Genomic DNA, 65,714 nt, shown 5'->3' with positions numbered 1-65,714 from the left:
TTTCTTAGATGGATATTTTATATTTGTAATTATTACTTTTAAAGATAAATTAATACCTGTGATGATAGAAAGAAGTAAATGAGGATAACAGAGATTAAGTATATTTGTACAATTGGATAGTAAAACAAAAATGAGGAAAAATATGGCAGGGTTTCAGGACTTATTTCTGAGTTCTAAACTATGATATAGACAATGGGTAAAAAAAAAAAGCAACATTGGAAAGTTCTTTTTAGATCTGCAATAAAGTTATCCTTCATAGATGGATATAATTGCATAAATAGAACTGTTATATTGTGAGGAATGATGGTAAACTCATCAGTTCATTCAAGAGTATGAAGTGATGATTCAACTTTCCACATTGTCAGAGAAATTAACCCTAACAAAATTATTATATAATTAGAGTTTTAACAGACTAATAGAAGAGATAATATAAAAATTATATTGAACACATGTTTTTGTAAAAAATAATCACTTTTAATGTAAAAAAGTCGTGACTATATAAGTATATATGTAAGTAGTAATAAACATCAATTTTATTTGATTTTAACATTAGAGTTTATTTGTGATGTACAATCAATGGATCAAACTAAAATCAAGTCAACAGAAATTGCTTTGTTATAAGAGGGCTCCAACAAAGAAACTTTCTCTCATTCCTCATTTTGAATAACGTAGTCCATCTCTAATATATCATTGTATCTTCCCCAGTGAAACTACTTTGAGGATGGCCCTGCGGATTTGCTGGGTCTTGATGCTATAGATAACAGGGTTCATCAGGGGTGGGAAGAGCACAGAGACAGTGCCCATGAGGATGTGCACCAGGGGGGAGGTGTGGTGCCCAAATCTGTGTACAATAGACAGGCCTAGCACAGGCACATAGAAGCAGAGCACAGCCAGGATGTGGGAGACACAAGTGTTGAGAGCCTTGAGCCTCTCTCCAGCAGAGGCAATGGCCAGCACAGTGCGGAAGATGATAGTGTAGGAGAGCAAGATGAAGAGGACATCAGAGCCCATTGCTAGCATGATGATGCACAGTCCATAGAGTCTGTTGAAGTGTGTGTCAGAGCAGGCCAAGCGGATCATGTCCTGGTGAAGGCAGTAAGCATGGGACAGTGCCCCAGGGCGGCAGTAGTCAAATTTCAGTAGGTGCAATGAGGGTGCAGCAGTGATGGCGGCACTCCGCATGCCCAACAGAACCCCAGTCAATGCCACACGAGGTCCTGTGAGAATAGATGCATAGCGCAGTGGGAATCGAATGGCCACCAAGCGGTCCAGAGCCATGGCAAAGAGCACAGCTGACTCCATGAAGGAGAAGGAGTGTAGGAAGTGCTGCTGCAGAACACAGGGTACCAGGCTCACCTTCCGGGCATCAAACCACAACACACCCAACACTGAAGGCAGTGTGGACATACAGAGGCCCAAGTCTGTCACAGCCAGGATAGCTAGGAAGTAGTACATAGGTTGGTGGAGAGAAGGGTCAGTTCGTACCAGATGCAAGATGGTAGTGTTACCCAACAGAGCCACAAGGTATCCTATAAAAATGGGCAGTGAGATCCAGTGGTGAGCCCATTCCAGGCCTGGGAAACCTGTTAGCAGGAATGTAGAGAAGCTCAAGTTGGCACTTGGTAGGGTGGACATCCTCATTTGCAAGAGGTGTATTCACTCTAAGAAAAGTAGCAATATGATTGAAGGTTACTAGGCTAGTAAGCAGGAGCCATCTTGCTGTCATTGGGTACCAAACCTCTGCTGGCTGGTCTGGCCTCTCTGCTCACTCTGGAACTCAGTGACCTCTCATTGAATCACTGCCCTCGCAGCTTGTTTTTTCCCTGCTTCTGCCCTACCCCCTTCTCTCATTTCCATCTAATCCTTTACTTATTTCAATGACATTAAGCATCAACAAAAGTTTTCTCTACTTTTGTTCTTGACCAGCTAGTGAATGATAGTTCTTTTTCTTCTCTTAGAAAATTTTATATAGCTCGACTTGAACTGAATGTGCAGATTCTCAAAAATTGTGTTGCTCCAAAGTTGTCTGCTTTATATGACCTCTTCAAGCATTTCCTATAGGAGAAATTATCTCTACTTTTTCTAAGCAAATTGAAGATGTTTGTAGAGAGTCGTCTCATCCAATCTGTTTTATCTCCTTATTGTCATTTCTCTCTGCACGTCCATGTGATCAGGATAAGAGGTATCTTGATTCTTTCCTAACTCAGCCTCTCTCTAGGAACCTTTGACTCACTGTCCAGTATCTCATGCCTCAGGCATCTTCTTAGGTCCCCTGGGAATCTCATTCATCTTCTCACAAAGTCACACTAATTTATTCTATGTAGCCTATATAATTGAAGCTGCTACCTACATTCTAATTCTTGAGATTTTTTTTTTCATCTTTAACTTCAAGGTGTACTGACATGCCTATTCCTTTGTTTCTGTTCTTTTTCTTCCGTTTTTGTTGTCTCTGTATTTTCAAAGATATCTCTCCCAAGAAATCAATTTGGAGGACTCATACAACTTACACAACTTTGATAAATCAGGTAAACTTATTAGAGAAATGTTTTCTAAACAGTTATCGTAAAAAACACATATAGATAAGTGTCCCTTGGAACAGAAGCAACAATGACAAAGCCCATTCTTTGCTTAAATTCATTTATTAAATATGAAAGCAGGGGTACCTGGAGAGATGCTCACAAGATACTCTGCTCTCCTGGATCTCAGCATCCGAAATAATATTTTCTTTTGTATCTTCATCAGTAAAATAATGATAATGATATTTTCTAATTTAAAAATGAGTGTGTTTTAATGGCCACATCATGTGTACAAAACTCAGCACAAAATTTGGGTATAATAAACAATAAATATATGCTATTGCTCTTGAATCAAAACTGATTTGCTTGTAATTTTCCCTTTTGCTCTTACCCTTTACCCTCTCCTGTAATTCAGAAATAAACTCCATTTCCACTTTAATATGATAGTGCTTTAGATCTTAGTATAAAGTGCCATGTGCCTTGTAAAGATTAAAGATCTACTGAGAGACTAAAGGACTGAGGAAGTAGTTGAGAGACAGAAAGCAAGGATGAGGGATGGACTGAGAAATGAGTCTGAGAAGTGGAAGAAGTTATTATTGGGTCAGGTAGGAGAAGGGTGAGAGACTGTGAAATGGTGGCTTAATAAGAATATGCTGAGGGGCAAATTTGGGGAGAATAATAGTTCAAGAAGTATGAGAGGCTAAAAGACCACAAGAAGATGGAAGAAAAATGGGGATGTGTTAAAAGTTTGTGATAAAGATGTCGAAGGACAGAATAAGGCAAGCTGAGTGTCAGAGAAAAAGAGGGGTGTGAAACTTAGAGGGAGGAACTCAGGAGCAGAAGATGCGGAAGATGCAAGGCAGAGGGAAGGATTAAGGGCCTGGAAAAAGGGGAAGATAAGGTCAGAGAGAGGGTTGCTAAAAGACTGAGAGGAGGGATAGGGATGGCCGAAACACATAAAGAGAGAACTGGGGAGAGGATAGACACTGAGGAATAGTGTCTATCTAAGGGAAATCCATTGAATAAACTGATGGGGAGTTTAGGGACTGAGGGAGGATGGGGAAGGATAGAGAGAGAAACAGAAGGAGGGGCAGAGTGGGAAGCCAAATGAAAGAAAAAAGGAGTATGTGGAGAAGAGAGAGTCTCTTGTGACACTATAAGAGAGGGAGGGATGGGGAGCAGAGAGGATAGAGAATGGGAGATGTTGACAGAGGAACTGATATGGAGAAGCATGAGGAACTGAAGGAGGGTAAGGTACCAAGGAGCCTCAAGTTGGTGTCTAGAAAAAGTGACCAGGAAAACTCCCATGGCCCTTTATTTAGTCTTCTCATCTCAAGGCCACTGAACAGCGAATAATCTATCTAGTCCTGTGGAGCCTCTAGACAAAAACTCATTAGGCAGTATCATGTGGTTGTTAAGGAAGTAGCTTTGGAATCAGATCTGCATTCAAATCATAGCTCCAATATTTTGTGAATTCTCTGATTGTGAAAATTTTTTTCTTGATCTCAGTTTCCTCACTTGAAATACAGAGACAATTGTTATATCTACATTGTAGGTTAGAGAGTTATTTATATGCAAATCTACATGTAGTGCAGTTAGAACCATACACTCAATAGATGTAGATTATTATTATTTGCAGTTTCCAACATTACCTTCTTATTGAAAGTTCTTTATAACAGTTATCTACCATAAGATAGCTACAGACCTTTCCTTCTTGTCTGTGGTGGGCTCTAAGAGAAAGCTAATGAGTGATCCAACAACAGTGAAGAGTAAGGAACTCAGTCTTGGGAGCTCTGAGCTCTTAAGAGGTTTTTGGACAAGCCACCCACAAGACTTTGATGATGTGACCAAACTCCTCTGCTCTGCACCTTAGCTTTGTTCTGTGATAGAAGATTTTATATGCACCTTGTTTTTTTTTTCCAGGGAAACTAGGAGTTAATGGGACTGTGGAAAGAAGTACTGTGAAGTGTTAGAAGCTTCATCAATCAGGAAGGAGTTGTTGAGATTATGACTCCTTGCCTTCCACATCATGTACCGTTCCACTTCAAAGCTCAGCCCACTAACGAATTCTGGTCTCCCCTTCTAAGCAAAATGATCACAGTGAGATATAATAAAACAGCTATTCTAACCACAGACCAGCCATTGTCTTGGAAGCTGGCCTGCCTCGTAACCTTACTTAGAGACCTGCTAGGTAAGAAGTATCATAGAGCTCATTGGAATTGCTGCCTCTACCCACAAACCAAAGAACTTTCAATAACTTACTGATCCCTTGCTGTCAGTAGCTTCTTTCCCGAACCCTGTAGTGCTTCTCACTCCTCTCCCAGCCTCTTCTTTGACTCAGGATCTGCTGCATTGGCAATTATAAAGCTATTTGTCCTTCTCCCTTGGGTCTTAGGCTTTCAGAGAAAACTCCTTAGATAAATGCAGATCTGACAAACACCAAAGAAGAATCAATATCCTTCCAGAGCTTAGTTTTTGGGAGCCCCAGTTATTGTCCATGAAAACCTAGGGTTCCATCAGTACCACCTTGAGCAATTTCAGCAAATCAGATGATCCTTCATTTTCTTCTCCCACTAGCTGCTATCATTATAAGAAAATGTATTGTTTGACCCTGAATCCTTTCTATGATCCTCCCTTTACCCCAGTTAAGCCTTCCTTTGAAACCCTTCTTCCTACCAGATAGTTATAGATATTCATTTATTCAGCAAATATGTAGAGACTACAAGTTTTGTACCATATACTTGGGTGTAAAGGTTAATACGATATAATATCTGCCTTTTAGAAAATAATTGTCTTTTCAGGGCCCAGGAAACTCTAAACTCCTAAGTCTATGGTAAGAAATAGAAAATTTTATTGATTAAACAGACCCAGCAAATTTTCTGTTGGGCCTTGGATCAGGCAGAAGGAGTGGTGGTTTATATACAAGGTTTCCCATAACCAAGAGTTGTGAAAAGCAGCTCTCAGGAAGTACTTCCTCCTGGTCATGGTAATTTTAACCTGTGGCAAAGAGGGTGGGAAGGCCCAGAGTACCTGAGCAAAGCAGAACTAGGAAACTGATGGGAACATTCCTTTGATGAATAACATCAGAAAGGAGTCCTCTCTGGCTTCCTGGATATAAAGAGGAAGGCTTCTCTAGAAAAAAAAAAATTCTCTTTCTCAGCTTTGGATCCCACTTTATGTAGTTATGTACTCAGGAATTCATTTAGTATTTATTTATTGGGTATCTGCTATCTGCCAGGGATTGTATTTATAGAGATTTACTGGTAAACCCAACATGCATACTTCCTCCAAGGAGCTTAATTTAGTAACCTATTTTGGAGGGTTAAAAGATACCTAAACTAAAACATAAAACAATATACTGATATGTATGATTATATCACATATTGGTATGTATATGACAAATGTTACAATGAGAAATGCAGAGTGTCTGCTCTGGAGAGGGAGACTGTCAGTGACAATGTCCTTGAACAACCAACCTCAACACTGAGACTCCAACATAAATTTCATTTAATCAATGGTAGGAATAATCTGCTGATTTTACAACCTTCTCAGCAATGAGATTATGGCTTAGACATGTGGTAGTTTCCTTCATTGAAGTTTTGTTGCATTGCATGTCATCGAGCAAGATTCTTCCAATGTGACTTGAGAGTCCAAAGGATACTGGCCAGGTAGAGATGAGGTAAGAAATCACGTGAAGGCATGGGAAGAAGTGGATTAGAATTGGTGTTTATCTCTTTCCTGCCAAATTCTGCTCTCGGTGCTTTTTAAAGGTATTGTTTCTTTTTAGTTTTTGTTTGGTTTCATTTTAGTTTTATTTTCTGCACATTGATGATGACCCTCAATGGAGTTTTTCTCTGGGCAGCTTTTGATGTTACTCAAAATGCTAGATCTCATATATAGGAGGGGACATTATCATTTAAGCAAGAGATGGTCAGCATCTTTAACCCGTAACTCAAGAAAGAATCTTTCTCATATTTTATTTAGGGCGATGGAAAAAAATCTTGGAAAACATGGGGTGTAATAATAAGTACTCAATGCTTGGCCTTATTGGGGACCCTCTTCTGGGCAGCCAGAGGAATTTTAGCCCTAGGACTCAGCACTGGCCTTTCTAAGACCTAGGAGCTTGCTGATAGCAAGGCGGATTTCCTTTGTCTTAATACTGTATATGATCGGGTTAAGCATGGGAGGCACAAAAAGGTAGATGTTTGCCATGAGAAGGTGAACAGCAGGTGGGGCATGCTTCCCAAAGCGGTGCACTAGGGACAGCCCCACCATAGGCACGAAGAACACCAGCACAGCACAGAGGTGCGAGGTACATGTTTGGAAGGCTCGATGCTGCTCCTCTTGGGAGGCCAGTCTTGCCACTGTGTGTAGAATGACTCCATAAGACAGAGCAATGAGCACAAGGTCCAGCATCACAGTGAATACCACCACAGTAAGCCCATAGAGGTTGTTGAAGGTAGTGTCTGTGCAGGCCAAGTGTATAACCTCCTGGTGGAGACAGAAAGAATGAGAGAGGACTCGAGGCCCACAATAGGGAAAAGCCTTCAGGAGGAGGACAATAGGAACAAGGGCCACAGGTCCCCGGAAGATGACAATCAGGCCTGCCCTGACCACTCGCTGGTCATTGATAATGACCAAATACCTCAGGGGGTGACAGATGGCCACAAATCGGTCAAAAGACATGACAAGGAGTACTGAGGACTCCATGAAGGAAAACGAGTGAATGCAGAACATCTGAATTTGACAGGCTTCAAAATAGATACCATGAGAATTCAACCAAAAGACTCCCATTGTAGTGGGCAAAGTAGATACTGACAGTCCCAGGTCTGTGAGGGCTAGAAAGGATAGTAGATAGTACATGGGTGTGTGCAAATTAGGGTTGGTCTTAATAATTATCAGAATGAAACAATTGCCTGAGATGGCCACCAGGTACATAAAAAAAAAGGGATGAAAATCCAGTGTTTGATGGCTTCCAATCCAGGAAAGCTGGTGAGGTAGAATAGGGGGCTAAACTGAGTGCTGTTGGACAAGAGCGTGAATTGAGGACTGAGGTGATATTGGGCTGGCATTCCTCAAGTGCTGAGCTGGAAAAAAATGGATATTTATGGTTATTAATTCCTTAGTTTCATTCACATTCACACCATTATAAACAAAATTGTCATCATCATCATCTTTGGTATCATCTGCTTCACTGTTGTTAATTCCACTGCCCTCCTTATCTGATTGAAACTTTTGTTGGTAGCACAACCCTCACAAGGTTTTTCTTTATATTTGTATTATTTCGATTCCTTTTCAGACTCCTTTCCTGGGTTGTCTTCGTTGCTCATCTCTTAATTAGAGTCATTTCTATCTCCTGACAATTTTCTGACCATATCCTTTGCTCTTCCTCAGGGAATATTATGACCTTATTTACCATCCATATGTTAACTAGTATCAAATATATCTCTATAACTTTTCTTTTTTTGATTTCTAAGCTCATATATCTCACAGGATGCTGAGCATCTGCAGTTAGATGTTTCACAGTTATCTCAAAAGTATACCAAAAAATTTAACTTAGAATCACTTCCCTCAATGGGGTTTTCATTTATTTGTCTTTATTAACTTAGTAGTATAAATGTAGACTTCAGAAGTAAGTTGAAGAAGAGAGAGACATTTGAGAGCTATTAGCACACAGGCTGGATGAAGAAATTTAAGAAGCGAGTGTAGAAAGAAGTTTCTGGCATTGAGCTCTAGGCAAATTTAAAATGTATAGGCTAAGAAGAGAAGGCTGCACTAAAATAGATTGAGGAAAAAAATGTTGTTAGGAATAAAATGATAAGTGTGGTCTTGTATGAGTTTCAAGAAGAATGAATCAATTACATGTAATGTTGCTACGAGGTCAAAAGAATAAGGACTGAGAAGTGACCAAAGGGTTTAGCAATGTGGAAGTCATGGCTGATCTTGAGGAGAGCTGTTTCAGTGGAATAATTGGAAAGAAAATCTAATTCTAGTGTGTTTGTGAGAGAAAGAGGAAGAGGGAGAGAATAGATGTACTAGGGCTATGTAATAAGATTCCAGGCAGTGATGAAGGCCCATTTGATGTTTATTAATTCAAAGTGGGAGCAGTCATTGTCATAACTATGTATAGTGCCAGATGGGCACTAGACTTATCAGCGGGATTACTTTATAATTTATATAAACGTATAACGACTATGCTGACATCTGAAACTAACATAAAATAATACTAAATGTCAGTGATAATTGAATAAAATATATAATGGAAGGAGATTTAACTTTGGATGGTGAATATACAATGCAATATACAGATGATATACTGTAGAATTATAAACTTGAAACCCATATAATTTCATATATATATAATTTAATAAAAAAATAAAAAGAAACTTAAGATCCATTAAATATTAAAAAGCAAAAACAAACAAACAAAAAAGCCCACAGCAGAACCAATCAGCATTTGGGTATGCTTTCAATCACTACATTCATCTGCTCCAATGTAGGAGAGAGCTATGCAGAGTTTTGACTTTAACTCGGGTAGGTTAGCATGACTGAAGTTAAGGATAAATGCAAAGGAGTGATTATGAAGCTGTGCTGTGGACACTAATCTGAATAAAAGAAGTGTTAACGTGAGAGAGTAAGAAACGGCGAGAAGGCACCAGGGCCTTAGTATATGGGATGGAATAGAGTTGCTGATTTAAGGTAAAGAATGCAATCCTTGATGAGAGTATGTCAAGGAGCTGAGAGTGAGGCATCTGATTGGATCAAAAAAAGGGTATTGAAAATCTGAGAATTATGTATGGGTCAGTAATGGAAAGAGAAAACTGAGTCAGTACTAAAATCTCTAGTAAATAAACCGATGTGTCAAGAAAGATTGGAGGATGTAACAAGGAGGGATAGTGATGATTTAATTATATCTGATTTCTTTGCAATAGTTGTATCTTATGGCAATGCCTCCTTTTTTTAAAGCTCTCTCTTGGAATTCTTGATGCCAGAATCTGCTGATTTTCTTCTAATTTTTATGATAGCTCTTATTTGGTCCTTTCCATTCACTGCTAAAATATTTATATTGCTCAGTTGGAATCCTGGATTCCAAGACTTCATTTTGAAAATAAAATTAAAAATACTAAGTAAGGCCCAATGTGGGGAATACACTTTCCTAAGTTCATTCAAGCATTTAAAGGAGGAGTCAGAAATAGAACTCAGACCCTTTCTTCCAGGATTGCTGCTTTCCTATCACTCATACATTTCTCTCTCCCTGATTTTTCTCTTTCTTCTCATGTGATCCTCTAACACCCACCCCTACAGCCCTGGCAGAGGATAGCAGTGGAGACTCACCAGTAATGGCTAATTTTCAAAAAGTGAACCACAGGTAATTTATACTGGAAAAAGAAGAAGGTAGACAGAATGGCACCGGTGTCAGTAAAAGGCATCAGGCTATGGCTGTCACGGAAGGATTTATCCTCCTTCTTCCCAGGTGCATGTGAAATACCAGCTGTGAGAAGCTGAGGACAAACAAAGAGTCCCCAGGGCTGGGATCCCAGTGGGTAGGAGCCTTCATTACTTTTCTCTCCATTACTTTGGCCTCCATTCCTCTTTCCTTCCGTGGGCCCATCTGAGACTAAAAATAACATAACTTTATAGGGTTCAGTCTCCAGGCTTTGGCTGCTGACAGATATTTGCTGCAGGAAAAGTGGTATTGCCTCACTCATTTTTTCTGCTTTACCAAAAAACCAATCCCAGGCACCTGCTACATCCCCGCCTTTTTCTCATTAGAACAAACCTATAGTTTGCTAGACAGGCTGGATGTCGTATGTGAAGAAGATTATCCATGCAACTTTCACACTGGCTCTAAACTGCTCATCTTCCTTAAAATAATCATACTAAGCGAAATAAGCCAGACAGAAAAAGTTGAAAATCACATGATATCACTTATATGTGGGATATAAACCTAAAAGCAACAAAGGAACAAGACAAACAAACAGAGACTCATGGGCATGGACTATAGACTAGTGGTTACCAGAGAGTAGGGGGTGGGAGAGGAGAGGAGTAGATAGAGTAAAGGGTGTCAAAGGTAGGGGGGTAGGAGAAGTGTGAAGTGGGTAAAAGGAATTAAATATATGGTAGCTGAAGGAAATTGGATTTTGGGTGGTAAACACACAGTAGAATATACAGATGTCAAATTATAATGTACACCTGAAAATTATATAATTGTATTAACCGATGTTACTCTAATACACTTAATAGAAAATAAATAAAATAAAATAAAATAAATAAAATAAAATAAATTGCTCATCTTTCTGTAAGCACCACAGCTCCCACTGTCCCAAGGTCCTCATTTTCACACTTATTTCTGTATTCCATCTTATAACATCATCCATTTGCCCTTCGCCTCTGCCAGTTATAGCCCCTTTAAGCCTTAAGATCAGTTAGACGAAAAGCTTCTGTATACATTCCCACCTCAAATCCTTGTCCAAGCCAAGGTCTTGGCTTTTCCGAAGCTCTTCATTTAACTTTAAATGTGCAGGACACTCTTTCAACAAGCCCTTCAATGAGTAGTCCTTCCCCAACATTTCCTCTCTTCTTGCTTCCTTTGCTCTTCAGGTAACACATACCATCATCTTTTAGGAAAATTCATTTGTATTTTTTCTTCAGTCTATGTTATAGAACCTCGGTTGATGTGGTTAGGTCGTATGCACACATACACATGTGCACACACATGAGACTGGCACAAATAAGGTATTGTATTATTATATCCTTCAAACAGGGAATTGTTGATTAGAATAGTGTAAGGGTGTATCCCTCCCCCACCAAATAGGGCATACAGATCCAATGTAAGGACAGAGGCCCACGATGCTTATAACGTGCCAGCATTATCACAACACACCTAGATAGGAGGTGGCACCACCTTAAACCACCTACCTAACTAATGGTTGTGGCCAGCGTGTAGGCAGGTTGAGTCAGAGTGACAGGACAGGATGTGGAGAGTAGGGCATTTTGCCATATTGTAGTTCATGAAGAGGGTCTGGCTTGGGTACAAAAGGAGGGAGCTGAACATTTTTATTTAGGCTTCTAGGAGAGGAAACCTCTACCAGAAAAATTTGAGAACATTCTTCCTTTATTAAGAACATAATTTTTGCCATGTCCTAGAGTTAAACCTATTTAGGGATAGTATGAGGATAGAATAACAGCAACAATGCTGCTATTATTATGTTTAACAACTATTGCTATTACTTGGGAGTATCTCTCATATGAGATGATACAGTTAGTATCATAAGTGCTACAAAAGAGATGGACATGAGATGGGTGGATGGTAACCAGCCCATCTGAGAGGGCCAGGGAAGGTACTCATAACTGAGTTATGAAGACTAACTAAGAATTAACAATAAGATGGGATTTTATAGAAAGGAGTTCCAGGAAGAAAGAATATAATAAGCTGGGACATTGAGGTGAGGGAAATTTTATGTGTTCTGAAAACTACAAAATTTCCAATACTCAAATATAAAATTCAAGCAAGGTAATACCTTGAGAGGAGGCAGTAGAGGTAGGTAGGGACAAGACTCTGTAAGGGTTCATATGACATATCAAAGACTGTATACATATTGATGATTGAGCTTAAGAAGGCAGGGAATGACCTTATTTTTTTTTTTTTTTTACCGAGTACATTGCTAGTGATATGTAGGAAGGATTTAATGTCTTCAATAGAGACAGATGTTATTTGGTATATGCAGAATCATGAAGATATTTAACTGACAGCTTTTCATAGTGTTAAACAATACTATGTAATGGATAACCTGCTACTTACATAGAGACATGTAATATTTGCCTTATATTTTTACTAGCATACACAAAACAGCTGTCTACTCTGCTTTTCTGAATTATATAATCATTGAAGGACCTGGGACCAAGAAATAGTCATTTATAAACAATACAAACACTTAGCTCTTTTTACTGTCTTATTCCTCAATTATCTTTAAATTATTTTATAACACCACAAAATAGTCTTCTTTGAAAGAAGACTGAAATTACGTTAACATCTTCATCAATTTACATTCACTGTGCATCTTTAAGTGCTTATTTTGAAAATCCCTGAGCACAGCCTTGAAGATACATAGGTAACCATGGCATAGTATTACTTTCGCGAAGCTCACTTTTAGCAAAAAATACACACACACACACACACACACACACACACACACACAGTTAAACAGAGTTCACCAAACAGTGCGACTAGCCTAGGCTAGGAGAGCAGAATTGGTTTCTGAAGGCTGTTGACAGGGAACAGTAAATGAACAGTCCTTGACTCCATCTCTGTCCCCTTGAATAATGTTGAAATCTTGTTGATATGAACTGAAGTGAACATGGATATGTAATGGTTAGGGAGGTGGTTTTTCAGTATGTTGGTGTGAGTCATTCAGGCCTTAACTTTGAATGTATTAGAATACATTACTAAATATCTAAATTCATTACTAAAAGTATCAATGCAAGAGTATGCCTATTTGTATATGTTATTGGTTTTTGGTGCATGTAACATTATTTGAACATATGCCTCTGTGTGTGTGTGTGTGTGTGTGTGTGTGTGTGTGTGTGAGAGAGAGAGAGAGAGAGAGAGAGAGAGAGAGAGAGAGAGAGAGAGATTTTGTCTCTGTCTCTGTGTATATGTAAGAACATGACTGTCTTAGTTCATCTTCTGTCCATAAAGAACACAAATGAGCCTACTCTGTATCAGAGACAGAGAAAACCTGTGGGAGAGGGATGGGGCAGGGATATATCTGAGCCTAGCATGTTTTTCAGGGTCCCAGTATAAGTTATATTTAAGGGGCCTTCCTCCCAGAATTGATACCTACGTAGCCCAATATCCAGATCAATATACGAACTGTAGTTTTCCAGTGACACCACCAGGGGAAGACTTCAGCCTAAAAGTGGGCTTAAATTCAAACCCTCACTCATTCCCAACACTTTAAGGAAGTAGATCATTTCTTCCAGCATCATCTTCCCATGTCTTCAATATCTGCCACACAGTTATAAGTCTGCAAACTCTTAGCATGTTCATTCCTCTTCTGAAGAAGATCCTCTCTCTGCTCATGCATACACACAACAGACATACCCATATGCACACAAACCCACATAAAACTCTGAAAATGAGGACTAAGATATAAACAAAAAAATGTGATGTGGATTTCATAGTCATGTTCTAGTGCCCCTCTATGTGGTAGAATGGTGAGGAATAGGTCCAGAACAAGGTTCTTATTTTAGTATCCACATGGTGGTCCACAGCTAGGGCCAGCAGAAGGAAGGATCAGTCACTATTATGATGACTCAGACTATGTGCCCTCTGGAAAAGGCAGTCCGTTTGATAACCTCTTTCTGAAATATGGTCATATGGCTCTTTTCCCTCTCTGGCAAAGCTTTTTCTACTTCTGCCTCTTTCGCACCACACTTCAACTCCTCTGAGAGTCCTCATTTGTCACACCAGCTTATGGAAGTCTTTTTCTGTTATTCTCTATTGCATCAAGCTTTTTGTTTCTTTTAAAGCAGTTCTATATGGCTGTAATTGTTTATTGTTGTATTTTTATTATTGTTTTCCTTTCTCATTAAAATATAAGTATCATGGAGGCAGAAAACACATACACCAGTATACCTTGGTACCTCGGAATTACTAAAATATAGGAGCTTTTCATTACCTTAACTAAGTAACTAACTAACTAAACATAATTGATCATTAGGTAACTAACTTAAGTAGAGTAGGTATTTTTTTTGTCTTGAATCTCAATGCTCAATGATAGAACAGTAACACATCAATAATTGTGCCCCTTTGGGAAATTAATTTAATTTTCTCTATAAATGACTCTGACCTGAAAATCTTGCCACTTTAGTTTAGCTATGAGATAAAAGTTGTAAAATGTCTGTCTCACTTTACTATAGTATTTCCAATCTGGGCCAATCAGTATATCTTCTTCACCTATTTAATGTCCCACAGCATTAATAATCCAAGCTCTGAAATTTAGGATTCACTGTAAAAGATGGAGACTATCAATGATGGGAATAATAAATAATAATTATGTTAATGATTATTGTTATAATTATTACTTTCTAACTCACTATTTGGTAGCCTCTAGCATTTGTTTGTCCTCATTTTATTTGTGTCTTTCTCCAGGAGTAGTTTTTAGGTGCTGTAGAAGCTACAAGATGGCAGGAGTGGTTTATGGAACAGCTGACTCAGCTGGGGCTCTCCAGAGGGAGCTCTGAAGAAAGAACTTGTTAATTCCATAAAAGAGGGGTTGGAGGCAGGAGACCATGGTCTCATTCATTCTCCACTTCCTTTTTCTAAGTGGAAATGCTGAGAAAATGTCTTCCCTTTTCTCTCCATTGTTGACAGTAAAACCATTGAGTTCATCACTTTTAAAAACCACTGGTTTATCTGGAATCTTAGTCTATATTCACTCTAACCCAAGAGCACAAGCCAGCACTACTCTTAATGTAGCATAATAGAAATAAGAGTGCCACACACAGCCCCTGTCACAAACCTTATTATCAAATATATATTTGAATATTTTCATATGTGTATATTAACATGTAGAAAAAATCCAGTGGGATACACACTAGTTTATTATTTCTAAGGAAGATAGAAAGGTAAGGGTAAAGGGTCTTTTTACTTTATATTTAAAATATGACATATATTTAATATTTTATGTTTATATTTTAGAAGTATTTAAACTTGATTATTGACTAGATACGTGATATTGAAAAAAATTTTCAAATTATCAGATTTTATTTTTGCCAGTAAAAATAAGACATAAAAAATCTGTTTCGGAGAGTTTTACTGCGGTATAATGAATATAATCTAATAGCGCTGTACTTGGCATGTAGTGGCTGCTAAAGTACTACTGCTAATAGATTTCTACAACTATCAATAATGATTTTAATTAATATTTGTTAGACCATCATTTTGTGCCTACCATCCCACATACATGTACATATATATCATTTTCTATCACGTTGGCCTCATGCAGTAGTAGAAAGCAAGTAGGTACTCAGATTATATTTGTGAATCAATGAATATCTAGTTTTAAAGACTCTATTTTCCCTATATGTCTAATTTTAGATCCCAGCCATATAGACATATATAGCTTGATAACTCAAGCACTCTATCATACATTCTACTTCAAAGTCACTTAATAAATGTTGCTGAATAAATGTTCAATCTCAAAGGTAGCCCTCAAAGCATCTAGTCTATATGACTGACTCACAATTTAGGCTTGTTGGAGGTATGTATCAAATTAGCGAAAGCCACCAGGAAGGGAAAAGGCTCTAAACAGAGGCTCCTAACATCCTCAGAAGAGAGCTCCTCTGAATTCTCATAAGAGTTTGTAAATTCAATGTTCTGCTCCCAAGAACACTTTGACCTACAGAAGAATGCCACCACCACCTCTGTACATTCGGTTCCTCCAGTTTCGAAGTGCAGCGCCCCAAGTCTCTCAATCTCTGGAATCTCAAAATCTTGTTTTGACAAACAGTACTAAACTCTCCATCATGTCTTGTTTTCTTACAGATTTCTTGTGGGAATAAAATGCACATCTTTCCATCAGAATACTTGTATGTTATCAAAAATTGCACTTGCGAGAAAGTTTTTACTGACTCCTCACTTTCTTTGGCAGGCCAGATCCTTCTTGCCCTGAATGTCAAAGGATCGCATTTTTCATAAAATATCTTATAATAATACCAACAATGACAATAACAACTAAGCACTCTATAGCATTTATTATGGGCCAGAAACTATTAAGTGCATTATAGATATTAATACATTTAATCATTAAAGCAATCCAATAATGCGAGCAGACCAAGACAATCAACGTGAAGGAAGAAGCATGTAATGGTGGGTTTTTAGAAAGCTAGAGAGGTCATAACTGGATGACCCATGCTGGGTCAGTTAAGTAATTGGTTAAAGATGCAACAAATCTGAGTGAGTTGGGGCTCTGCAGGCTCAAAGAGCCAAGTGAAGCTTGGGTTACTTGTGAGATGCAATTGGAAGAAGGGTACCTTTGCCTTGATAGAAGTAAAACTTTGAAGAATGTTTAACTCCTTACTAACTGCTGAGTTAAACCCTGGAAATGCTTAGTATCAGTTAAGATTTGTATGTGAGGCACTAGATCATGAATAGACACAGGCCAAATACACAAGTTAAAAATATGTTTGAATGCATATATTGAGCTAGTGTGTCTCTCTTAATGTATCAGCATACCAGAAACATTATTTTTCATTTTACCTTCAAAAACTTCTCTTAAAAATGATTTTATTACAGTCAACATTAAAATACTAAAACAGCAGTTAAGTAACTTTGCAAGGTCATATGCCTGTAAGTGGCAGAGTGATTGTCCTCTGCCCTGTTTCAAGAGGGATTTATCCTGCATCATTCATTGTAGAGGGAGGTAGCAGTATTTGTCACAAAGCTGTGCCCAAGAGATAAGACTCCAAGTCCTGGGAGGAGCTGAAATGTTGGCCTTTTTGTCTCATGGTTCAGATAGCACGTCACCTCAATCCTTCTAACCCTGCATGCACAGGAGCTCCTAGGGGTTAGTCACTGACAAAGAATTATTTACCTGAATTTAATATTTTATCCCAGAGCCTTTGGGTTCCAGGGAAACACCCTGATTTTTCTTCTTCCTTTAACACTCTACACACAAACAGACCTTCCCTTGGGCTCCTTTTCTGATCCTTACTCCTATTTCTCCTCCCTAGTTCTCCTCCTTGTCTTCTAGACTTTCTTCACATTCCCACCCCCCCACCCCCAGCCCTCTATGCCACTGGTCTTTCATTTCCCACCTGAGGCTTTTTATGTCCTCTTCACTCACTGTTTTTTATCTTGCCCACTTGGGCCTACGTATAAATCCCCTAATGTTTAGCACAAAGCTGGACAAGCAATGCATCTCCCTTAGGCACTCTTGTGTTACCGGGTGGCCACAAACATGTTGATTGCCTGGCTTCTCCATGGATGGTTGGTTGATTTTAAGTCTCCCTCTAACTAGCACCTACCAGTGCTTCAACTCTTGTGGTTCCCAGTGCTGGCAATGATGTTGAGCCTCTTTTCTCCAGCTTACGTTCATGCCTCTATGGCCACAGTCAGACCCCTCAGAGCCCCGGCGTGGCAGGCAGAGGCCTTCTAAGAATGGTCAGGGACATAAAGTTCATCCTGCCATCCAGCCAGCATAAACTGAGCATGTGTGAAGTTATAGAGAATATTGATTTCAGTGGAGGTGATATCTAGACCATAACCACTACCCTTAAAAGTTATATCTAAATTAAAAAAAAAATTGCTGTGTAATTTAACCATATTAGATTGTATTGATATAATCAGGTGTGTTTTATTGCAATGTTATCCACTAGTGCCTCAATGCACCTGACATGATGTGAGGCCAGTCGCAGTTTTACACACAGAGTCTTGTCAGGGCAAAAAGATGACATGTGTATTTCACTAATGTTTTAATGTATAACTATGCTTTATGGGAGAACTTCTTTATGATAGTAAATCCATATCCACTCCTGTACATAGAGAAGATGGATACTCACTGGCAGGTCAAAATACATTGAGTTCTTTGTTAGTCTATTTCTTTTTAAATACATCTCATCACAGTATTTTCTGCCTCATAACTCTGCTAACATATTACCAGGCTAGAAGTATCACTCTATTCTCTAATCCCATGGTTTCCAGTGGACAAACACCAATGAGACTCTCAAAACACTGCTCTCAGGACACTGAACCTGTTTCTGAGTGACCACTAGCCCCCCTCAGGTTCACTAGATACTTCCATGTACTGATGATATAATAAAGACCTTATTTTAAGGTCTGGCCAAGTTCATGGCACTAGTGGTCTAAACCTCTACAGAACTCTTCACTGGACAAAAAAAAATGTATTTTGACAGACACAATAAACCACAACTTGAATTAAAGGTTTTTACGAGCATTATTATCAACCTGCTTGATTTTTTGAGGGTCTCTTTTTTGTCTTACACTAAGTGGACTGCTGTGGGAAGGAGATGAAGAAGCAGCAGTAGCCTGAATGACTTCTTTGTAGTGTTCTGTTCTGTTTACTTTTTTGTTTTGGTACCCAGTAGCTCTTAAGAAAACATGGAGACCACGATGATTGAAAAACGTTCACTAAAAATCAACATTTCATATAACTGCCTTAAAATTAAAATTCATCAGTGGAAACAAAGGAAAGTTTAAAAAGAAGTCCTAAGAGGCTGGCTTTGGTATATCCTGAATATGCATTCAGGAAAAAGCAGGCAGACAGGTTATTCACTTAGGGGTGTCTCTCATCACAAAGGGGTGGAATGCACCAAAGACAGAGTCACATACATCTATCTATCTATCTATCTATCTATCTATCTATCTATCTATCTATCTATCATATATCTATAAGATGCAGAAATATGAGTGGAGAGACACAGAAACATCATGTACTATTAGTTTAGTATTTTATTTAATAACATTTTATTAAGCACCTACTCTACTCAAAGTACTCTGTATGTAGATGGAATACAGTGAGTTTTATAATCCAGTAGCATAGGCAGAAAGATAGACAATGAAGAGGAATTTCAAATGTAGCAAGTGATCCTAAACAGAAAGGTGTGCCAATCTCACGGGCCTGTCACACACATGGCACATAACATAGCTTGTAAATGGCACCAGAAAGCCTGACATGGTCCTATGTTTGCACATTTAGTTTGCTTCCATATTACCCCAAATCTCGTAATCCTGAGTTATTTTCCTTTGGTGATTCAGGGTAAGGGAATCTACTATTTCTGCATAGAACCCAGGGCCCTGATTTCATCTTTAGGAAAATAATTTGTGTCTAGGTGACCTGCACAAGGCTTGTTGAACCCTGGCAGTTTTACTCTTTCTTCTTCCTGTATTGAATCTATAACCACCTTACTGCCACCATGGAGAATGGGATCTTATCTGGCTCAGAGATCCTCTTCGCCTGATGATATGTGAATGATACCTATTCCTACAACCTGTCATGAAACTCTTCTCCAGCCCAGGCCTTCTTCCACCTCTAGCACAAGTGTCTATTCCTTTTACTCTTTCTCACATAGACACACATAGCTTCTCTGTTTTTACCTCCGTATATTGCATACATGAGGAATAAACTCCAAGTTCCATTTATGTCCAGTCCAATATGAATTAATTTCCTCTTCAGGCTCCGATTATACAGAATTTCTTATTAGCACCCTCTCATCAAAATTCACAGAAAATTTTTCCTCTGGGCCAGAAATTAATTTGCTTCATTTTAATTCACTTACTACATAAAAATTGAGCATTAACATTTAGATGTACAGTTGTGTTATACATACACTGTACTCAATGGTAATCATTTGGAAACTAGCTCAGAGACACTTTCTCCTTTACTGATGACAATGTTCTAGAAAAGGCAACTACTTGTACACAAGAAGAAAAACAGGTAAAAGTTAAGGTTGAAGGGATGTTAGGTCAATATGTTTTAAAAAGCTCTGAATAAAACTTGTTTAAATTTGTGGGACCATGCCACAGAACTGAGAGTCACATCAGAGCTGCTATTAGATGGAGGGGAGTATTGGAGTATACAATAAATATTAATTGAATACATGCCAACATCTTGCACTGTATTTGGTGTTTTACATGGCTTATTACAATTTATTCTCATAAAAAGAGTTTGGAAAACAACAATTGTATCTGAAAGACATTTCGTTATGACATTGTCCATTTATTTTAATGCATTTTTTAAAGAAACTTATGCCAGTTAAGTTATCATTACATTTATAATCTCTTCATCCTTTCCCAGTCAGAAGAAAGTATATGTCATGTTCTTTATGGGGGCAGGGAGAATAATTGGAGTATACTACTGCTTAGTTTTAATGCTGTAGATGACAGAGTTCATAAAAGGAGAGAAAAGGAAATAGATGTAGGTCATTGTAATGTGTACTAGGTGGGGAACATTCTTCCCAATTCAATGGATAAACATCAAATCAAATACAGTAATATAGAAGACCAAGATCCAGCTGATATGCGAGATGCAAGTATCGATAGCTTTGGACCTCTCTTCTCCAGAAGCAATTCTTATGGTAGTCTTGAGAATCAAAATATTGGAGCAAAAGATTATAAAACAGTTCATTAGGACTATAGGAAATATTGCCACAACAGAATACAGGTTACTGAAGGTAATGTCAGCACATGGCTAGTTTGATAACATCCTGATATAGGCAGAATGGGTGAGAGAGAACATGGGATCTGCAATAGGAAAACCAATAGAGAGGCAATATTGGGGCAAATGGAAATAAATCCTCTCATAAAAACTCCACTTCCAATCTTTATTACTTGAGTATTGTTAAGAATGGAAGTACATTGTAGTGGGTGGCAGATGGCAATGAACCAATCACAGGACACAGCAAACAAAATTTCAGACTCTGTGATAGGGAGACTATGGATAAAGTAGGCTTGGAGAAAGCAGGCACCATGGCTGATTGTCCTGTGATTCATCCACAGCACACACAGCACTATAGGAATTGTGGTCTGCATAGTCCTGAAGTCTGTGGTTTCCAGCATGGCTAAGAAATAGTACATGGGCTCATGGAGGTTATGGTCATCTGTGATGAGAAATATGAGAATGCCATTGCCAAGAAGTATGGGGATGTAGACTGCAAATAATGGAATGGAGATCCGGTATCGGTCTTTTACAAGCCCACAAAGCCAGTTAGCAGAAAGTGCCCGGCATGAATGTAGGGTTCCATGATGGACATTAAAGTAGGATAAAGCTTCTCTTAAGGAAATGCTGTGCATAGGTCTGTAGGTCTTCAGAAATTCTCCTAGAGTGGCTTTTGCTTTTTTACTTAGTGTATATCTTCCCTGAACTGCAGTGACACCAAAACGATAAAGCATTCATTTGTAGGAGAACCTTAGATATAGAAACAGATATAAACAACACTAAATCTGCAGTGACTAATATATGTCCCAGGCAATGTATAAGGCAAGGAAGATGCAGTAGTAAGTATGCAAGATAGAGTTGGTTTTTGTTGTTCTGGATCTTAAACCTGAAGTAGATTCAGGGAATGAAAAAGGGATAATAGCAATATTAAAAAATATAATAAAGGATTTATAAGATTTTAGGAGGGCATATAAATGACTTACTTTATTAAATCTGGCAAGATTTGGGCACGGTCAAGGAAACTCAGAGTATGTAATATCTGACAGAAGTGTGAGAATCAGGTAAAAAGGAGAAAAATTTTGTTCTGAGGGAAGAGCAGAGCAGAAATTCCTAAAGCAAGAATGGGTTTGAAGAAATAATTGATACTCAATGTATATAGAAAAATCAAGATGACAGTAACAAATAATTAGATCATGGGGGTTTTATTCATTTGTAAAATCACACAAGTTGGCTAGCATGGTAGCCCTCTTACCATAGGTAAGATGCAAAAGCTCTTAAACATCTATACTTTCTAAATGCCCCTATCAATGTTGGATAGGGCATGAAGAAGCAAGGACATGGAGAAATACCAACATATAGCCATAGAATTAAGAAGAGTATTCTAGGGTGAGTTCATAATATATATGTACAAAACCTCCAAGACCTCCAGACTTTCACTTTTAGTCAACTCCTTAGTTGAAGTTCCAGCTCTTCCAATTTTTAACCATGAAATTTTGGTCAAGTCTCTTTGACTCTAAGGCTATGAGCCTCATCTGAAAGTAAAGGAGACCAATTAACTTTATCTTGCTCTCCTCTTTTTGATGAGTGTGAGGAAAACAAGTATTAAACCTTTTTTTCAATGTTTGGTAGAATTCCTGTAAAGCCATCTGGTCCCAGACTTTTACTTTTTGGTAGGTTTTTGATAATTGTTTCAATTTTCATACTGCTGATTGGTCTATTTAGGTTTTCCAATTCTTCTTGATTCACTGTAGGGTAGGAAGGTTTTTTTTTTTTTTTTTTTTTCTAAGCACTGCTCCATTTCTTCAAGGTTATTAAATTTGGTGTTATATATATTTTAATAGTATTCTTATATGAATCTTTGTATTTCTGTAATGTCAGTCATAAATTCCCCTCTTTCATCCCTGATTTTGTTTATTTGTGACATTTCTCTTTTTTTCTTTAGTGAGTCTAGCCTGAGCTTTGTCAATTTCACAAAACTTCTCAAAGAACCAGCTCTTTGTTGCATTTCTTTTTCCTTTTTTTTCAATTTCATTTATTTCTGCTCTAATTTTGATTTTATTTTTCTTTCTGCTGACTTCAGGCTTCATTTGTTTTTCCTTCTCCAGTTATTTGAAATGAATTGTTAGGTTGTTTATTTGGGCTCGTTCTTGTTTTAGAAGATAGGCCTGTAATGATATGAACTTTCCTCTTATGACCGCTTTTGCCATGTCCCAAAAGTTTTGACATGTTTTACTATCATTATCATTCATTTCTATGCATCTCTTGATCTCCCTTTTTATTTCTTCTCTGACCCAGTTATTCTTCATAGCATGTTGTTTAATTTCCATGTATTTGTAGTTCTTCCTGGTTTCTTTTTGCAGTTGATTTCTAGTTTCAAAGCATTATGATCAGAGAATATGGTTGGTATAATTTTATTCCTCATATTTGTTGAGGCTATCTCAGTATGTGGTCAATTCATGAGAATGTTCCATGTGCACTAGAGAAAAATGTATAAGCAGCTGTTTGGGGATGGAAGGTTCTGTAAATGTCAATTATGTCAGTTGTTCTAATCATTTAAGGATGTTACTTCCTTTTTGATTTTCTTTGGATGATCTGTCCATATCTGACAGTGGGGTATTTAGGTCCCGAACTATGATAATGTTTTGGACATTTTCTCTCTTTAGTTCTATTAGTAATTGCTTTACATATTTCTGGGCTCCCTGATTGGGAACATAGATATTAATAAGTGTTATGTCTTCTTGGTGCATGATTCCCTTTATCATTATGAAGTGTCCCTCAGTATCCTTCTTTCTCCTGGAGGCACCATATTGTTGGGTTTTGTTTTTTGATCCATCCTGCAACTGTGTGCCTTTTTTTTGGTGAGTTCAGTCCATTTACATTTAGCATGATTATTGAAATATGACATCTTCTTTTAGCCATTTTATCTTTTGCTTTGTGGTAGCTCAGTGTTTCCATTGCTTCCTTGTTTCTGTTTTTTTTTTTTTTTCTTTTTGGTTGATTTGTGAGTTTTTCCTCTGGTTCTTGTTTTATGTTATATACTTCAGTTCTGAAGTATGGTTTCCATTATGTTATATACTTCAGTTCTGAAGTATGATGTGTGATTACCATTACAAATATGAAAAAGATAGTTATGTGTGTGTGTATACACACACACACACACACACACAATTATCCATTTTCTTGTGCGTGTGCCTTATTTCCTTTCCCCTTTCCCAAATTTGGATCCTCCCCTTTTCAGTCATTGTTATCTCAATTTGTTTGTATGTATGCTGAACGTTCATTATTATCTTGCTATAGCAATTCTCTTCTTATTTAAGCTAATAATGTCCTGTTTTTAGTAAGGATTGCACTCCTCTGCTTCTATTTGCCTGATAGTCACTTTACTCCTAATTATGTATTTTTTTGTTGTTATTTTGTTTTAGGTGAGCTGACCCCTTTCAGAATTTTCTGTAGTGCAGGCCTCATAGTGGAGAATTTCTTCAATTTTTGTTCATCTGAAAATGTCTTAATTTCTTCATATCTAAAGGAGAGCTTAGCTGGATACATGATTCTAGGCTGGTAGTTCCTTTCACTTAATAGTTTAAATATTTGATTCCATTCCTTTCTGCTTTGAAAGGTCTGCACTGAGAAGTCCGATGATAATCTAATGAGTTTTCCTTTATATGTTACTGTTTTCTTTTCCCTGGCTGCCCTGAGAATTCCATCTTTGTTGTTGACTTTTGATAATTTTAGTACAATGTGTCTTGGTGAAGGCCTTTTGGTTGAGATAACTGAATTTTCTGTTGACTTCTTGAATTCCAAGCTCCAGCTAATTCCTTAGATTTGGGAAATTCTCATCTATTGTTTGTCTGAAAATGCTTTCTAGTCCCTGCTCCTTTTCCTCGCCTTTGGTAATGCCCATTATTGATGTGTTTCCTCTCCCGATGGTATCAGCTAGTTCTTGTATTTCTCTTTTATTATTTTTCATTCTTCGGTTTCTCTCTTCTTCCTTGTGATTTATTTCTTGATTTCTGTTTTTGATATCACTGATACTTTCCTCCATTTAGTCAACTCTATTTCTCAAGTGTTCTGTTTCATGTTTCAACTCTTGCAGTGTGTGTGTGTTTTTTTTATATCCAGAAAATAGATTCTGTTCTTCTTGAGGGTGTTAATCTCCTTGTTTTGCTCATCTAGTTGTTTATTCAATTCTTGAAATTGTTGATATGATTCGTTTTGGAACTCAGTGAGTTTTTCCAGAAGTACTATTCTGAATTCTCTGTCATTTAAATGCATATTTCTATGTCTGTAAGCTTATTTTCTGGAGATTTTTCTCTTTCTTTCTGAGATGCCTTGTCACTTTGGTTGTTCATGGTGTTTAATAGACTATTTCTCTGCCTAGGCATTAATGGAAGTGTATTCCACTTTTTTTCCCAGAAAAAGATTTATTATATAAAGGCCTCTCTTTAGCTTGTTGCAAAAAAGGCACTTTTCTTTTGATTTCCAGTAGGTGGCATCTAAGGTTCTTGGATCCCTGCTTTATATAAAGCTTTAAAAATTCTTTGTTATTTTCTGATAGATATTTAATCACACTTGCTACCCGCAGTTTCAGTCCCTGTCAGTATTAGTAACAGTTTTGATAGCATTTGCTGATTCCCCTGGGGCTCCAGGGAGTTCTGTCTTGGAGGGTATGCCGGGAGAGGCTTTCTGGGTTGAGGGTTGGGGGCTTCAGCTTAGCTTCGGTTTTGCAATCGTGGCAGGTAAAAATCAACTGTTGTTTCTCTGCTGTCCTGCTTCTCTGTCTTCTGCCTTAATGACTGGTCCCTACAACTGGCCACCTGTGGGGAGCTCACAGCTTTCCCACGCAGAGCTGTTCAGAGAACTCTCCGCTCTTTCTCCCCTTTCCTTCTTCCTGCATGGAGCTTCGCAGCTGCAAAAAGCAGCTTCTTTATTTCTTCCAGTCCACCACCTGACACCTGGGGTTCTGACCTGTGGTAGCTCATGCAAACATCCCATGCTTAGGTGTGCTGGCATGCAGTTTGAGTGTTTTCGCTGAGTTTTAAATGTTTACTTTATTATTGTTTCAAGGGGAGAGATTTGGGGACATCTTTTACTCCACCATGTTTTCAAAGATCAACTTTATGTGACCAGCTTTGCATTTGCCTTTCTTTGACTTCCTTTTTCTTCTTTCCAAACTGCATCCCTCCAATCCCTGTCAACCTTGTATCCTTTCTTCTCTTCTTTTTTATGTCTGACCTCATGTCTGTTGTCTGAGTAGGTAATCTGTAACTAACAACACTATTTTGATACATGGTATCTAGTAGACTTGATTTAATCATCAATTTTTTTTTATAAGGCTCAATATTTTTTCAAATGCATGAAATGATCATCCAACCTACAGGCACACTAACTTCCTGAACTTATCAGTGAATACAGACTCTAAATGGCCTTTTGTCCAAAGCATCCAGCTGTGTTTTCACTTGGGTAGCACATCTGTTGGTAAAAACGGTGGCCACCTTCCCCTACCCACTCCACCCCAACTCCAGATCTGCTATCACTCCTAATCTGTGTGGGTTTTGAGATCCTCAAAATCTGTAGTGCCTATACTCAGTGTGGAAGGGAGTAAACAACGAAGGTCCCCTCTGCATTTAGTTTATAGGATTTACACAGTTATTTCTGGTTAGATATTGGGTTTACTTCTGGAAATGTGCAGCAATTTAAAGCAGAGTATCTAATATCAAAGTCCTCAAAGTCTGCCTCTGCTTTATTCTAGACGGGTCTATTTGACAAGATTTTCTTCCTGTTAGTCTGTATCCCTGGTCATTATAGTGCCTCTCCTCCTCAACCTGATTTAACTTTTGGGAAGTAAATACCTGTGGTAGAACATATAGGGGCAAAGAGAAAGATGGTTTAAACAGCTGAAGAGAGCAACAAAGGAAACAGATGATACATTCCAAAGTCCTGAATCACACCAGATAAATCTGCCTTTATTCCCATTAATCTTCTGCTTTTTACTTCCAAAATATATCTGCCTGCCAGAGAGGAGAAGGCAGATTTTAGCTTTTCCTTGTTATAAAAATTTATAGGAAGTGATTATTCAGAAGCAGTGTTTAGGGGGAGCCTTTGGGATATAATCCTATGCTCCATCATCTCTTGACTGACATACTACTGCCTTTCTCTGTAAGCTCCAAAAAACTAACTCTCTATACCCCACCTTGCCCTGCCATACCCTATCAATACTGAGCTTTCCAGGAAAAGACACACCAGAGCCACATAATGACCTGTTTGTTCATCAGTCTTGTGTTCATTGATGCCATAAATGTGACCCTGGAACCCTGAGCCTGGGCAAGTTTTTGGATCTAATACCACCCCTTCAGATCACACTCAGAAGCTAAGTCAAAGAAGATTTGTTGCAGAAGATCCTCCACAAGGCCAGTTTCTGCCTCCTCCCTCCTTCTTTGTCCCCCTAGCCTTGGAGATTTGGAACTTTAGAACAGTGGTCCCCCAAAGCCTTCATCTGTGTCCTGGTTTGGATATTACCTTTGTCACCAGGAAGGCAATTCATTTTAAACATCATATATAGATAGGAAAGAAAAGGTAGAGAAGGTGGCCTTTTTTTCTCCAGGTTTTTTTTTTTTTTTGAGAACTCCCAGGACTTTGACTCTACATTGAAGCACATGTGATTATAAACTAATCTATCAGGAAAGTTTCCCACCTACCTTCACCCTATTCTTGAGATGTTCAACTGTGGCCTTCATGATCCTTGAGCTATGCTCTGTTTCATAAGACTAATTCTTTCGAAGAGAAACTGAACTTTCTAGTCCTATATTTCTTATAAGTTCCTTCTCTGATCTCTCTATCCCATCTCTTTAATATAAGGAAGAACAGGAAGAGAAAAAAGAAACATTTGAGAGTGTCAATCAAATGTACCCATCTAAAGGGCTTTATAAAAGATTTTGTTATCCAATACCCTTTATATTAGTCTTCTACAGTAGGTTCAGGATCACCGGGCCTAGAAAGTCAAGAAATATTTCCTCTTATGAAACTTAGATCCCCTTGAATTCTTTCCCAAGACCACAAGGAAAATATAAAATATGACAAAGTTTTTCAGGATATTAGATGAGAATATGGCTTAGGATGCCCAAATATTTGAGGGAATTACAGGGAATAATGACAAAGACATAAAGAGAAGAACCAACAGACACACAAGGAAACATATGCCACTTTGAATTTCATTCAGTTTAATCAAAAATTTGTATTTTATTACCATAGGAAGTGATCTATAATATCATTATTCTCCTGTGGGACACAGTATGGAAGCTATGAAAGGAGAAATACAAATGTCACACATAATTACAGACACAAAGCCAAACTGAGTGAAAATGAATAAATAAATGAATAAACCAACAAATAATCCCTTGAACTGGTAAAAATCAATTACTAGCCTGGAAGCTGCTCTAAAGATCTGGTTTCATCTTTGTTTTTTCCATGTTTCTCCTGAAAATTCTGGTAAATTTTCAACCTTCTGTGACCAGGAGTAGATAAGAGTCAGGAACCACTTTAAATACCAGTGTGATGGAGCCCAGAGAAAGAGTCTATCTATATAAAGGAAAGTGACTAGTCACTGGATCAACCCTCGTATAATCGTACCATTTAATATTCTGTCTTCTATTCAAAAGAAATCATTTTGATTCACTTTACAACCTGTCACTTGAGTCTTGAGTACTGGCTCTTCAAATGGCCATAGGACTATTAACTTTTTCTTTCACATCTAGACTGTAAACAAAATCAACTTTGATAGATATTTGGAGCAAGGAAAGAACATTGTTTTTTTCTAGTCACGAGCCTCCATCCTCTCCCTTTCCCCTCACTTACACATATGACTAGCTCTTTCCCAACTCTGATATTTTGCTCATTTTAGGAATATCCACCCAGTCTTATCTATAACATTATTCTAAACTGGAACCATAATACCACTTTGCTATCTGAAAATACATATCTCTGTTCAGTAGTATCTGAGAATAATTCAATAAAATAATGGCTATCTGGATGAGGAATTATATCTGTTTATTATTATATAATTACTTCTCTGTTATATTATGTACATATATTTACATATATTATTAACAATAATAATCAATAAAAATATTTAATAAATATTTACCAAAAATTTAGCTGAACAGACATAGATATACTTTCTTTAGAGTTGGCATATTGAACTGAGGACAAGTAGATATCATTAAAATTTAGAGCAATTCTCTAGATAGCAACTAATTCCATATAAGTGAAAAAACTAGATTAATATCTGAGGTCAAGACTGTAATTGTTAGGTATATCAAAGCAAATACATGCAGAACATATGCTAAAATAATAAGATTTGTCTCAAACACTGGTGACCCATACCATAGATCCAAGAATAATATATCAGGTGCCATAGACTCACCAGTAAGTCGGGAAAACAGAAATTCAGATAGAAACTTGAGATATATGCTTAGTGTTGCCTGCATTATTATATAGAACTCAGCAATAAATAGGCAACATAAGATGATCTAAATAGCAGAGACGTTGACTTCCATCATCACGTCTTTCCTTAGTTGTCTCTATCAAAAAGCTGTCAGCTTGTCCAAGTTTCCTGAGTTATTACTTGAAGAGCAATGAGTCAAAGTTATGCTCTAGTTTGAGAAAGAGAGAATAAACGAATTATTCCACTCTGGATCTGCTTGGTTTTAATGCTATAGATGACAGGATTCATAAAAGGGGGGAAAAGAAAGTGTATGTAGCTCATTGTGATGTGGACCATTTGAGGAGCATGTTTACCAAATCGATGGATAAATGTCAAACCAACTACAGTGACATAGAAGACCAGGATACAGCAGATGTGGGAGACACACGTGTTGAGGGCCTTGGCCCTTTCTTCTCCAGAAGCAATGCCCATGACAGTCTTGAGAATCAAAATGTAGGAAAAAAAGATGATGAAAAAGTCCAACAAGACCATTGAAAATACAGCCACAACTGGATAGAGACGATTGAAGGTGATGTCAGCACAGGCTAACTTGATGACATCTTGGTGTAGACAGAAAGCATGAGAGAGTACATGAGACTGACAATAGGGGAACCAGTGAAGGCGAATGATTATTGGCATAATTGACAGACCAGCCCTTGTTAATACCCCTATCCCAATCTTTATCACACTGGTGTTGGTAAGAATGGAAGTGTATCTCAAGGGGTTACGGATGGCAATGAAACGGTCATAAGCCATGGCAAGCAAAACACCAGACTCCACTATAGAAAGAGTATGAATAAAGTAGGCTTGTGCGAAGCAGGCCCCATGGACAATCTCTCTGCGATTCAACCACAGGACACCCAGAACTGTAGGCATCGTAGTCAATGTCACTCCGAGGTCTGTAGTGGCCAACATAGCTAAGAAATAGTACATGGGCTCATGAAGGTTATGGTCATTCCTGATGAGAAAGACAAGGGTGCCATTACCAAGAAGTATGGAGATGTAAACTACCAATAATGGGACAGAGATCCAGTGATGTGCCTTCTCCATGCCTGGGAACCCAGTAAGCAGAAATGGGGAAGAAGTGGTGTTGAGCCACATTGCAACCTTTTCAAAGAAGAAAGTATTCCCTTTAGGTAATGCAGCAGGAGCTCTGGTTGTCCTTTGAGTGTACCACCTGTTCATACGCTGTTTAAACAGTAAAGGTGGTAATTCAGTCATTCCCTAGAGATTCCTAGGTATGAGAGAATAGAATGTATGAAGAACAACTCTATACATTATTCAGGATTGACCATAAAGAGTTAATGAACCATATACTGGGGATGCAGCAATGTATGCAGAATAGACCTGGATGATGTCCTCATAAATTTCATAAGCAAGAAAATAAAGGCAAAATAAAAGAAGAAATCATTATATCTGAATAGTTTGATAATAGTGTTGAAACTTACAGGATGTTTTTCATGGTGCTTGACTTGACTGGTGGTATTGAGAGGAGATTTAAAGGTTTCCCAGAATGTATGGAACCTAGATGACCAGTCAAAAATTGATTCTGAGAAGTGTTGGAAGAATAGGTATTAACAGCCTAGGGAAAAACAAACAAATAATAAATACATAAACAAGAAAATAAAATAGACAGTTGTTTTGTGGGAAAGACTAAGACTAATACGTCTGAAGGGGAAGTTCAGTTGATAAGTTTCTAGAGACTTTTATGAGACTATAAAAATGTTATGAGTTAATTATATGGGTTTATTTTTAACATGTAGACCTCAAAATCCATGTTGTCTAGCATCATAATACCTTAGTTATTGATGTGCTATGTCTCCAAGAATTCAAAATTTCATAACACAGATATAAAAATGAACAATAAAGGTGGATTTTATGATAAGCATTTGAGAGCATTATTTATTAACGGTATGAGATAAATTCCTGTTGGATAACCACCTACTTGGAGATACAAAGATACAAATTAATTATTTAAGTGAGTTCAAGGAAAACATTTTTTAAAAGCTATGGAATCTGCTGAGACTTAACAAAAGTGGGAAGACTCTGACATTTGAATTTTAAGGTATTAACTGGTGTAGGCAGCCAATTTCTGTGAGGAAAAAAAGCATGTACTGGCATCTCTGGCATCAGCCGGAGAAAAATGGGGCCACCTTCTATTAAGGTTGGTTTGGTATGGGCTATATATCTCATGTGCTTTGCAAAGAACATCTTGGTGTAAATTTACTGCATGACTTCCCAGACTCCTCTTTGCCTATGAATACATGTTTGTAAGATCACCAGGCTTTTACCTTTAGAAGATGTTGGTTGAAATTCTGGCTCTGCTACTTTGTGACAATAATGATATTGAGAAAGTCATTTAATCTTGGACTTTGGTTTCATTATATTTAAGTGACAGTAGTGATTTCTGTCCAGTCATGCTCTTGGCAAAGGGTATAAAAATAAACTGAAATTGCAAATGGGAAAGAGCTTTGCCAGAAATAAATTAGTCCACACTTTTGAAGATTTGTTATCGCTGAGAAGAGCTTCTTCACTCTCTACTTGGTGGGTATACGCCAGTTTTAGTCATTGATCCTGAGACATGTCAATTTTTCTTAAGAAGCCTAGGAAGAAATATAAGGTGATGGGGTTCTGAAGAGCCTAGGTTTGACTATAACTGAAAGTATTAAATAAAGTTCATCTGACCAGTGGATAAAAGATGATGTGTCTGAGAAAAAAGGGAAAGAAGAGGAGGAGAGTGGTGAATGTGGATAGGGACTTCTGAAGGTAGCTACAGATGACATTACACCTGGAGCACTGGGACTGAAATAGTTTGAGGAAAAAACAACTCTGTCCTCACAGGATGAGAAGAGAAAGAGCTGACTCCTGTTATAAGCAAAAGGCTCAGAAAACACTCAATGTATTCAGGATTAAAGAAGCAAGAGTGGGGAGGGTGGGACCACCAGACAAAGAAGATAGAGTTCAAAGGCAAATGAAAGAAACAAATAATTTTTGAGTTTCCATTTTGTGTCAAGACAGTAGGACAGTACATGTACATAATTTTTTTTTTTTGGCAGAATCCTTACAATAACCCATTCCCTCCATTCTATAAAGTCATATTGTTTACATGTCCTAGGTGACAGATGCATTAAGTGAATAAGTTTTTTTTTTTTTTTATGCACTATGGATTAGTGCATTACTCCAGAAATGAATGAAATCTTTGTAGTATTTAGGAGTACAATCAAGCTTGCTGCCACTTTTTGTTTGTTTGTTTTCCCTGAAAAACAGCATTTTTGCTTGATTAACTCAGAGCTGTTTTTGTGGACTTGAGATTATCTGTGAGTTCTGGAGGCGTTAGATCCTAGGCTTTTCCTTATCCCTATAGCCACTCATTTTCTCCCAGAGTCTCTGTCTTAGAGGGAATTAGATTTTTCATGGATCGGAAGCTAATTCTCAAAGTCTCAAACTCTGCCACATAAACCGTGGGTTCTGTGCAGACACTCCAGACATCCTGCTTAGACTTTTACCTTTCACATGCTCCGTTACCTCCCTTTGGGCAATTTCCCTTCACTTTTCCTGACATTTTCTCTTCTATTTCAAGTGTTTACTCCCTATGTCCTTGGTTTGTTTGTCTCCTAACATTTGTCCCTTATCAGTCCTTTCCACAAAGTTCAAATTTGCAATCAATTCTCTGTTTATTCTATTGAAAGGTTTCCAAAGATGGCTCCATTTCCAATACTTAATTCTTGGCACAATGCCTAACACATAATTATATTCTTTTTTAGTTAATGAATGATTACTTTGTGTACACATACAAATTGATTTTTTGACCATCTTACCGGTCTGATTATGAGCAGGTTCTCAAATTATCAAAGCACATAAATTGATTGGTATACCCTACCAAGTGATTGATTGACTCTGAATACACAGCTGTGTATCCCTGGCACCCAGAAATGCCTTGAGGGGTGTTATAAGAACTGTAGAAAGAAAAACTCTACCATAGTTTCAATTTAGCAGAGACTACCTATTACACTCTGAGTTCTTTCCAGGTGCTAAAGATATAGGACTATGTAAATTGCTGTCTGTGATCTAATGGCACACACAGCCCATGCTCAAGTCAAAAGTAATTTTGACTTGACTTATCAGTCTTAGATGACAGTCAGATGGTGACTTCTCTACAGAAAGTGTCTGAAACTCTGATGATTACAAAGCTGCCTCTTCTTATACCTTTGGAAGAGATTCTATCTTTGGCACTTATGTGGACTTCTAGGGAAAAAAGTTCAAGCAGGAAATTACAGGCTTAGAATGGGGGTCTGAGAGGTTGCAAGTTCAGACATGGAGAGAGCCAGAAGTAGAAATGCATCCCTGAGTCTACACCCATCATCTGGTTTGCTCCCATAACTCTTTTTGGCCACATGTGTTTCAGAGTCCATCCTTACTTTATACATCTGAGGAACTAATCCTTAAACCAGATTTTAAAGATGTTGGAGAGTCTTAAGGACTCATGCCTATTCTTCACATACTGTTGACAGATAATACTATCACTTTTATCTTGCTGAGAAACCAGATCTCTATTTCCTTCTCTCTCTACCCTGGTGCCTGCAGTGAGGAGCCAGAGAGAAGATTTAACAGATATCCTCACTGACCTGAATTTTGGTTTTCTCCAATTCATCAGTACCACAGTCATGAATCTGGAATCCTTAGTTTTATCAAAGATTTAGTCATGATGCCATTCCTTTCATAATCTGCACAAAATCCTGGCTGGTAGGAATATTTATTTTAGAAGCTCCTCTCCAGGGTCCAGTCTTGATTTAGGTTACCCATTGCCCCTCCCTCTCTACCCTCCTTCACTTTCTTCATGCCTCTCTCCTTCCATCTTTTGTATCCTTATTTTTACCCTAGGCTTTGGAGAGCTAAGCTTTGAATAGCGGTCCCCAAGGTCTCTGTCTGTGTCTTTTTACTTCAGCCCTGTTAGAAGAGTGATTAGTTATTTATATCTATCAGCATATGGAAGAGAACATAGACCAGTTAGAGATTTGGACTGAAACAGATTTCTTAAGGGAGCACTTTTCCTCAGCTGTGTGTGAGAACTCCCAACCACTGTCCCTATAATAAGGAATGTGTGTAAATTAGAGGAGAGCAGGGCATTGGATTTGGTGAAGCAAAATATCCCACACATCCTTTTTTCTCTAGTTTTGATGTCTGGCTGAAGCCAATGAACACTCAGAGCCCTTCCTCATGGAAGGGAGAGCTCCTTTACTGAGGCCCTAATTTCCCCTATTCCTCTCTCTACAACTCCTATCTCCATGTTCTGCATAAGAAGACAGGACAAGATGAGAGTCTCCTCCCATCTCAGTAATACATGTACCCATTTCTTTTATTTTTATTTTGCTATTTTTATTTTTTGATTGCATTTGACATTTAATATATTAGTTTCAGGTGTACAGCATAGTGGTTAGCCATTTATATGACTTATGAAGTGATCCCCTTGATTAGTCCAGGACCCCCTTAACGCTATACTTAGTTATTACAATATTACTGACTATATTTCTTATGCTGTACTTCACATCCCTGTGACTATTGTGTAATTGTTAATTTGTACTTCTTAATCCCTTTTGCCTTTTTCACTCAGCCCCATAACCACCCTCCTGCCTGGCAACAATCAGTTTGCTCATGGATGGAACTCCTTTTTAATCAAGTTAGGAGTAACATGAAGGACAGGAATTACAATGCCAGCTGTCTGCAAGCCAAGGTCTTAATCTATTTTCTCATAGGAAAATGACAATTCAGTATGCATGTGATGCAGAACATGAATGTTGAAACTTGTGACTCCGGCTCTTGCTGTGTCACTGTGGGCAAGTTATGTAACTTTATTTTTCCTTATTTCTAAAATACATGTATTAATTATTATTGCATAAAGTTGTTGAGGTTTAAATATAGAACACTTAGAACAGTATTCAACATGTAATAACCAGTCAATCAGTGTCAGCTATTACTACCTCTGCTATAATCAATCACACTTATTTTTATTATTTATATTTTGGACTATCTTTCCCCATTTAACATTGACGTATTTGAGAAATAAACATTATCTTTCCCCGGTTTTTTTTTTTTTTTTGGCACATAGATACTTAAATGATTTAATTATAAAATCAATATAATAACCTCCAGTTTCTACTACTGGAGGTAGCTGAATTTAATGATGTATCTTGATTGATGGAAAGTAATTTTCATTTTCAGATTAAAATTACTAACTCTTAAACACCATTCTACATAGCAAAAAGTTTTTTAAAAAATCTACTACTTCAGATTTTAGTCATAGACATATATATAGAAGATATACAGATAAACACACAGAGATTTCCCTTTTTGATTAGGCAAATGATGAGATTCAATTCGATTACTAAATAAATTAGATTAATTTTATTTAATTGCTTAATTATGATACAAAAGATGAAGACAGGATTGAGAAAACGAATCATAGACAAACCTGAACTGACAGTTAGAAATGGCTTTAATGAATAATTTTTTTTAGCAAAAAATTTATTAAAGTTAATTTACTTAAAGGAATATGAATGAATCATAAAGGTCTAGCTCAATGAATTCATTGCAAAATAAATTTACCATTGTGCAACAAATCGAATTTTACAAGTTAAACAAAAGTTCCTTTATTTCTCTTTCCAGTTCACCTCCTAGATTGGTTTTACCTACTTGTAACCTTTATAAAGTGGAATCACACTATTTGTGCTCTTTAGTGTCTGGCATCCATGTTCATCATTAAGTTTGTGAGAAATATCCATGTGTTTGCATGCAGCAGTAGTTTGTTCATTTTCACTTCTATATAGTATTCCATTATATGAATAGGTCCAAAATTTACTTTTCTACCCTTGATAGTAATAGTTTTTCAGCTATTGCAAATGATGCTGGTCTGATCATTCAGGTACATGTTTATTTGATTGTTTTTTTTTTCTTTTTTTTTTTGTGCACATATGTACGAATTTCTGTTGGGCCTAAACATAGGAATATAATTCCTTAGAAAAACATATGTTCTTTTACAGTAGGTATTGATAAGCATTTTCTAAAGTGATTACATAATTTTATATTTCACTAATAGTTCATGAGTCTCAATTCATTCACATCCTTAACATAACTAGGTATTTTCACTGTTTTTACAAAGTTATTCTACTAAGTGTGTAGTGGTATCTTGTAGTTTTGAATTGGATTTCCCTGATAACTAATAATGTTGCACACATTTTCAAATCCTTATTGGTTGCTTGCTTTGTTTGTGAAGAATTTGTTCCGGTCTTGTGATCATTAAAAAAGAGTAGGCTGTCTGTCATTTGTTTGTTGATTTTTAGGTGTTATTTATGAATTATTAATATGAATGTTAGGTCAGATACAGATACAACAAATAGCTTTACTGCTCTATAGCTGGCTTTTTAATTTTATTAATTTTTCATGGAAATAAATCATTTTAAATGAAAATTTACTTATGGTTCTTGTTTTTGTGAAATATTTAAGAAATCTTACATCCAAAATCAATGATTAAAATTTCCTGTTATTTATAATAGCTTTAAACTTTTTAATAACTTCACCTTAAACTGAATTTTGTCTGTGATGTAAGGTTGATATCAAGAATCATTTTTGTGTCCAGATTATTTTGTGCCTTTGATTAGTCTACATTCTTTTCTGATCCAAGAAGTACCTTGGAGATTATACCCATAATTGGATGCATCCTCTTGTGCACTTTCACATAGTTACATTATCTTCTTAGCAGAAACGGTCATGACATCACTTATAAAATAACATATTTTATTCCCTACAGTAGCTCTCTATCCAGAACACTTACATTCTTATTAAGTAAGGAAATTTATATTTTTTTAGATAGCTAAGCCACCTAATAACTATATTCCTGTCATGGATTGGGCTCTCCAGAAGTAGATGCTGAGACAGAATTTGGAGTGAAAAGTGTTTATCAGAGGTTAACACCTTTGATAACAAGAAGGAAGTAGAATTTGGCAGAGGAAGAAACCAAACTGAGATACAGGCTAACAAAGCCTCATCCAACCTAGCAGAAAGCTCTGGAGTAAATATACCTAACAATATTAACTCATTTGGAGTTGAAATGGCCAGGCTTTTAAAACTCTCCTCACTTAATCACATCTAAGAAGAAGATCATGACTTTGGGCAAAGTGGCTCTCTGCAGTTGAGAGAGATTCTATATAAGCTGAGATTTGGAGGCTGCCTGCTCACACATTTCCTTCATGGGGAATCTGTCCTGTACATCTCAACATTTTCCTTGTTGGTGTCCTATATTTATAGGACAATTTCCAAGACTTTTACACATATATCTCATTCTAATTACTGTTCCCCATGCTCACAGACCAATGGCAATTGAATATATTATCCAGATATTAATAGAATATCTCCAGGGCTACACTACCTCTCATCAACACCTCTAGTCCCATACATTTCACAGCAGCATATATTTAGAAATATTTTTTTTTTATGATTTCTATATTTAAATGAGCAAACAAAAATGACTTTATATTTTAAGGCTTAGTATTTGCTTTAACTTTTTATTTTGAAATAATTATTAATTTATAAAAAGTCACAAAAGTATTTATAGAGAGATCTTGTGGACTTTCCACTCAGTTTTTGTCAATGATAAAATCTTACATAGGTACAGTACAATATCCAAACAAGCAAATTGACATTGATACAATACACAGAGATTATTTAAATTTCTCATTTTATATGCACTTGTGTATACACATGTATAGCTTTATGCAATTTTATATCATGTGTAGATTCATGTAAATAACACCATAGCCATGATACAAAACTCATCTATCTCCACAAGTTTACTTCATTCCGCAACTTTATAAACATACCTGCTTTTCTTCCTTCCTTCTTCCTCTTATCTCTAACCTCTGGCGACTATTAATCTGTGCTCCATATCTAAAATTTAATTTCAAGAAAGTTACATACATGAAATTATTGGCTTTAAAAAATTATTTATTTAAATGAGTTTCAAGTAAACAGTACATTGGTTAGACATCTATATAGTTCATAAAACGATCCCTACACTTGCTTCCTCCCTCCCCTGACCCTCCACCTAGCCATCACATTAATGCTAACTGCATTCCCTGTGCTGTGCTTCCCATCCCTGTGACCACTATCAACTACTAACTTGTATTTCTTTAACCCTCCAAATGAGTTAATATTGTTAGGTATATTTACTCCAGAGCTTTCTGCTAGGTTGGATGGGTTTCTTTAACCCCCTCCCCTCTGTCAAATTGTCCACTACATTTGTGAGTCTGTTTTTGATTAGTTTGTTCTTTTTATTCCTTAGATTCTGCATATAAGTGAAATCATATTATATTTTTCTTTCTTTATCTGACTTATTTCACTCAGCATATTAACCTCTAGGCCCATCCATGTCATTGCAAATGGTAGAATTTCATTTATTTTTTTTATGGCTGAGTAATATTCCACTGTATATATGAACCAGAATTTCTTTATCCAATCATCTGTTGATGAGCATTTAGGTTGCTTCCATATCTTGGCTATTGTAAATTGTGGTGCCATGAATATTGGAGTACATAGATCTTTATAAATTATTGTTTTGGTGTTCCTTGGATAAATACCCAGAAGTGTAATTGCTAGATCAAAAAGTATATCCACTTTTAATTTTTTGAGAAACCTCTAGACTGTTTTCCATAGCAGCTGTACCAATTTGCAATGCCACCAACAATGTATGAGGGTTCCCTTTTCTCCGCATTCTCACCAGCATTTGTTGTTCTTTGATTTATTGATGATAGTCATTCCAACAGGTGTGAGGTGATATCTCAATGTGGTTTTAATTTGCATTTCTCTGCTGATTAGCGACATTGAGCATCTTGGCATATGTATATTAGCCATCTATATTCCCTCTTTGGAGAAGTATCTGTTTAGGTCTTCTGCCCATTTTTCAAATTGGATTGTTTGTTTTTTTGTTGTTGAGTTGTATAAGTTCTTTATATATTTTGGATATTAACTCCTTATCCAATGTATCATTAGAGACTATCTTCTCCCAAACAGTTGGTTGTCATTTTGTTTTATTGATGGTTTCCTTTGCTGTACAAAAACTTTTTAGTTTGATGTAGTCCCATTTGTTAATTTTTTCTTTTGTTTCCCTTGCCTGAGGAGATATATCTGAAAGAAATTCCTGTTAATAATATCAGAGAGATTACTGCCTATATTTTCTTCTAGAAGGTTTATGGTTTTGGGTCTTACATTTAAGAATTTAATCCATTTTGAGTCTACTCTTATATATGGTGTAAGAAGGTGATCCAGCTTCCTTCTTTTTGCATGTATCTAATTTTCCTAACACCATTTATTGAAGAGATTGTCTTTACCCCATTGTACATTCTTACCTATTTATCATATATTAAGTGAGCATATAGGCTTGGATTTATTTCCGGACTCTGTATTCCATTCTATTGATCAATGTATCTGTTTTTATGCCAGTACCATGCTATTTTGATTACTTAGCCTTGTAGTATGGTTTGATGTCAGGTAGTGTGATACCTCCAACTTCAGTCTTTGTTCTCAATATTGCTGTGGCTATTTGGGGTCTCATAAGGTTCCATATACATTTTAGGATTATTTGTTCTAGCTCTCTGAAAAATACCATTGGTATTTTGAAAAGGATTCCATCGAATCTACAGATCGCTTTGGATAGTATGGCCATTTTAGCAATGTTGATTCTTCCTGCTCATGAACATGGTATATGCTTCCATTTATTTGTATCTTCTTCTATTTCTTTTTTTCATTGACTTATAATTTTCTGAAAACAGGTCTTTTACTGTCTTGGTTCATTTGATTCCCAGGTATTTTATAGTTTTTGATGTAATTGTAAATGGGATTGTTTTCTTAATTTCTCTTTCTGAAAGTTCATCATTGATGTATAAAATCATTGTTTTTTTTTTTTAACTCAGCAGAATTCTCCTGAGAAGTATCAAATTGTATGTACCAATAGCTTGCTTCTTTTTACTGTTGAACAGTAATCCATTTTATGGATATACCATAGTTTAACTATTCACCAATTGAAGGACATTTAGGTTGTTTCTAGGTTAAGGCAATTACTAAAATGGTTGTTATGAACATTTGTGTATAGGTTTTTGTATAAACAAAGTTTTTCATCTCTCCAAGATAAATGCCCAAAAGTACAATTGCTAGGCCATAAGGTAAGCATATGCTAGTTTTATAAGAAACTGCCAATTATTTGCCATTGTGGCTGTACCACTTTGCACTCCCACCAGCACTGATGAATGGTCCAAGTCCTCTGTATTCTGTATCACTACTTTTTCATTTAAGCCACTCTGAAGTATTATATAATATCTGATTTTAATTTGCATTTTCCCAATGATAAATAATGTCAAGATCTTTAAATGTATTATATGCCATCTACGCATTCTCTTCAGTCAAATGTTTGTTCATATCTTTTGCTTATTTTCTGATTTTACTTCTTTTTAATCTTGGGGTATTGAGAGTTTTTAAAATATTATATATACAAGTCTTTGTTGATATATCATTTGTAAATATTTTCTCCCAGTCTGAGGCTCATCTTTTCATCCTCTTAACAGATCTTTTAAATTTCTTCCATGTCAAATCTCAGATCAAGGTGGCAGCAAGACCGGTTTCTTTTGAGGCTTCTCTCTTTGGCTTGTAGATGGATGTCTTCTCCTTGTGTCTTTGCATGTTTTTTCCTCTGTGCACACTGGTATCTTCTTGTGCACCCAAATTTCCTCTTCGTGTAAGAACACTAGTCATATTGAAACAAGGTCCACTCTAACAATGTCATTTTAATTTAATCATCTCATTAAAAGCCACATGTCCAAATACAATTACATTTTGAGATTACAACAGAAATCATCTGGGTCTCTTATTTGTATTAAATATTACTTTAATTATAACACAGCATGGTAACAACCAAAACATTACTTCAGGGAAAGAAAATTTGTTCTTCTGATAATATATGTTTATTTTTCCTTAAAACTGGTAACAAGTAGGAAGTTTCCTATCAGGGCTGGAAGGGAAGCCATAGATATCACCCCTGTGACAAAAGGGATGAGATGCTATAGACTGAAACATTGTGTTTCAAGTATATTCACTGATTTTCTAGAAAAAAAAATTGGGCAAGATGAACTCAATAAAAGAATAGTGAGGGCTGAAAATTGTGATTTCATGTTTGGCACTGGAGGAGACTGACTGGCTTTAACCATATTGCTTCTAGTCTACCTAACTTTACACCCTCAAACTAGTTTTGAGATAAACCAAGTAGAAAATATAATTAAAATTCAAAAGACTTAGGCCAAGATGGTAAATTTTCTCTTGAGAGTAACCAGAAAAGATCTGACCTTTAAAGTAGATGTGGAGGAAAAATGGCCTCCCAAAGATTACATCAGGGTCTCCTGGGCCCATAAAGACAAGTGCTCTAATTCTTCTCACATAAAGGTGCCACCTGAGGCTCTATTAGTTTCATACCTTATTTGGAAAAGATGATTTAAGACTTTGGGGAGATTAAATAAGTGTTCCATCTCCTTCACAGGAGGGGTTAAGATAGAGAAAGTATTTATTAACTGCCCTAATGGCTGGAAAAGCAAAAACTCTGGGGAGTTGCTTTCTTTATTAAGAACCTCATCAGCTTTGAGAATAAGTCATATGATCTGAGTCTTCAGGCAGGACCCAAGAAATCTACTTCTTATCCCTAACAACCAAGCTATGGTGCATGTGAGTATAGGGAAACATTCAGGAGACACAGAAAGAGGGCAGTAGGAGTCTCTTTTATAAGCTGCCTAGAGAGAAGACAGGAGGAAGAAGAAGGGAAGGTTCTCAATGCATGCATAGATTTCAGTCTGAAGCTGGTAATACTGGGAAGGGAATTGGGCATGAGTACCTAAGACCTTTCATGCCCAGTGGTATGAATATGGTTGACCCATCCATATGTCTCCATACTCTTTTTAAGGGATAAACACAGAGGCACATCTTGTTCTGTAAGACGTTTAAATAAGGCAGAGAGGGGTTATAACTGTAAATGGTAGAATGTTACCTGAATTTTGACATACTCAACTATGTCTTATACCTCTTGGTTCTATCCTCTACCTTCATGACGTCTTTTCTTCCCTGTGGTCTTTCCTTAGCTTTTGTCTCTTCCCTAAAGGTCTTTCTTCTTAAAAACCAAAGTGAGACTCCTTGTTGAAGACATTTGAATTTCCCACAGCATGAAGTAAAGGTAGATTTGTATTGAATTCTTGGGGCTAGAAAAGAAGGAACTGAATTTGAAGGTTATGGCAGAATGGAATTGATCCCTCCCATTTTGGGTAGCTTTTTCTGTAGTAATTTACTACTTTTGCTACATACTCTTTTACAAGAGGGCATTATTCACAAAATCACATTAAGGGTTTGAGTAAAAGGTTATTGTGGATAAGACAGAGAAGTAAGGGGAATAAAGTTGTATTTAGAGAAAGTAAGAAGAGGAGCAGTTTTGGATATTTGCATTCAGTGACTAAAGAATAAATATCAATCGTATTTTAAATAAGCACTATATTTTGGTTTATATCTCTCACTCCTGGGGACATAGTATGGAGAATTAGAAGTGATCCTGTCAATTTTCCATCCCTTATGGTAAGGCTAAAAGGACTGAATCATTACCTCAAGCCCAGATGTCTGGCATGTCATCACTGCTTAAAATTTGTAGCTAGAAATCATTTGTTCAGGTACACAATGAGAGGATGGTTTTCTTTGGGAGCATCTTAAGAGTATATATGGCAAAATAACTTCAAAAATGCATATCTGAATATTTAAAAGTCTTTAATTGGAGCAGATAAAAAAGCATCCCAATGAAACTGTTCTGGTATGCAACAAGAAAAAAATAGGGCCTACATTTGCTCCAAGTCAGCCAAATTTACTGGTGACCCTTGATTTCCTCCCAGGTAAATATATATCTCCCTCAGACTTCCTCTTTTGAGTAAATGACTTCTCTGTTATCCTATGTGTTCAAACTGGAAATCATCTCACTGTTTTTTCTTGCATGTCTGTTTTCAACATATCAGCAAGCCATGGTACTGCATCAAAAATGTATCTTTTTCTGTTTAAATTTTCTTCATTTACGCTGCTGCTCTCCTAAATCAAGTCATCATTACTCTTTGTCTGAATTGTTGAGATAGCTTTCTAACTACCTTCTTTTCTTTTATCTTGCTTGATTATCTATTCCTCACATAGAAGTCCAAATGATTATTAAAAACTGCAAATCAGGATATGCCAACCTCATCATTGCGATTTTTAAACTCTTGAATGTCTTCTCATTGCATTTTTAGTAAAAAGAAAGTTTCTAACATTATCAATAAGGTTTATGAGACCACTACCTCGATCTCTGAAATCACTTATTGTCCCTCTTCTATTTGTTCACAAAACTCCAGACATGCTAATTTTCCCCTCTCAATAGAACAATCTTCCTCTATATCTTCATATGGCCAATTCTTTCTGCTATTCAGTCCAAATGTCAATTCCTCAGAGGTGCAGTCTCAGATCATCCAAACTACTGTATTAAACTGTGTGCAATACTATCCTAGTCAATTTCCATTAAATGGTGCCATTTTATTTTAAAATCGCACTTACACTAATCTAAATTTTTCTTCTTTATTTTCTAACTTAATTTGTGGCTTATAAAATTAGGGACTTAATTTCAGTGCTTAAAATGTCATGCCTATCACATTAGATGCTGAAAAATATTGAGTAAATTAATGTATATACATGTAATTGTATATATGTATTTGTATATATTTGAACATACATATAAGTATATATACATTTATATATGTATACATATATGTATGCATACTGGATTTATATATGTATATACATTGTGTGTGTGTGTGTGTGTGTGTGTGTGTGTGTGAAGATACAATTTGCAGACTGAAGGAGAAACTCTATTATGAGCCATGTCTTTGGCTGACCTAAGCACTCACTCCAGCCCAAGGCCTATGAATATTTAACTTCTAATTATTCTGGCTATTGTAGTGAGTACCAAGTAGTTCTGTCATGTCCAGGAAGAAGCTACTAAACACTTAATGTAAACATATTTGTTTTTTCAACTTTAACCCATGGAATTGGAGGTAAAGTGTATCTTTCGTAACTTTCTTCTCTTTAGCAACAGTGGTAGTGGCACAGCTTTTCTTCTCACACTTTCCTCTAGGCTCTTGGCTCTTTTTCGAGAATCTAGAGAAATCGTGCCTATGCAGGATAGCATGAATTAGGAATCATTACTGTGAAGGCAATTACCGCTTTGGGTAGCAGATTGGATTAAGGTAAGTGTTGAGTTCTTTGGAATCCTTCAAGTATGAATCTCTTCGTGAACTCTTCATAGTTGTTGAAAATGGTTTCTGAGTCTTAATGTGCATCAGTGATTTCCTGAGGAGTTTGTTAAAATGTATATGACCATATGAAACTCCAGGAATTTGGGTAGGTTGGGGATGGTCCCTGGATTATGCAGTTAAAAAGACAAAAGATATGGGTTGTCCTGAGAATATATTTTGAGAAACAATGGCTTATATTGATATCATTATTACCTTTAACATAGAGCTACATTTCCATGGTAACAACTGAGAAAAAAGGACATTTCTTCTGGATAAATCATCATGTGGTCCAACAGCAGTTCCAGTTTCTTTCTGTTGTCTGGTTTTCCAGGCTTGGAGGCAGCTCACCACTGGGTTTCCATGCCCTTCTTTATCATCTACATCTCTGTCCTTCTTGGCAATGGCACTCTCCTTCTTCTCATTAAGGAAGACCACAATCTTCACGAGCCTGTGTACTATTTCCTGGCCATGTTGGCAGCCACAGACCTAGGGCTGACCTTGACAACAATGCTCACAGTGCTGGGAGTCCTCTGGTTGAACCGCAGGGAGATTGGAAATACAGCCTGCTTTTCTCAAGCCTATTTAATACATTCACTTTCCTTGGTAGAATCTGGTGTTTTGCTTGCGATGGCTTATGATCGTTTTATTGCCATTCACTACCCCCTTAGATACACCTCCATACTCACTAGTACTCTGGTGGTGAAAATTGGGCTAGGAGTTCTGATGAGGGGATTTGCATCTGTTGTCCCTCCGATTTTACCTCTCTATTTTTTTCCCTATTGCCATTCCCATGTCCTTTCTCATGCATTTTGTCCTGGTTTTCTATGTCACTGTGATTGAATTGTCTTTGATTCACAGTTTTGGGAAGGAGATTCCACATATTGTCCACCTCATTATGAGCTATGTCTATTTTTTGTTCCCTCCATTAATGAATCCTATAATTTATAGTGTCAAGACCAAGCAGATCCAGAGTGCCATTCTTCACCTTTTTACCACCCATAGAGTTGAACCCTGATCTCTGACCATCACAGTCCCTCACACAGAGTGTGAGAACTCTGGTTTTTGACAGTGAGCAAAGAAGTTTCATATTAACTACACTTGATGAGATCTCTTAGTAAACTAATTTTCAAAGCAGAGCTACAAATTGCCCTAAGGTATCTCTTTAAACACTTAAAATTAGGTCTTTGGCCTAATTTTGCAATTAAAAAAACCTTGTATACTAAATATGTCTATTTATTTGCCACTTAATTTTTGTGATAATAATACCTTATGTTTTCATAGGTGTGTATATAATGTAACTAACATATATTTCTTTGTGGTTAGAAAGGTAGCAGATAGAAACAGAATTATAAAAATATAAAATTATAAGTTTGTTTGGGTGAAACAGAGTCAAGTATGATTTATTTACACCTGATCCAATTTCTATCACCCATAAATTTCCCCAAAGATATCCAAACATACTATAGGGACTTATATGTTTGGTCATTAAAGCTCAGGAATTCTTCTGAAAAAAAAAAGGTGTAAATTCTTCCTCCAGTGTTGTAATTACCATGTCAACCACCTCATTGATTCTTACCTTCTCTATTAAACAGTCATCACTTTGTCTCAAAAGCTATAAGCTTATATTTATTCCCTAAGGCAATATCTACTTATAAAAAAATTGTTTGAGGTAAGAGAAACCATGAACAAATAAAATTGTCAGTACCTCCTTTCATTTTTGTCTTCATTTTTATCCTGCTATGCCAATTATTAGCAATGATGTTGGTGCCATCTCCAGAGCATCTACCAATGACTAATTAGTTTGAGTGGAAGGGATAGTTTACTCCTCCTCCTTTTGCTATAAACAAGGCATGAGGGACTGAAAAAAATAGGTTAACACATTTTTTGGAAAAACAGTTTCTTTCATACATGTGTCATGACTCAATTTTATAAAGTATGAATGTTCTCAAAGAATAAAATAACATTATTCTTATTTGATTGAAATTTTATGATGATTTAGGAAGGGACCTGTGACCTCAAGTTAAAATATCTTCAAAGAGTGGAGGCCGTGTCTTCATTACATTTCAATCAGATCAGAGAAAACACTAGGTGAGCCAGGAGATGGAACCGTATAGAAGTTGTTATTGGTGTCATTGGTGCTTTGTCACTTTATAGAACTGTATACCTACCCCTTGCTCTTGAGAGCGCTGACTGCTCATTGCTCACATTTTCTCCTTTCTTCAAGTTATTATTCTCAACCCAATTTGAATTGTATCACTAAGATCATGACCCCTGGTCACAAGGAAGCAGGCCACAGACATATACCTACTCTTTTTATTTCTGAAGTTAAACACCAGATGGGTCTTTTCTTATCTCCTTCCCCTGCCTCCCTGCTTTACCTCACTCCCCATCTACTGAGAGCATCCATTAATAAATCATATACATCTGAACCCGTGTCTCAGGCTTTGCTTATTGGGAGTCCAATATGAGCAACTTATAACTCTCATTTATTTTTTATTTTATTGAGAAATTTAATTGTGAAAAAACCACACTTATAAAAAGAGAGTAAGTATATATTTTGCTCATTTCTTGATCTCTTTATCCTCTATGACATTCAAGTAACACAACCTAAATACTAAATATTTAGTATGAGTGTGATGTTAAGTTATGTTCTTCTTTCAATTGTCTGTGAAACCAAACAAACACATGTCCCTCAGCTTCTCTTCCTCTATCCACACCTTATTTTAGTCATAATGCTATCATGAGGTAGGTATTATTATCACAAATTTATACATGGGGAATCTAAAGGTAAAAATGTAAAATATTTTATAAAGTTTACAAGCAGTATGGCTGTGAATTAAATCCGTATCTTCTAATTCTAAGGCAAGTATAATTTGCATTCCACTAACATAGTCTATCTTAGTGGACTCTATTTTATGTCCTATACTCCACCATAAACAAACACATTATTTCCTTGGGCATATGTTACCGTTATCACAAAATTTAGTTTCCTGTAGATCTCACACAGATATTCCTTTGCTAAAATGCTAGGTATTGATAATCTATTTGCAACGATGTCTCTCAGGAAAATCTACACATGCTTTGTATTTATAAGCAGGATAGACTGCAGAGTAGTCCACTGAACCAGCATGCCAACATATCTGTGAATCTCCTTTACACAGGACAATCTGATGAAGTCTGTAGTTTAGCTTATAATTGTGGGGGGAAAAAACAAAAAACAAAAAAATAACTTGCATGGAGAAGGATTTCACGATGAATAAATTCACTGGTGCTATTGAGATGAATAAATAGCATGTAGTTACAGAAAAGCTAAGGTACATAAGAATACATACTAGGAAAAAGTCTTTGCAAGAATTAACCTCTCTCTTCCAAAGAATATTATAATTATATAGTATGGGTTATAAAGATATTGAGTTTTAAGGGTTAAGTTTGCAGTCCTATGAATGAAAAAAAATAGTAGTAAAAATGATTAGAAAGAGACTGAGAAATATTAGAAACACTGAATAAACAAAGTACGATCTAATAAGTCGGCATAGTATTCTTCCAGTTACAAAATGAATTCATGCTAGGTGAGAGATAGATGCATTTCATTCAGTTGATTAACAATTGGTGAGTTCCTTATTAGGAGATCCAGATTTTTATGGAGTAAATTAAAGGTGATGTTTTTAATATTACTTATTTAGTATTATGAATATTAAATTAGACACTCAGAGTGATTAGACATGTTTAAAGGATCCAGGGGTCTCTCTATTTAATTAAAGAATGTTAATCATTTTTATTTTATAGCCTAAGTTTTCACACAATATCATTGCTATGAATGAGCTCATAGACAAAATTCAATATTATAAGAAATTTAGGAGTTTATGTCTCTATACACTAGTGCTTGTCATAAGGCTGATGGGTAGCAGTGGCAGTGAATAGTAAAGAAACACCGTAAAAATGAATAAGATAGGATGGACCCTTCTGAGGAAAAATTGAAAAATGGGGTCTGCATGGACTTGTGTGGAATGCTGAAGGCCGACAGGTAACAGAAGGGTAAATGGGGTCAACTATACAGTGTCAGAAGGAGATTTGACTTTGGGTAGTGAACACACAATGCAATATGCAGATGACATGTTGCTGAACTGTACACTTGAAGTTTATGAAATTTTTTAACCACTGTCACTCAATTAAAATAAAAATCAAACTTCATAGAAGAGATAAAACAAATTTCATAAACGTTAACCCAAGCTTACTTGACATATTGCAAAAATACCTAAGGTAAAGACTTCCACGAATCTTTAGTAAAGTTATTTAGAATGCGAGAATGCTACCTTCATCTATGTCATACATAATATAGGGCAGAAATTAGACCTAAGCTGTGTGGCTCCAGAGCCCAGATCTAGATAGAGGCAAGGAATGGCAAGTCCTGGGGTAAATATTTTAACTCAAAAAAAGTAAGATTTTTTTTTTCAAATGATGTGGCTGCCTGAATACCTTCAAAACATATGTTCTCATGAATTTAGAGCTCTGTGGCCCAAATGAAGACAGGCACTGACTGGTTGATTCTTGTCAGGAAACAAGACATCATAGGCTTTCATCATATAAGATGGTAGGTCCTTCCACATCTGAAAGGTTGTATGCTGTATGATCTTCCCTTCATAGGCAGTACATCAGAGACTGTGACAGGAATGAATAAGATTTGGGGAAACTCATGCATGGCAGAGCCATAAATGGATACTTAGGAAAAGGAAGACAGTGTTGGAGCCCTGCCTACTTCTTTCCAGAGCCCCCTAATCTGGCAGCTTTGAGTGCTGGTTGATAAGGACTATCAGGTGCTTCTTTTCTCCTTGCCTTCTGCCTCACTGGACAGTTATCTTAACCCTGGGGCATCTTGCAACATATGACTTTCCATTTGTTCTAAAGAAAGTAGTGTTGCCAGGAATGGTGTTAAACATAAGGAGTAGGAGAACCATGTCCTTATCTACCTTCTGATGAAATGGGATAACAGCTTGAATGTTATGTGAGTTAACTCAGGTGCTCACTACTTCCACCTCTTTTGGCGCTCAAAAAAGGACTTTCTTAAATCATCACCTTTAAGTTTGTATTTCATACAAAGAGTTTTCAGACACAAGTACATCCAGACTTAAGTCATTCCCAGAGACTGACTCCTATTTGTGGCTTCCCAAATCCCACTGAGTTTCAGAAAGACTTAAGAGTAGAGGAGAGTTCCAGAAGAGTTTAACAGGATCTGAAATGTCAGAAGTCAAACGTGACCCACATGTTTGAAAACCTCGTGCCCATCCTATTTTAAAGTCTCACAGTTGGGCTAGGCTCCAGGATTAATTTAGGAGACAAGGCTGAGATGAGACAATAGGGTTTCTCAGATCTATATCTCTGCCAGAATATAAATATAAATATAAATAAATCCTTTCTACCCAGCTAAAAATTATCAGAAAGACTCACGAATGTTAAGAAAACTTTCATTGATGTCCACGACTACACTTTACTATGAGATACTTGAAGTGAAAGATTTTTTATTTGATGTGAATTGTTCTGGAGGCAAGAACTATAACTGCTGGGTAAGAATGAGACAGATTAAAAGCTTACTGTTGGAATTGATTACAGTTGCATTCATCTGTGATAAGATATTACTTCAAGAATGTAACGTTGAATACTGAAATAAGTGATCTCATTTGAAAACTAGGAAAGGTGAATGTTAGGAAATGATTAAGCTCCATCTAAGTTTAGTGAGTTTAGTTGCTGCAGGATTCAGGAATGACAAAATCAAATGTATTTTTGATGATATACCTTCCTTTGAAGAGAGGATAAAAGAGAACAAAGCTCGTTTGACAGCGTGGCTTCCATCTGCTAGATGAAACTACAATTCTGTTTTCTGTCTGCAGTGAAAATATAGGGTTATAGAACACAGCTCTTGGGGGCCACCTCTTTCCCCAAGAGAAGCCAGGAAAATATATCCAGAAGCCTAATTATCTGTAGCCCGAGTGACCCTCGGGAACCATTTCTCTATACAGATAACTTCACCAATTAATACCTTTATCAGTCTTCAGAGATAACATTGGCATCAGGTTCTACATCAAGACCCAACAATTACTTCTTTCCTTAATTTCCCTTAATTTCTGATGCCTCAGGTAAGGTTCTGGTGACTGTGGGAGAATAGAATGGAGATAACATAGAAGTAAATAAAGATGACTGCTCTTCTTGGAGTATTATTCCTTCATGCAGATGTTGCAAGAAGGTAAATAGAAAGTGGAGGAAAGCTATTATTTGTCTCTATGGATTCTGTCCAGTATAACAGATTGCAATGTGAAAGTTCAACTCTCTAGAAAATATCAACTCTCAGAGAGAAGCAGTGATACATATATATATATATTTTTGTCATGGGTGCTTATCTGAATAATCAAGGCTGCTAGAAAACTGTCTTGTTAGCTTAGGACTATCAAGAATATTTTTCCTGGAGGAGAAATATTCTTTGGAAAAGGCAGGAAGAGGAAGAGAGGCTGATGTTGAGAGCGAATATGCTGGGCAGGGTCCTCATGACGCATGCAGGCCTTTTTATTACATCCCTTCCTCTTGGTGCTGTCCTTTGTGTTTATTATCCTTTCTCTCACATGTCACCTTTATGCCAACTCTTTCTTCTCCTTTGTGCCTTTTTGCCTTCAGTAATTTGACTAATTCTAAGTTATAGAACAAAACTGTTTGTGTCGGTGTATCTGTGTGTGTTTGTGTGTGTGTGTTCTTACCCCAATGCCTATCCTTAAGAGTTGATATCCCATGAAAGTTTGAAAACGATCATTATAGAAAAGCTGCAATGGGTAAGAAAAAGTCATTTATGTTCACAACTGGGGGAAAAATGGAGTCCGGAGGACCTGATGATAGATACCACATATGCAGGTAGTTGCTGAGTTATTGGTGACTCTACTGGACATGACATTTGTCTGAAAAAAGGCAGTTTATGTATCGCATCTGTCAGCTTACACGTTAGCCAATTACATATCAATAAATATTTGGAAGTCAATGTAAATACATAAACCAGTTTAACCATCACCACATTAGCTAGGTTGTGCAATCATGTGTTAGTATAAGATAATTAAAATTTCATAAATGATCACACAATTTGTCAAAATCTATCATTTCTTCCAGGAAGACTGATGTATTAATGTAACAGTAAGGTAAGCAATGTTAGTAATGGATTGAGAGTACAGCCATGTTTTAATTAGAATGAGCCCATTAGAGCCACTAGGTCTGAGAGACTGGTAGTGGAATGTGAAAGACAAAACATTTTGGGTTAATTTGTTCTAAAGCCTGGATCGTGTAGAAAAGTCATCTTGGATTTAGCTAGAAACAGAGGGAAAAGTGAAGGATAAGAGTGCAATAACTCCAAGAAAAGTGTAATAGATATAAAAAGGAAGGAGCAGGAAAATGATAACATGGAGATGACCTCTAGTTGAATCTTAGGTACGTGAGCAAGAGAGGCAGAAATCAGCAGAGATACCCAGCCAATGCCACCCAAAATTAGCTGAACCACACTTTTGAGTAAAAAATAAATGTATAATGTATAAGATATCAAAGATATATAGAGCTTTGTCCTGGAGCAATTTCGTGTCAATAGCTAATTGATGTAATAACTAGATAAACTCTCTAGATATTAATTTATTAGTAGTAGTAAGATATGGATAATAGGCATCTCTACTGCATTAGCTTTCTATTGCTGTGTAAGAAATTCCCACAAACTGTGCTGCTCACATCAACACTCATTTGTAGTAACACAGTTTCATTGGTCAGAAGTCTGGTAGGTTTTATTGGATTCTTTGGTTAGGATATCTTAAGTCCAAAATCAGGTGATAGCTGGGCTGGACTTTTATATGAAGGGTCTAGATAAGAATCTATTTCCTAACTCATTAATTTTGTTGGCATATTTCAGGTTTTTTTTTTGACAGTAAGTCTCAGACCCCTGCTTTTTCTAGAATATCATAGAATTGGAATTATACAATATGGAGCCTTTTCACATTAGCTTTTTTTTCACTTAGTAATATGCATTTAAGTTTCCTCCATGTCTTTTCATGACTTAATAACTCATTTACTTTTAGTGCTGAATAATATCCCATTGTCTGGATGTACCACAGTTTATTTTTTCACTCACTTACTGAAGGACATCTTGTTTGTTTCCAATTTTTGACAATTATATGTAGACATACATTTTCAACTTCTTTGGGTAAACTAAGGAGTGTGAGTGATTATATTTTAAGAGAATGTTTAGCTTTGTATCAAACTGTCAAACTATCTTTTAAAGTGGTTGTACAATTTTGCACTCCCACCAGCAATGAATGAGAGTTCCCATTGTTCCATATCCTCACCAGCATTTGGTGTTGTCAGTGTTCTGAATTTTGGTCATTTTAATAAGAGTAGAATCTGTTTTTTACCACTATATGCACTGTATTTATCACAAAGCTATGATATATATATTTTTTAAATCAAGAAATATCATATCATTGATATTTCACTGAGTTATGAAGATGGATATGATTGTCTTCCATTACAATTTAAGAATTTAAAAAGAGTCATTTCCAATTTTCTACCTTCTGTCTTCTGGAGCCAAATGCAGTGCTTGCCTGAAGCAGAAAATTGTAAAGTCTATAAATTTTAGTAATATAAAAATCCCATAGAGTTAGAAGATACTCAAACAGACTTCAGGCACCCTTATTTGGGGCTCCCTGAATGGGTTAATACAATTAACATTGGTTAATATAATTATATAATTTTCAGGTGTACATTATAATTTGACATCTATATATTCTATTGTGTGATTACCATCCAAAGTCCAGTTTCCTTCAGTTACCATATATTTGATCAGGACAGGGCTAATTTAGAGAAACTGTTTTTTGTTTCAATGCAGAGAATTGCCATGTGGTCCAATATCACTGCTGCACCTTTTCTACTGACTGGCTTCCCAGGTCTGGAGATATTTCATCCTTGGATTTCCATAGCCTTCTTTATCATCTATGTCTCCATACTCCTCGGAAATGGCACCCTCCTCTTTCTTATCAGAGAAGATCACACTCTTCATGAGCCTATGTACTACTTTCTGGCTATATTGGCAGCCACAGACCTTGGAGTGACTTTGACAACGATGCCCACAGTACTTGCTGTTCTGTGGTTGGATCACAGGGAAATTAGCCATGAAGCCTGCTACTTCCAGGCCTATCTAATCCATTCATTCTCTATTGTGGAGTCTGGAGTCTTGCTCATCATGGCCTATGATCGTTTCATTGCCATCCGCAATCCCCTGAGATATACCTCCATTCTCACCACTGCTAAGGTGGTGAAGATAGGTCTAGGGGTTCTAATGAGAGGATTTATACTTATAGTGCCCATAATCATCACTCTTTCTAGATTCCCTTACTGCAGATCCCATGTCCTCTCCCATGCCTTCTGTCTGCATCAAGATGTGATCAAAATGGCCTGTGCTGATATCACCTTCAATAGACTCTATCCTATAGTCCTGGTCTCACTAACTGGTTTCTTGGACTCTATGCTTATCCTTATCTCTTACATTCCAATTCTTAAGACTGTCATGGGAATTGCCTCAGGTAAGGAGCAGGCTAAGGCTCTAAATACTTGTGTCTCCCATATCAGTTGTGTTTTAGTTTTTTATGTCACTGTGACTGGGCTGACTCTCATTCATCGATTTGGGAAGTATGTGCCACGTGTAGTTAATATTATCATGAGCTATGTTTACTTCCTCTTCCCCCCATTTATGAATCCAATAATCTATAGTATTAAGACCAAGCAGATACAGAATGGTATCAATCGTCTTTTCTCTTTTCATAGAATTTGAGCCTGATTTATTTACTTAGGAGGTTCTCCCCATTGCAAGACAGGTTTTTTGGCAGAATGAACTGTACAATGCCAATGTGACTGGAATCAAAAGGCCTGGCATTTCTGTCATTCAAAATACATACAGCCATTGCTCTGATTCTCAGCCTCTCATCTCCTTCACATCAGCAACGACACTGACCTTAACTCTGATGCTCTGGTTGGTAGATTGGTTTGCTTTTCTCTGTCATTTTTAACTTTGACAAAATCATTTGCCTTAATGGTTACCCAATGTCAATGAGACTTGAAATGGTTGCAGAGTCTACACTAAAAAAGGGAATGACACCGCTTAACAGAGTTCCTAGCACTGTGTGGAAACAATTCAAAAATTTCCTGTATGCCTGATGGTACATCTGAGGTAATGATAGATCTTGGACAAATCCCTAGTACTGCATGACACTAGAGATATTCAAAGTATATAAAAGTGAGATATTCAAACCAAAGGCTAAGCAAGGAACTCAGATTCCAGCAGATGCCAGAATGGTTGAAAAGGTCATGAATTGATGATGTGTTCCAACTAATGGGACGAGGACTCTGAAATACCTATAGTAAAATAAAGTTCCATTTCTTGCATACATGAGTGTTCTGTGTTCTGTAATTCATAACCTTACATATATGCTTCATGAAAAAAGTGATACTAGTCATGGAAACATTCTAATAATATTTTTGCAGAGGTAACATTTTGCCTGTTTTGTGGAATGAGGATTAATAATAAATTGCTTTCAGTAAATATTGTATGTAATTTTATAATCTTGAAACACATAAGATATTTAAGGAGTTTGCTTAGGGTCTCTCATGAATTTTTATTTCTTGCAGCAGTTAACATGATTAGCATTTGTACAGTGGCAATATAAGAAGAAAAGCTACATTTTATTAGTGCATCAAGAAGATATAGGGTTAGGGAAAATGTTGCACATTAAGCAAAATGTTAGAAAATATGTTGGCAAGTGGAATTTCAATGTATTCAATAAACAATTAGTCCATTTTTAAAAAATTCGATAATGAGATGCATGTCTCTAATACATAACCAGGATCCTTGGAGTGATTTTCTATAACCAATAGATTCTCTTGAAAAATAATTTATTTCTTCATTGAAAATTGTTATGTACAGAATAATGTTGAAAACTATTGACTTAGATCCTCCATTATGTTTGGTCTCATTCGTAATTCATCTAGCTTTTTTCTCCTCACTGTAAATAAATTTTTCCAATTAATTTTATGAGAGAAAAGACTAACTAGACCAATTAACGTGTAATCCAGTCAGTCTAAAAATTGTTTTAAAAAGAAAATGTAACTAGAACTTAAAAGCAAGAGAAAAAATACACTTAAAAAACTGTCAGGCAACATGACAAATAAGTGTAATATAACAAGTGTATTTAGATTGATACCTGGAAGCACTAAAATAGACAAGGTAACTTCATACTGGTAAACTATTTTTAAAAAGTAATAGCCATGATCTTAATTGTCTTATCATCAGAACGTGTAAACAAAAACATCTAAGAAATGTAAGAAGATATTAAAAGTACTGTAGTCAATTCAATTGTTATACCATCTTATTATGTATAAAATTATATTATTTTACAATATATACTCTTTCCCCAAACATCTCTATATGATATGGATAGAGTATAGGCTAGATATAAAGAAGATCCTCTTACATTAAAAAGGATAAAAACTGTAATCATTTTTATACCTTTGATATAGTAAATTTACTTCTGTCAAATTATTTTTAGGAAATAAGAAAAAATTGTAAAACAAACAAACAAAAAGGATAGTATGGCAGAAAAAAAATGTGGCCTTTGAAGAAATAAAGCATCTTTTCTCTCCTTCACTTTTATGATCTTGTGATGTCAAATGAGTCAATCTCTGAGCCTAGGTTATTTCATCTGTCAATTAAGAATAATAAAATGCCCCTTGTGAGTGTTTTCCTTTGAAGGTTGAGAAAATACATATCACTACTGGCACCCATATGTTCTATTAATTATATATAAAACTTTTATCATAGGCAAAGACAAATATCTGAAAATTTTGACCTGTCAAAACAGTTAACAGGGAAGAACATTCAGCCAGTAAGAAATTATCAAATATATTATAATTCTTTCATATGAAATGATTAGCTAATAAGAATATTATGAGAAACTTTAAATAGCCTTTGAAAATGATTATACTCCTTCTTGCTTTAGCCCTCGGTTACTCCCAACATAGAATTCTCCTACAATACCGAGGCTTCCAGTACACTGACACTTTTATTTCTGATTCCTTCTTGTCTTCATTGACCATTATGTGTTAGGTAAGATTATATTGTTCAGTTCTTCAGACTCTCATATCAATACTTTTTTTTAGCTCATTGTAAATTCATCCCAGACATTTTTCTCTTCTATACTCTCTGAGAAAACTTAATAAAACAAAGGAAAATTATCCTTTATGAGTTCTTAACATTTTCCAGATCTTGTGCCAACACTTATATAAATTAATTTATATATATATTTTTATCATCATTCTTAGAAGTATTTACTTAATCCTCACAACAATTGTTTCAACAACTTCTATCATCTCTGTTTTACAGGTGAGAAGCTAAAGTGCTTGGTATGCAAAGACAAAGAATCTGTGAAAAGTAGGGTTATAGTTCACCCTCAGGTAGACCAGCTCCAGAGCATTAGCAACCAACTCACAGTTCCTCCTGACTGCTCACAGACACACAATGCCCTAAACCAAAAGGGTTCCTTTCATTCTTTTTTGAAATCTAGCATATAAAACAATGCATAGTACAAATGAGTCATATGACAAATAATTATTGATTACTTAATAGAGTGCTCCCTATGTTAATAAATGGAACTGCTCTCCATGCAGGTAAAATCAGAAATGCACATATCTTTCACTATTCTTTCTCCTCAACCTACCACCTTTAGTCATCAGCTTCTCTTCTTTTTAAGTCATAGAATCTCTCCTATCTAATTCCATCCAGCTCTCCTGGCAACACTTCACCAACACTATTTCTCTAATAGATTATTGTAGTTATATGTTATACACTCCTCACTCACTCACTCACTCACCTTTCCAGTGTGTTCCTCATACTTTAACCAAAGTAAATTTATAACGATGATTATCTGATGGTGACCTCGCTCCCCTTCTTCCTGCTAGTTGTTCTCAGGGTAAAGTCAGACTCCTTACATAATTTGTAGAAATCCTATGTGACGAAACCTGCAACCACAGATTTATTTTTATTATTTTTATTTTTTTATTATATTTATTGGTGATGACATTAATAAAATTATGTAGGTTTCAAGTACCCAATTCAATAATATATTATCTGTATATTGCATTGTGTGTTCACCACCCAAAGTCAAATTTCCTTCTATTATTATTTATTGGATCCCTCTTTACCTATATTTACCTCCCTTCTCCCTACTTTCCCTCCAGTAACCACTAAACTGTTGTCTGTGTCTATGAGTTTTTACTCTTTTGTCTTGTTTGTTTGTTGCTTTCAGTTTTATATCCCACATATGAGGGGAATCATATGATTCTCAGCTTTTTATGTCTGACTTATTTCACTTAGCACGATAATCTCAAGATCTATTCATTTTGTCACAAATGGCAGTATTTCATCTCTTCTTATGGCTGAGTAATATTCCATTGTATATATCGATCACCTCTTCTTTATTCAATCATCTATTGAAGGACACTTTGGTTGTTTCCATGTCTTGGCGGCAGTGAATAATGCTGCAATGAACATTGGAGGCACATATATCTTTAAGGATAAATGTTTTCAGATGTTTTGGGTAGTTAACCAGAAGAGAGGTTGCTGGGTCACATGGTAATTCTATTCTTAATTTTTTGAGAAACCTTCATACTGTTTTCCATAGTGGCTGTACCAATTTACATTTCCACCACTAGTGTCTGCGGGTTCCTTTTCCCCCAGAACCTCTCCAACACTTGTTATTACTTGTCTTGTTGATAATAGCCACCCTAACAGGTGTGAGATGGTAGTTTATTGTGGTTTTGATTTGCATCATAGATTCACTTTTGTATCAAATTTTACAACATGTTTTGTTTTAGCTATACTAATTTCTTTTTAATTCATCATATTTTTTTCTGGCCTTTGACTTATACATCTCTTCCTTCCTGTTTGGAAATAAACTCTGTACCACTTACAGCTACCATATTTCTTACATTTTCATTGTTAAAGTCTCAGCTTAAATTACATTTCCTCTGGGAAGTTTTCCCTCATCCCAATGATATGCTCTCCTTAACATACTACCGTCCATGCAGTAACAACGGCGATATGAAAATTTATGGTAAATATTGTTTGTCTACTACTCACTACAGTGTTACATTCTGTCAATAAAAAGGCCATGTTCCTCATCCTAAACCTGACAAACTGGTCAATGATATAAAAATAATGTAATTTTAAGACAAAAATGGGTTGTCATGCACATAGCTATTAAGAAATCCACTGATGCTCTTTTGTATCAGTGCTTATTACCCCAAAGAAATGCGGAAGACAAAAATGTAACTGGAATTCATAAGCTCTAGGGTCAACATTGGTACAAGTGATCCCTGCACTAAACTAGAATGTGTTTGGCATTTGGAGGAGACAACAGGAAGGAGATGTGATGATTTCTTAATTGATAATGATGAGGATTTGGGGTGTGGGAGAGATATCACATAACCAAGTCCTGACATCCATATGTCTGCTGGCATTAGAGTTTCCAGCTTACTTCATGCATCCTTTGGGAAACAACTGAAAGTCCTGAGGACATCGATTGAGTGGCCCAGCTTCTCCCACAGAGAGGGAAGAGGAGAAAGAGATTAGGGAGTTTCCTGAGTGACTGTAAAGCTGAAACTCTGGGGAGGTGATTTCTGCATACGTAGCTTACTAATGGGGCCTCCTGAGGGCGATACGCAAGAGTCATGTGGACTGAGTCTTCAAATAGAGCAGCAACAGGTCTCTGTTCCAGCAACAAGACCTGAGTGGATGAGAGCCAGGAACAGAAATATGAAATATCTCCTGTCCCTTTTATTAGATGCAATAAAGGAAAACCATTAGGAAGATTTTTCAGAGGACTACTTAGAGGGAAGTTTCTAGCCGGTGTGGGAAACTACCACAAAAAGTTTTCCTTCTTTTTCATGAAACATATTTAAGAAACTTGGCGTCTCTAATCATACACTTGGATTGGCATCAGGTTAATTGTAAATTCGCTGAATTAAATGTGACATCATATGCTCTTATCCATTTATCTGGGTAGAGGTGTATCATTTTTATTAGATCCTAACAGCAGCTGTGTTTACTTTTGGAACTGCTCTCTTAGAAAAGGCATGGGTAATATTCAGTGACACTCAGCAGGAGAAACTGAGACCCTGGCCCTCGCCCATTACCCTAGTGTCTATGGTGGTCTATCCTATTAAGGAGGAATGGAGTGTATTCCAAGAGTAGATGAGGGGGAGGAGGACTCACACTACCTTCTCTGTTCACTTATTTGGATTTTGTGATGGATTCACAATTTATTATTTCCTTTTGAGGTTGATCTCTTAGAGCCAAAAGAAGCTTTCAGGAATAGAACAACATGTGCATAGTAATTATAATTTAGAACTTTATGACTTAGATGTGCTTTAATTTTAGGGAATTCCTAATGTTGGTGATTTTTATCTCAACAAGTACCATGCTGATACAGATGCAACTTCAGAGCCTTTTGTTACACAGGAGTTAAATTCTTTGTGATTTGTCCTGATTATGACCTACTTCTGATATTAAGGACATCTTATGAAGGAGGAAAGTATTCCACTGCTCAGTATGGAAGTATGCCTCAATGTTTTTGAATGTATGGTGAACTAAGACTGTGGCATATAAGGTAATATGTTCTTTGTTTTGGATTGTGGCTATCCATAAAATAGAAATAGTAGTGACTAAGATTTTTAGGTTGTGGGGATATTTAGGTTGTGGGTACTAGTCACATGAACCATAGCTCATCAGGAGTTAAGTGTTGGAGAAAAGGAGATAGAGATAAGAGGAAACAAAGAGAAAGAATCTGAACATTCTATTATGTCAAATGATTTTGGAAAGGACAAGAGGCAGAAAAAGACGCAGTGAATGGTATAAGAACAATAATAAAAAAAAGATATGAAGATATTTAGAGGGAAGGAGAAAATCAATCAGGTGGGAAAATAAAAAAGAATCTATCTTCAAAGATGAAATATATATGACATTGGAACAGTGCTTCTGTGCTCCGAATCACCTGGGGATTTTTATAAAAAAGAAAATTTTGATTCAGTTTGTTGGAAGTGGAGCCCAAGGCTGCCTGTCAAACAAGTTCCCATATTGTTAGTTGTGGCTCACACTTCTGGTAGCCAGCCTCTAGAAAAGGGTCATTTTTGGAGCAACAAAGCAATTGGAAGTGATGGTTACACTTGTGTTTCATAACACACTGACATTCAATTTCATAAACAAAGAAAGTGCTTCCAACTGAAAAAAAAAAGTATATATTTATCATGATTGTGAAAGATAAAATCAAAATCAAAGTTACTTGTGTCCAAAAGTTAGCACGGAATGCAGTTAGCATTAATGTAATGGTGGGGTAGAGAGCCAGAGGAGAGAAAGAGCAATGAGGGGGATTGTTTTATAAACTATATAAATGTTTAATCAAGGTACTGTATACTTGAAACTAATAATAAAATAAAATTTTTTAAAAATAAAAATAAAATAAAATAAATGATGAGTGAGGTGGAAAAATTGGATGGGCAGAACTCCCCTGGAGTAATAATTGTGACTGACTGTAGTTTCACTCCAGCAAAATATTTCAATTGCATAATTGCCCACTGAGCACTCAGAATTTCCCTGGCAATGCCATATTCTTTAATATCACATCATCCTTTTTTAAGAGATACTTTGACTGTAAACCTGCTTCTCAATTAAAAAAAAATAGCAAACACTAAAAAGAAAAAGTGTCCAAAAGCTATCAATCACAGCAATATAGCAGCTAAGATTATTATTCAATTATACATATTTATCTTAATCGTTGTTATTATTATTGCTGCAAAAGTTTTTAAGCATACGAACAATTGTATGGCCTGATGTTTTAAAGAATATTATTAAATTTTTTTTATTTGAGAAAGTTTTAAACATTAAACCTGATGTTTTCTTCTAATTAAGGAACAACCAGCATTCCTCAACTCAAGTATAACACAAATCTCTACTCTTTTTCTGCAGGCAAATACTTGCAGTTACAGTTACCATACTAACTAATTATCCCCATGTATGAAGATTTTGATTGAATATGATGTGATACACTACTACTGAAAGATCTGGCTTTTGAGGTTAAAAGTTTCTAGAAATCTCCTCTTTACCTGTGAACATATTATGTGGCCCAATGTTAGTGCTGCCCCCTTTTTACTGACTGGCTTCCCAGGCCTGGAGGCAGTTCATCACTGGATCTCCATCCCCTTCTTTGCAGTCTACATCTCTGTGCTTCTTGGCAACGGCACTCTCCTCTATCTCATCAAGGATGACCACAGTCTCCATGAACCCATGTACTACTTCCTTGCCATGCTGGCAGGCACAGATCTGATGGTGACCTTGACCACAATGCCAACTGTAATGGGTGTCTTATGGGTGAATCATCGAGAGATGAGCCACGGAGGCTGTTTCCTGCAGGCTTACTTTATTCACTCCCTTTCTATTGTGGAATCAGGTGTCTTGCTTGCCATGGCATATGACCGTTTTATTGCCATCTGCACACCTTTGAGGTACAACTCCATTCTTACCAAATCTCGTGTGATAAAGGTAGGACTGGGAATACTGCTGAGGGGCTTTTTATCCCTTCTGCCCCCAATTCTGCCACTCTTTTGGTTCCCATATTGCCGTTCCCATGTTCTTTCCCATGCCTTTTGCCTCCACCAAGATGTCATGAAACTCGCCTGTGCTGATATTACATTTAATCGTATTTACCCAGTTTTTCTGGTTGCTGTGACTTTTTTCCTAGATGCTCTCATTATCCTCTTCTCTTATGTCTTAATCGTTAAGACAGTTATGGGCATTGCTTCTGCCAAGGAGCAAGCTAAGGCCTTCAACACCTGTGTCTCCCATATCAGCTGTGTCCTAGTCTTTTATATCACCGTGATTGGCCTGACTTTCATCCACAGGTTTGGGAAACATGTACCACATGTGGTCCACATTACCATGAGCTATGTGTACTTCCTCTTTCCTCCATTCATGAACCCCATTATCTACAGCATCAAGACCAAGCAGATTCAGCTAAGCATTGTTCACCTGTTTTCTGTGCACAATAGGGCTTGAGCCTTTATCTTAAAATCTTGAGAGCTCCAGGAACCTGGACCTTTTGCATAATCGAAAGGGATGTGAGTTTTATACCTAATCTTCCTTTTTATAACAGTTAGATAAGTTTAAATTATTACATAAATCTACAAGATAAGTCAAGCAGGAATGCAATGAATACAAAGATGTATATACATATATACATATACAGATATATATATTGAAATAAATATGCATATTTATGTATATATAGATATATGTATACTCATATATTCATATATTTATACACATATATGCAGATGGATACAGAGATAGTTATATTGATATATATGTATATATTTATATATGTATATGTATATACAGAGATTCTAGGAAAGTGGAAAAAATATGGTCATAAAGGACATAGACAAATACTCTAATAAGCACAGAAGATAGGACATTTCAGATTCCTATCAATAACAAGTGCAAGTAATATTTCAGAAAAGGTGAAGTTAAATGTCCATCTTGGGTCAACCACAACCTATGTAAGGAAAGACTGAAGCTCCATTCTGTGGCTATGCAAAGCTGAACTAGTGCATGTGGATTTAGGACTAATGAGCTCATATACTATATCTCAAAACTACTATATTTTAAAGCAGGATTTGCTTTTCAAGTGATAAAAGTGTTATTTAGAAAGCTTTACATTAGATTCTCTGAATTCATAAATTTTCCTTTGGTTCATTTCGTGAATTGATTTATCCGATATTCTTTTTAAATGTTAAACAGAAACACTTGTGATGTATATGGTAGATGAAATATTGTCTGATATTGTCTGATTGTGTATTCGATTTATTTTTTATTGCTATAAAGCACAATTACTAATTTTCTGTGTCCCCTCGCAAGTCTCACATTAGACGTGTCTGATCATATTTTTGGGGGCTAATTTTCATTCTTTTCTAATTGATTAGTAGGAGTTCATTATATATTATTCCTAATGTTTAATTTATATTATAAATAAATAAATAAATTCATTAATTTAATGTTATTATTAGTTTCAAGTATGCAGTACTTTGGTTAGGAGAGGGTAAGGAATTTAAATCAGTCCTCATGGGTCTGTTTTCATAGACGTAACAGCAATATTTAAACACTTATTGGCTTATTTTTTTTAAAGCACTAGTATGGAACAGGCACTTTGTTATGTAAAAATAATATAACTAGATAATATAATTAGCAGCAAACAGACACAAACCTTTCCTCTTGGAATGTTTAAACAATTAGAGTCAAAAATCAAATAAATTCAAAGTTAAAATAAATCTTGTGATTAATAAAACAGAAGAAAAAACAGCTATGAGACTGCAAGTCTCAAAAGAGGCCACATTCTAGCTTGAGGTAAGGGTAAGTTTCCCACAGAAAGTCTTCCATCAGCTGACATCTGAAAAAGGATTAGAAAGAAACTGGTGAAATATGAGTAATGACATTCTAAAAAAATTATAGTATATGTGGAAGTCTCCAGTGGGATGAATTATGGAACCACCAGATAGACAGTATGACTACTTGCAAAGGATGATTACTCGAGAAGCCGAAGATAGCAGAGGAGGCGAGACCACAAAGCATCTTGTTAGCCATAGTAAGGGTTTGAGTACCTACCCAAAGAGTTTTGGAAAGCTCTTGAAGAAAGGCTAACACAATTTTATTCAGGATTTTGAATCATCATTTCAGTATTATGTATAAAATGGATTTGAGGGAGCAAGAGATAAACAGAAGAAATAACGGGAGGATATTGGAGTAGTTTGAAAATAGATAATAGCTCAATTTAAGAAAGTAGAGAGAGAAGGTAATGGATAGATATGAGACACATTAGGATCTAAATTTAATAAGATACACGGGTTTCTTAGAAAAGCGGAGGAAAGAAAGGGGGGAAGCAAAGATAATCCTAAATTCATGTTTTATGCTATTTAAAGAATGGTGGTATTTAAGGAGATTGTTTATAAACTATATAAATGTCTAACCAATATACTGTATACTTGAAATTAATAAAATAAAATTCAAAAAATTTATTCAAATCATTGTAAAAGAATGGTAAAAAAAAAAGAATGGTAGTATTAATGGAAAGCAATTGCTGTTTGTGTATTAAGTTTATAAATAAGAGTAGTAAAAAAAATTTTAATTCTAGGACTTTCAGAATGAGTCTAAATAATGAAACTGTGATTTAATAAAGTGACTGAAAGAAATATATTCCAGGGTGTAGGACTGAGCTTTTTAAAACAAAATATTAGTGTATTACTTGCTCATTTGCTGAAATTGTGTTTATTATGTAGTTCATTTTGCCAGATGTTAAGAGTCACAGTAAAAGCAAGGCATGTGTCAGAGAATGTTAAAAGTTTAGAGGTGCATGATAATAGAAACACACTGAAGCTGATGATGCCTAAAAGAGCTCATAAAACAAATGGATTTGGGGTTCCTATCCAGGAAGAAAGCAGGATAGATCAAGTTTCTTCTTGGCTAACTTTCACTGGAGTGGAGACAGTTCTAAATCAGCAGTCTAAAATATGCTGCCAGATATGAGATGATATAAAAATTATATGATGCAATGGGTTAAGACAGAGGATTTGGTACAAATGTAAAAAGGAAGATGGAACGAGCACTATAACCTAGATTACTTTCTCAGTAAATAACAAGAACATATTGAGAAATGAAGTTCTTTTATAATGGCTTATTTAAATTGCTATTGATTTAGGACATATCTTCACAGATGCCCAGTCATAAATCTTTGAAAAGAAACATTTGGAACTGAAAAAAAATCTATACTATCTTCTCTTGGGTGGACTTGTTAAATAAGTTATCCTTTTCAATTATAAAAACGAAATTTAAAAATTCATCTCTAAGATCTAAGAGACTTTACACTGCTATGCTCTTGTGCTTTTGTATGTGTGCACACACATATTACACAATGATAAATCTTTCAGAATCTTATCTTATAGTTTCTGATCTCAAAATATTCCTTTTATAACTTTCACAATAAATTTAACAAAGTGA

General features: G+C 36.3%; 6 protein-coding genes and 1 pseudogene across 6 annotated transcripts; 3 read left to right on the top strand and 4 right to left on the bottom strand.

Annotated features, from left to right (window-relative positions):
- Positions 1 to 687: 687 nt before the first annotated feature.
- LOC107501229 (olfactory receptor 51L1-like) lies at positions 688 to 1,641 on the bottom strand. Its single transcript, XM_016127165.2, has one exon. It carries the CDS (start codon positions 1,639 to 1,641, stop codon positions 688 to 690), a length of 954 nt encoding a protein of 317 aa, XP_015982651.2.
- A 4,961-nt stretch (positions 1,642 to 6,602) lies between these two features.
- LOC107501214 (olfactory receptor 51M1) lies at positions 6,603 to 7,588 on the bottom strand. The gene is given in 2 exon segments (XM_016127128.2): positions 6,603 to 7,468; positions 7,471 to 7,588. Coding segments are annotated over 2 exon segments (984 nt in total).
- A 12,804-nt stretch (positions 7,589 to 20,392) lies between these two features.
- On the bottom strand, positions 20,393 to 21,281 carry LOC107501151 (annotated as a pseudogene).
- An 8,055-nt stretch (positions 21,282 to 29,336) lies between these two features.
- LOC107501204 (olfactory receptor 51B6) lies at positions 29,337 to 30,275 on the bottom strand. Its single transcript, XM_016127116.2, has one exon. It carries the CDS (start codon positions 30,273 to 30,275, stop codon positions 29,337 to 29,339), a length of 939 nt encoding a protein of 312 aa, XP_015982602.2.
- Positions 30,276 to 44,836: 14,561 nt separating this feature from the next.
- On the top strand, positions 44,837 to 45,569 carry LOC107505715 (olfactory receptor 51B5-like). Its single transcript, XM_036221307.1, is given in 2 exon segments — positions 44,837 to 45,367; positions 45,369 to 45,569. Coding segments are annotated over 2 exon segments (732 nt in total).
- A 7,890-nt stretch (positions 45,570 to 53,459) lies between these two features.
- LOC107501197 (olfactory receptor 51B2-like) lies at positions 53,460 to 54,392 on the top strand. Its single transcript, XM_016127105.2, has one exon. It carries the CDS (start codon positions 53,460 to 53,462, stop codon positions 54,390 to 54,392), a length of 933 nt encoding a protein of 310 aa, XP_015982591.2.
- Positions 54,393 to 61,784: 7,392 nt separating this feature from the next.
- Positions 61,785 to 62,720, top strand: LOC107505720 (olfactory receptor 51B2-like). Its single transcript, XM_016136005.2, has one exon. It carries the CDS (start codon positions 61,785 to 61,787, stop codon positions 62,718 to 62,720), a length of 936 nt encoding a protein of 311 aa, XP_015991491.2.
- The last annotated feature ends 2,994 nt before the right edge of the window (positions 62,721 to 65,714 follow it).

The sequence above is a fragment of the Rousettus aegyptiacus genome, unplaced genomic scaffold, assembly GCF_014176215.1.
Source record: "Rousettus aegyptiacus isolate mRouAeg1 unplaced genomic scaffold, mRouAeg1.p scaffold_m13_p_5, whole genome shotgun sequence".
Lineage (NCBI taxonomy): Eukaryota > Metazoa > Chordata > Mammalia > Chiroptera > Pteropodidae > Rousettus > Rousettus aegyptiacus.
The sequence above is the reverse complement of the archived record's forward strand: the minus strand, read 5'-3'. Positions and strand labels throughout refer to the sequence as shown.

Excerpts from the sequence above, each read along its gene's own strand:
- LOC107501229 (XM_016127165.2), bottom strand. The coding sequence starts at position 1,641 with ATGAGGATGTCCACCCTACCAAGTGCCAACTTGAGCTTCTCTACATTC.
- LOC107501204 (XM_016127116.2), bottom strand. The coding sequence starts at position 30,275 with ATGTGGCTCAACACCACTTCTTCCCCATTTCTGCTTACTGGGTTCCCA.
- LOC107501197 (XM_016127105.2), top strand. The coding sequence starts at position 53,460 with ATGTGGTCCAATATCACTGCTGCACCTTTTCTACTGACTGGCTTCCCA.
- LOC107505720 (XM_016136005.2), top strand. The coding sequence starts at position 61,785 with ATGTGGCCCAATGTTAGTGCTGCCCCCTTTTTACTGACTGGCTTCCCA.